We start from the raw sequence: 72089 nt of genomic DNA, 5'->3' as shown, positions 1-72089 counted from the left end.
ATGTTGGTGTAGGAGCTGTACTCTTTCAGGATGATGCGTCGGGTATTGAAAAGCCAGTAAGTTACTTCCCCAAAACCTGAAGAAACATCAAAAGGCTTACTCTACGATTGAGAAAGAGGCCTTGAGTCTGATTTTGGCTCTACAGCATTTTGAAATATATGTAACGAATGGCTCAAGTGATGTTACCGTATATACTGATCACAATCCTCTGGTTTTTCTGGAAAAGTTCAAGATGATGAATCAACGCCTTTTCCGATGGGGGCTTTTAGTACAACCATACCCCTTGAAAATTGTACATATTTCGGGTTGAGATGTGGCTGTTTGTTTATTGCACGGTTTATGCTGTGTTGAGACTAACCTGCCTTTGTAAAAGAAAACTTTGCTTTGGGTAAAGTTTTCTTCTTTAAGGGGGGGAGGTGTTACGGTCTGTGACCTTTCTTTTCTTCTTCCTCCCCCCCCCCCCCCCCCCCCCTATGAGTTAAACCAAGTGGTTTGGTCCATGGGTATAAAGCCTATGATTGGCTGTGGGGCAGGGGAGGGGCCAGGAAGGTGATGCAGAGGAGAGAGTGGCCATTTTGGAAGAGGCCTCATGGCGGAGTGCCTTTTCATATCCTTGCAGAGTTTACAGCGGAAATCTCTCCACCTGAAGGTTGACTTGTTCCGAATCAGCCCCTGTGGCCACCTCGGTACCTGCAGGTTGACTGGTGCGAGATCAACACCTGCGGCCGGCTCTGCACCTGAAGGTTGACTTTGATTAACCTCTTGCCTACTGCTGGGCCTGCATTGGCACCTACCGCTGGGCCTGCCTTGGGGCCTACTCTTGGGCCTGCCTGGGTCCCTATTGTGGGGCCCGCCTTGAATGCAGTGCTTACTTCGAACTCTCGCTGCAGCTCCTCCAGTTCGGATTCTCCAACCTGGCCTTGAGCTGATACTGGAAGATCCAGTACCGCTCACCTCCGCATCGTCTGGGTCTCTCCTCTTCGGACCTCTTCAGGACCACCTGAGTGTAGGTCCTCCCTTGGGACTGACTACACAAGCCGCACCCTCCATCCCTGGCTGCCGACTCCTACCCTCTTGAGCTGGCCTACTCTGGTTTTTCCCTCTGTTCTCCTTTCTTTGTTTCCTTTTTCTTTATGTGTAGATTTTGAGTGTGATAACCCATAAATAAAGCCGGTGTGATTGAAGGCTTGGCTTGGTGTGCTTCAGGCCGTAACATAAATGTACAAGTGAACAGATCTATTATACAGGGGTTACCAATGAGTAATACACTAATTTACAATATGAATGGATCTATTGTGTTGTGTTTTTTTGTAAATACTCGCACATGCCATACGAATGCATCAAGGGGTTAAGGGAGAAAACCCTCTGGAGAAGGTGGGGGGGGGGGGGGGGGGGGGGGGAGGGCGGGGGTGGGGGCAAATGAATGCGCTGCAACCTTCATTGTGTGACCATTAGTCCTTCTGTCAATTTTGGTTGAGATTGGATAAGTAACGACTGCATGTATCACAGTCAAAAATCAGCAGACAGACAGACCCCAAATTGCGTATTTTAGTATGATAATTAAAATAAATGCATTTCTCCATTTGTATTTGACGCACTTGGGATATGCCTGGTCATGCCACATCATCTCATCCACATTCTTCCCCTCATTCCCCAAATTAAATTGCATCGTTTTGGCGGATAAAATTGGTTTGGTGTTGATGTGGCGCAGCATAATGGGCTGAATGGTTTCTAGTGTTTACTCTGGGTTTATTTTTGTGTCTGGATATAAAAACTCGCTGATTAAATGTTGATTTTGTTGATTGAGAAGAAAACTTACAAAATGGGACACAGCGAGTGAACCAACTGGATAAAAAAATCGCGTATTTATTGGATAATAATTGATTGGATTGTCCGTGGAAATAACTCACAAAAATTCCAAACAGAGTAAGGAAAATGACATGTATAACTTTTCTGTGATTAACATAAGCATTGTATCCTTGGCAGTTCATCGGTGAAATGGAGAGCTTCTTGGAATGGCTCCAATCACAAGGCCTGAGAGCAGAAACAGCCCAAGCAGTGGTCGATAAGCTTGGAATTGAAAATCAGAAGGTTATTCGAGCTTGTACAGAGTCTGATACATTGCGAACCGAGCTCCTCGCTCTCTCCAAAGAGAAATTTAAATTTGCAATGTATGCTGACTTCTGTAAATTTATGAATTCCTTTTTGAAGCCGCAAGATGTCCAGATTGCAGGTTCTTCTCTGTTGGGAAGTATTTTTGTCAACTTGGAGAATGTTATTCGGGAACTTTCCAGTTTCTGCCAAAACTTTGTTGGATTCCAAAATGTGCAGCTGGAAAATGTTCCTGGTGTCTCTGGAATCGGATTCAGTGATGTCTGCAGCCTCCGCCCTCAGGATGATGGATTAAGACCCATGTCTGGTATGTGACTTGTTCAAATTCAGCAAAGCATGTCAACAAATATCTTGATCTTCCACCATTGTTTTTAACGGCGTAGCCCAGAGGGTAAGGGGGGGCGAGGGGTATGGGGGGGGGGGGGAGGGGGGGGTGGGGGGAATAATACAAGGGTTTATTGAATAACTATCGGGACAGGAAAAACGCGCTGGTAACTAAAACCCTCGAATGAGCGATCCTACGCACAGATGTATAACACACACGAGGGGACAATATGACTGAAAATAAAAGTGTTGTGTGTGTGTGTGTGTGTGTGTGGACTTAGTTCAACCACACGGGGTCTCGTTCGGGTGCGTCGGCTCCTCCGGTGTGTTGGCGGGAACTGCCCGGTCGTTGGTGGGAACCGCCCGTTCCCGCGCTGCTCGGCCTCCGTTCCCTCGTGTGCTCGCGGCACGTCCGCGCCCCCTCCAGGCAGGTCGCGTGAGTGAGCAAACGATCCGCAGCTCCCCTCGTTCCGACCACAGGTCACGTCTCGCATCACCCTCGCTCGCCAATGTCCGGAACCAAGAGGAGAGAGTCTATGGCTGAGGAATGCGTGAGGGCCAAGCAAGAGAGAAGGCAAGATAGTCCAAGGCAAGGAGAAGAACGACGTTCGGGCGTGAAGGGACCCAAAACGAGAGGGGAAAATGCCGGCCAGCCGTGGTTTTTACGTCCTGTCTCCTGACGTCATCGGGCCTCCCTTCCAATCAGTCCGTTGCCTCTCGACCTCCAGAATGTTCTTCCCACGTCAGTCCTTCACCATTGGCCGTGCGCTTCGCGCCCTCCTCCTCATGCCATCGGTCGGTGGCCAATCAGTCCGTCGCTTCCTTCTATCAATCAGCGGTCGCTTCTTGCTCCCCCTCTGGCCAATCACAAGTCCTTCCTTACTCTGGCCTTTCATTGGTCAACTCCCGCCCAATAGCGAGTCCTTCTGGGCGTGGCTTCCGGCCTGTCTGTGCTATGTTTGTCGCCAACTCGGGGTTGTCAGCCCCAGTGCGTCATCTGGGTTCCTGTTAGTTTTATTGTGGCAGGGGGAATTTAATTAGTGTGTGTGGTGCTTTTTGGCCTGCCTTGTGTCTATGTGCGTACGGGACAAAGGATAAATCACAAGGTCTCACAAACAGAGGAATTGACATAATCCCTACTCTGGTTGACACAAGGCCATCCTCGTATGACCACAAATACAACAACAACAACATGCATTTTAAGGCCATTTTCCCTACTGGAGCGGGGGTTAGCCTTGCGGTCTCCATGACAATCTTCTCCATTTTGCCCTATTTCTGATTCGATATTTCTGATTTCTGATTCGATCTCATCTCCCAGAAGATGCAGGTTGCCAGTAAAACGCTGATAACACTGACGGTGATACCCAGTACTTTCCAGGTCATCGGGGAGAGTTGCGGGGATCTGGTCGCACACTGATTGTATACGATAGGGGGACTCATGTGACTGGCGGAGGCGTCGGTCCCGGATCCTATGAAGGTGTGGTAGTTTTTCACTTGCAGTTCCTTTGATTTTACTCAGGGTTGTAAAAGGGCCATGATCAGACATGGATAGCACATGAAGCATGCATGTAGGTGGAGAGGGTGTTTTGCTGGTGCTTTGGGGGACTGCAGGATCAGCACTCCCGTCACGTTTTCGTTTGGGCATGATGGCTTTGTTCACTTCTACCGCAACTGTTACTCTGGAATGAGAAAGAGTAGGCCTAGTCACCATTAATAAGACGACCATAATAATAAACATTTTAAAATAACACTATTTGTGAAATTGTATGCGTTTCCATCAATAACCCTCAAACACCATACGTGTTTAATGGAGGCACTAATTTTACATATTTTACATGCCAAGGACACATGTGGTCACTTCATGACTGGTCTTATAATGATCTTTGACCCTCAAAATATGGGTTGAGACACCTTGTTTTTTCAGTTATCTGTAATATTGGCGGAGATATGGTGAATAACAGATTTATCCATAATGGCGGCTTAATTTGCATAAAAATGACACGTGAGACACCCTGACAACTTTTTAACATAGCAAATCGTTTTCTACACATTTTTTCCAAAATTAAAATGTCCTTTAGAAATTGATTTCCAGGGGTGCACGCTAACCCCCTCTCCCAACCCGACTAAAGGAGGTCTCAGAATGTTACTATGTGACATCTGATGTGTTTATGAGAAAGTGGAGACCCCCTCGTGCTCCCACCAGTGACGATTGGTCTGTGGTACACCAGGTAGTGGTACCACCCCGTTGTCGTCTTGAAATTCTATGGCTGGCCCATGAAATTCCCGTGGCCAGACATGCGGGAATCGGGAAAACTCAGGCTAAGATCATGGCGCATTTTTATTGGCCTAAGTTGCACCAGGACATTGTGGCGCACTGTAAGACCTGCCATACCTGTCAAATGATAGGGAAACCCCAGCCCTCGATGAAACCAGCTCCCCTTGTATCCCTGCCAGTTTTTGAGGAGCCTTTCAGTGGAGTTTTGATTGATTGTGTTGGTCCATTACCAATAACTAAATCGGGGCATCGGTATTTATTAACCATAATGGACCTGTCAACTAGATTTCCTGAGGCTGTCCCCTTAAAAAGGATTACTGCTAAGGTGGTGGTGGACGCCTTGGTTCAGTTTTTCTCCAGATATGGTTTGCCAAAGGAGGTGCAGTCTGACCAAGGTTCGAATTTTATGTCTGGTCTATTTCAAGAAGTCATACACCAGCGAGGAATCAGGCAGTTAAAGTCGTCGGCCTACCACGCCCAGTTCCAGGGAGCCCTTGACAGATGCCACCAGACCATGAAAACTATGTTGAAGGCATATTGTATGGAGTATCCTGAAGAATGGGACAAAGGAATCTGTTTTGTGTTGTTTGCCACCAGGGATACCCCGAATGAATCTACGGGTTTCAGCCCATTTGAGTTGGGGGTACGGCCATGAAGTCAGGGGCCTTCTAAAAGTACTAAAAGAGAGATTCATCGAAGAGAATGAGAACCCCAACTTTCTGGACTACGTATGTACTTTCAGGGAAAGACTTACCACCGCCTGCAAGGTCGCCAAGGAACATTTGAAAGTATCTCAGCAAGTAATGAAGGCACTTTTTGACCAGAAGGGACAGCTTGTAATTTTAGGCCTGGAGACAAAGTGCTAGTTTTATTACCTCTGCCTGGGGAACCACTATCGGCGAAGTTTAGCGGTCCCTATTTGGTCAAAAAGAAGCTGAGTGAGGTGAACTACGTGGTGCGGACCCATGACAGATGGAAACCCCACCAGGTGTGCTATGTTAATATGCTAAAAAGGTACTATGAGCGTGAGGCCGACCTCGGTCGGCCAGTTGGGCTAGCTAAGTTAGTAGGTCATATAAACCATCCAGATATTGACTCTAGCGAATCAGACAGCGTTGCTCTACAAGAACCTGAGAGGGAACCCTTGGGGGCTAAGCTATCAAACTTGGAGGTGTTGACATATTTGGACTCTGAATTAGCTCATGTTCCTGAGGATAAATGATCTGATGTAATTGCTCTAATTGGGGAGTATGCCCATCTTTGTTCTGATGAGCCCGGGTGCACCTCATTGGCTACCCATGATGTTGAGGTAGGGAATGTTAGACCCATCAAATAACACCCTGTCGGTTAAATCCTGACAAATTAGCTGAGGTTCGTGAAGAGGTACAATATATGCGAGAGCATGACATCATCGAACCGGGTCAGAGCAGCTGGAGTTCGCCCATTGTACTCATACCAAAGCCCGATGGATCTGCAAGATTCTGTATCGACTGTCAAAAGGTGAATGTGGTAACCCGCACCGATTCGTATCCCATCCCAAGAATTGAAGATTGCATAGACAGGGTAGGCAAGGCTACTTATGTTAGCAAAATAGACTTGCTTTAAGGTTATTTGCAAGTACCTCTGACTGACCAGGCAAAAAAAGTCTCGGCCTTTGTGACTCCACATGGCTTATATCAGTGTAAGGTAATGCCGTTTGGGATGAAAAATGCACCTGCTACCTTCCAAAGGTTAATGAGCCATGTTACTAGGGGTCTTCCAAATTGTGTAGCTTACCTGGATGATGTCATACTGCATAGTGATACATGGCAAGACCATTTGAAACATCTCGGAGAACTGTTTGTTGAACTTACCGATGCCAACCTTGTTATAAACCTCAAGAAAAGTGAATTTGCCAAAGCTAGGGTTACATATCTAGGTCACGTTGTTGGTCAGAGCCAAGTATCCCCTCGACAGGCCAAGACCCAAGACATTGCCGATTTTCCTGTCCCCACCAATAAGTGAGAATTGCTTCGGTATCTCGGTATGTCCGGGTTCTACAGGAAATTTTGTGTGAATTACAGCTCGCTCTTGGTACCCCGAACCAACTTGTTGAAGAAAAATGAAAAATTTGTGTGGTCTGAATCCTGTCAAAAGTTTTTTGACAAATTGAAACCTATTCTGTCCAATGAACCAGTATTGGCCGCTCCCGATTTTGGGAAGCCATTCAAACTAACTATAGACGCAAGCGATGTTGGTGTAGGAGCTGTACTCTTTCAGGATGATGCGTCGGGTATTGAAAAGCCAGTAAGTTACTTCCCCAAAACCTGAAGAAACATCAAAAGGCTTACTCTACGATTGAGAAAGAGGCCTTGAGTCTGATTTTGGCTCTACAGCATTTTGAAATATATGTAACGAATGGCTCAAGTGATGTTACCGTATATACTGATCACAATCCTCTGGTTTTTCTGGAAAAGTTCAAGATGATGAATCAACGCCTTTTCCGATGGGGGCTTTTAGTACAACCATACCCCTTGAAAATTGTACATATTTCGGGTTGAGATGTGGCTGTTTGTTTATTGCACGGTTTATGCTGTGTTGAGACTAACCTGCCTTTGTAAAAGAAAACTTTGCTTTGGGTAAAGTTTTCTTCTTTAAGGGGGGGAGGTGTTACGGTCTGTGACCTTTCTTTTCTTCTTCCTCCCCCCCCCCCCCCCCCCTATGAGTTAAACCAAGTGGTTTGGTCCATGGGTATAAAGCCTATGATTGGCTGTGGGGCAGGGGAGGGGCCAGGAAGGTGATGCAGAGGAGAGAGTGGCCATTTTGGAAGAGGCCTCATGGCGGAGTGCCTTTTCATATCCTTGCAGAGTTTACAGCGGAAATCTCTCCACCTGAAGGTTGACTTGTTCCGAATCAGCCCCTGTGGCCACCTCGGTACCTGCAGGTTGACTGGTGCGAGATCAACACCTGCGGCCGGCTCTGCACCTGAAGGTTGACTTTGATTAACCTCTTGCCTACTGCTGGGCCTGCATTGGCACCTACCGCTGGGCCTGCCTTGGGGCCTACTCTTGGGCCTGCCTGGGTCCCTATTGTGGGGCCCGCCTTGAATGCAGTGCTTACTTCGAACTCTCGCTGCAGCTCCTCCAGTTCGGATTCTCCAACCTGGCCTTGAGCTGATACTGGAAGATCCAGTACCGCTCACCTCCGCATCGTCTGGGTCTCTCCTCTTCGGACCTCTTCAGGACCACCTGAGTGTAGGTCCTCCCTTGGGACTGACTACACAAGCCGCACCCTCCATCCCTGGCTGCCGACTCCTACCCTCTTGAGCTGGCCTACTCTGGTTTTTCCCTCTGTTCTCCTTTCTTTGTTTCCTTTTTCTTTATGTGTAGATTTTGAGTGTGATAACCCATAAATAAAGCCGGTGTGATTGAAGGCTTGGCTTGGTGTGCTTCAGGCCGTAACATAAATGTACAAGTGAACAGATCTATTATACAGGGGTTACCAATGAGTAATACACTAATTTACAATATGAATGGATCTATTGTGTTGTGTTTTTTTGTAAATACTCGCACATGCCATACGAATGCATCAAGGGGTTAAGGGAGAAAACCCTCTGGAGAAGGTGGGGGGGGGGGGGGGGGGGGGGAGGGCGGGGGTGGGGGCAAATGAATGCGCTGCAACCTTCATTGTGTGACCATTAGTCCTTCTGTCAATTTTGGTTGAGATTGGATAAGTAACGACTGCATGTATCACAGTCAAAAATCAGCAGACAGACAGACCCCAAATTGCGTATTTTAGTATGATAATTAAAATAAATGCATTTCTCCATTTGTATTTGACGCACTTGGGATATGCCTGGTCATGCCACATCATCTCATCCACATTCTTCCCCTCATTCCCCAAATTAAATTGCATCGTTTTGGCGGATAAAATTGGTTTGGTGTTGATGTGGCGCAGCATAATGGGCTGAATGGTTTTCTAGTGTTTACTCTGGGTTTATTTTTGTGTCTGGATATAAAAACTCGCTGATTAAATGTTGATTTTGTTGATTGAGAAGAAAACTTACAAAATGGGACACAGCGAGTGAACCAACTGGATAAAAAAATCGCGTATTTATTGGATAATAATTGATTGGATTGTCCGTGGAAATAACTCACAAAAATTCCAAACAGAGTAAGGAAAATGACATGTATAACTTTTCTGTGATTAACATAAGCATTGTATCCTTGGCAGTTCATCGGTGAAATGGAGAGCTTCTTGGAATGGCTCCAATCACAAGGCCTGAGAGCAGAAACAGCCCAAGCAGTGGTCGATAAGCTTGGAATTGAAAATCAGAAGGTTATTCGAGCTTGTACAGAGTCTGATACATTGCGAACCGAGCTCCTCGCTCTCTCCAAAGAGAAATTTAAATTTGCAATGTATGCTGACTTCTGTAAATTTATGAATTCCTTTTTGAAGCCGCAAGATGTCCAGATTGCAGGTTCTTCTCTGTTGGGAAGTATTTTTGTCAACTTGGAGAATGTTATTCGGGAACTTTCCAGTTTCTGCCAAAACTTTGTTGGATTCCAAAATGTGCAGCTGGAAAATGTTCCTGGTGTCTCTGGAATCGGATTCAGTGATGTCTGCAGCCTCCGCCCTCAGGATGATGGATTAAGACCCATGTCTGGTATGTGACTTGTTCAAATTCAGCAAAGCATGTCAACAAATATCTTGATCTTCCACCATTGTTTTTAACGGCGTAGCCCAGAGGGTAAGGGGGGGCGAGGGGTATGGGGGGGGGGGGAGGGGGGGGGGAGGGGGGAATAATACAAGGGTTTATTGAATAACTATCGGGACAGGAAAAACGCGCTGGTAACTAAAACCCTCGAATGAGCGATCCTACGCACAGATGTATAACACACACGAGGGGACAATATGACTGAAAATAAAAGTGTTGTGTGTGTGTGTGTGTGTGTGTGGACTTAGTTCAACCACACGGGGTCTCGTTCGGGTGCGTCGGCTCCTCCGGTGTGTTGGCGGGAACTGCCCGGTCGTTGGTGGGAACCGCCCGTTCCCGCGCTGCTCGGCCTCCGTTCCCTCGTGTGCTCGCGGCACGTCCGCGCCCCCTCCAGGCAGGTCGCGTGAGTGAGCAAACGATCCGCAGCTCCCCTCGTTCCGACCACAGGTCACGTCTCGCATCACCCTCGCTCGCCAATGTCCGGAACCAAGAGGAGAGAGTCTATGGCTGAGGAATGCGTGAGGGCCAAGCAAGAGAGAAGGCAAGATAGTCCAAGGCAAGGAGAAGAACGACGTTCGGGCGTGAAGGGACCCAAAACGAGAGGGGAAAATGCCGGCCAGCCGTGGTTTTTACGTCCTGTCTCCTGACGTCATCGGGCCTCCCTTCCAATCAGTCCGTTGCCTCTCGACCTCCAGAATGTTCTTCCCACGTCAGTCCTTCACCATTGGCCGTGCGCTTCGCGCCCTCCTCCTCATGCCATCGGTCGGTGGCCAATCAGTCCGTCGCTTCCTTCTATCAATCAGCGGTCGCTTCTTGCTCCCCCTCTGGCCAATCACAAGTCCTTCCTTACTCTGGCCTTTCATTGGTCAACTCCCGCCCAATAGCGAGTCCTTCTGGGCGTGGCTTCCGGCCTGTCTGTGCTATGTTTGTCGCCAACTCGGGGTTGTCAGCCCCAGTGCGTCATCTGGGTTCCTGTTAGTTTTATTGTGGCAGGGGGAATTTAATTAGTGTGTGTGGTGCTTTTTGGCCTGCCTTGTGTCTATGTGCGTACGGGACAAAGGATAAATCACAAGGTCTCACAAACAGGGGAATTGACATAATCCCTACTCTGGTTGACACAAGGCCATCCTCGTATGACCACAAATACAACAACAACAACATGCATTTTAAGGCCATTTTCCCTACTGGAGCGGGGGTTAGCCTTGCGGTCTCCATGACAATCTTCTCCATTTTGCCCTATTTCTGCATCTCCCCTTGTTAACCCCCTTGCCCACATTTCTTCTTCCACCATCTTCAGCCAAGTCTTTCTCGGTCTTCCCCGTCCTCTACCTCCTTCTCCATTCATTTCCATCACTCTTCTCAAGCAGTCACTTTCATCCTTCCTCAACACATGACCAAACCATCTCAACCTGTTTCTCTTCACAGCATCAATCACAGGCTCTATTCCCATCATCTTTCACAATTCATCATTTGTCTTCCTCTCTCTCAACGATACTCCACATATCCACCGAACCATTCGCATTTGCACCCTTTCCAGCCTTCGTTGCTGCTCTACGTTCATTACCCATGTCGCGCTCCCATAAATCATAACACTTCTCACACATGCATCATACACCTTTCCCTTCAGCTTCAATGACACTCCCCTCCTCATCAGCACCTTCAAACAAGTGGTAAGTTTCTTTGCGGTTTCCCCGGAGTTTCTGCCGCAGTGCGGGATGCTGGACGGAATCGATCCCGCAGGTGACTTCGGACCATCTGCCTGTCCTGCCTTGTAGTGGTGACTCTTGGCCTCCCTGATCGAGGTCTGTCATCTGCAGAGTTGTGGAGGGTGTCTCTGTCCACCAGGGCCGATATCGTCTGGTGTGAACAGCCAAGGCAATGTGCCACCTCACGGTAGCTCAGTCCGCCTTGCAGCATGCCCAGGGCACGCTGCCGTTGATCCCTTGACAATCGTGGCATGTTGATTGAAATGCCCATTTTGCACTGGCCTTTTTAAAGCCAATATCAAGACATCACGTGCAGCTCATTAAAATCATCCCGTACCCCTTGGGTAATCACTGACAGTCAAAACGGCTGTTCAACAGCTGTGCTATGAAGTGACCATTGAAGGTTCAAGTGACCATCCGTGACCGTTTTGTCTGACAGTGAGGACACTATTGTCCACAAATAAGTTCACACATTTACTACACGCAGTGTTATTGTTGATATTTAAAGGTTTCAAAGGTGGTAAGTTTCTTTCGCGTTTCAGTATATTAGTGGACTTAGTACCGACCCCTGATGCACTCCCACCTTCACCTCAAACTCACGACTGTTCCCGTCCTTCGTCCTTACAGCTGTGCGCGCTCTTTTGTACATTGCCATCACTACTCTGATCAACCATTCCTCCACTCCTAACTTCCTCAATGCCCATGTCACTACTTCACGTGGAACCCTATCGAATGCTTTCTCCAGATCAACAAACCCAAAAAACAACTTCTTCCTCTTCTCCATGTACTTCTGCAACTGCCTTGCAATAAAAAGCGCGTCTGTCGTTCCTCTTCCTGGCATAAATCCAAACTGCATTTCGTCGATCTTCACTTTCTTCCTTATCCTTTTGTCCATCCACATACCTCACCAACGGCTCCCAACAGACTATCTTTCATTGACATCCAACAACTTTCAAGCTCAACCACATCATCGTCTACCCTACTCAGCCTCTCTTTTAATGCCTCCCTTACTGTCACCTCTTTCAACCTCCACACCTTCATTCTCGGTTCGTACTTCACCCGCCGAGCTCTCCACGCACCTTTCACCCTTATGTCGCAGACAACCAAGTGGTGCTGTGAAACAGCCTCCTCCCCCGGTATCACCTTTGTGTCCCGGAGGTTCCCCCTATCTCGCCTACGCACCATCATGTCGTCTACTGTTGTCGTCGACCCACCTGACGAGTATGTAACAAGCTTGTTATCCTCTTTCTGGAACTGAGTATTACAAATCAACAAATCAGCTCCGTCAGCAAACTCCAAAATCCTTTCACCTTCTCCATTTCTCACACCATATCAGTAACCCCCATGAACTCCCTCAAAACCGTCCATAATCCTTCCCACATGTCCATTTAGGTCTCCTCCTACCACAACAACTTCCTCATCTTTCACATTTTCCATCAGATTCTCTATTGCACACCAGAACTTGTCCTTCTCTTCATCGCTCCGACCAACCTGCGACCACAACCTCCGACCAACCACAAATATTAACAAGTCTTCTACTTATTACATGGGATGATTCTTCTTCTTTACGACAGTCAGAGCATGATACCGATACAGATCTACCTGATCTATATGTCACTCTACCCCAAAATTCAAAACAGTATCTATGTATGTCCCCTCAAACATATACCAATCAGAGCTGAGGATCTGGTCACGTGACAGGGTGATGTGATTACGTCTGATGTCATTACGGTGGTACAGCAGCTGACTCCTCACACACCACCATTTTGATTTATATGCCGTTCATGCCAAACATATTGTCAAACCTGTCATATATCACAATCGCCATACTCTTCCTTAACGTTTTTCGTTCAGTGTGAAACACAAACAAACCGATTCTTAAAATGACCATCAAATATCGAAAGCATCAGCATTCCGAAATCGACAAAACGGTATGTAGCCAACCCTTGTGGGGTGTAATCGAGATGACAGTAGATCTTCCCTCAGTTCTGTTCATAAAACTTACCTCACAGATGTCTGGATTCCTCCAAATTTCTTTGCTTGATGTTATGAACAGCACAAGCAACTGTTTAAACATCAAATCATGTGTGTTTGCGGTTTATAATATTTTACAAGCCCGGCTATGCCGCTGTTAGACTTTCGGTCTTGTTTTAAATTATTTTAACTTGTATAATCTCTTTTGATGCAGTTTTGTGTTGTCTAATATGAATGGATTTTTGATGCATTGTTCAAGGTCAATTTTTAGCTCACCTGGAACATGCACTACATGAACATACACCACATACATGAGTAAGTGAAGGGGAAACGTCACCGAAGAGAACAAGGAGAGGGTAAGGGTCAGGTATGAGCAACTTGGCGAAGAAGCTGAAGGTTTGGAGAAGGAATGGAAGAAGTACGGAGAGGCATTCAAGGGAAACGCAGAAGTTTAAGGATGGAGGCGGAAGGCGAGTGACAGAGAGGGGTGCACGATTGAAGGTGTGTGAAGGTATTTTTTCAAAGAGCTGTTTCATCAGGAGGGAAGCAACAGCGAGCTGGAGCTGCAGAGTTTTGTGGAGGGAAAAGTGGAGATCACGGAAGAGGAAGTGCAGATGGCATTGAAGAGGATGAAAAACAACTGCAGGTGTTGATGAGTATGGTCACAAATTATAATTGCATCGGGAGAAGTCGGAGGCAGGTGGACAAAGAGGTTGTTGAATGTATGTATGAGAGATGGGTGAATTCCGGAGGAGTGAAGGACAGGGTTAAATGTGCCCATTTGAAATGGGATGGGGATGTTCAAGATCTGAGGAAGTACAGGGGCATTACACTCCTGCATCATGTAATGAAGGTGCCCAAGAGGGTTCTGGATGAGAGGATAAGGAAGAGTGTGGAGAAGCCTCTGTGGGATGGCTCATTTGTAAATTAGTGTGTAAAGAGTCATGGAGTGAGAATGATTGTGGAGTGTATCGTGTGAATAAATGGTGTGCGAGGGATCATGAGATGGCCGGTGTGCGTAAGTTGTGTGTGTAAGCATGCATGGTTTGGGGAAGTACCATGGTGCGAGAGATGGTGTGGTGAAGTTTGCGGTGAGGCGCGTATGTGTGTGACGTATGCAGAGGATCCGCAGCTTGAGCAGTGGATGTGGAGAATATGTCGGGGTTCCCCTTAGGAAATCCGCCCAATGGCAGTGCGGAAATTGAAATGAATTGGCAGACTACGGATGCACCGCCAAACTTCTCCACAGAGATGGGTTTACTGAGGATAGAATATTGAGTGCGGAAGCAGCTTAAAAGCTGGAACACCAGAGCAATCACTGCTGTTTGAACGTGCTGGGCACCCGATGAGAAGCTGCCTGTTAGTTCATGCCATGGAGGGATCGCCTGCCGAGATCAATTGTGTTGCGATGTTTGGCGGTCTCAATCGGTGTCAGAAGTTGCTTAACATCCCTTCGGGCCACAAACCTATTCACGGCATGGGGGCCTAGAGGTCCGGGAGAGTCCGAGAAGTCGCACTTGTGATGCACCCCAAACCCCGCATCTGCAACAATATTTTCATTACTTACTGGTGAGAATGACATCATAAAGGACACAAGCAACAGGCACAAATAACTAATGTGTAACGTGTTAGATGGAATGATGTAATAGAAACGGTGCAACGCCAGGAAATTCCAGAATTTTTTTTTCATGAATTTTTCAATCTTTATTTTATTTAAATTGAATTAAATACTTGAACACTGTTGAACATAAATCGTCTTCTTGTTATTTCAAAGAACCTCCAGTTTAGCAGAACTTGGACTTGTTAAATAGGGTGGTGTACAAGGGTGATGGAGAAGACTGCTTCAAAAGCGCTTAACATGTGGAATTTTTCTTAAACAATCTTTAACTTAATTATCATATTTAAATTGAAGTATACATTGCATGGCGTAACATGTTCTGTGAACTCTCAAGATTGTTCTCAATCTCATTCCCCTGCAAAAGACTGACGCTGATTTGTACACAGGTGATGTCTGTCCTGCAAATGTGGAAGGCAAACAACACAACAATGATTCATCTGTCAAAGAAGATTCAAAATGTTCTTCTGCAAAGGAAGGTTCAGATGATATTCACATGACAAACGGAAGTGTACCCTGTTTTGCATCTGGTGGGTGGAAATGTAAAAAATTAACATACAATCTTTTGTGTTGAGAAAATATAAATTTTTTGGAAAACTGTAAAATATTTTGCATTTAGATTTTGACAAAAAAAGAAAATATTGTGTTCTTTGTTTCTGTAGGACAATCAAGAAATAATATGGGACAAATAAGGTCCAGTCGCAGCTTGGCAGTGAGGAAGAAGACTTTTTTGAAGAAACAATCACATTTGAGGATCCATACAGGAGAGCGTTCTCACAAATGCTCGATATGTGATAAAGGTTTCTCTCATAACAACCATTTGAAATTACACATGATGATCCATACAGGAGGTCGACCTTACAAATGCTCGATATGTGATGAAGGTTTCTCTCACAGAGGAAGTTTGAAACAGCATATAATATTCCATACAGGAGAGCGTCCTCACAAATGCTGGAAATGTGATAAAGGTTTCCCTCAAAACAGCAAATTGAAAAGACATATGACGATCTATACTGGAGAGCGTCCTCATAAATGCTCGAGATGTGATAAAGATTTCTCTGGAAAAGGTAATTTGAAAATACATATGATGATCCATACAGGAGAGCGTCCTCACAAATGCTCGATATGTGACAAAGGTTTCTCTGGAAAAAGTAATTTGAAAAAGCATATGATGATCCATTCAGGAGGTTGTTCTCACAAATGCTCGATATGTGATAAAGATTTCTGTCAAAACAGCAATTTGAAAAGACATATGATGATCCATACAGGAGAACGACCTCACCAATGCTCGATATGTGATAAAGGTTTCTCTCAAAAAGGCCATTTCGAATCACATATGAGGATCCATAGAGGAGAGCGTCCTCACAAATGCTCGATATGTGATAAAGGTTTCTCTGGAAAAGGTGTTTTGAAAATACATACGATGATCCATACAGGAGAGCGTCCTCACAAATGCTCGATATGTGACAAAGGTTTCACTGGAAAAAATCGTTTGAAAAGGCATATGATGATCCACACAGGAGAGCGACTTCACAAATGCTCGATATGTGATAAAGGTTTCTCTCAAAAAGGCCATTTCGAATCACATATGAGGATCCATAGAGGAGAGCGTCCTCACAAATGCTCGATATGTGATAAAGGTTTCTCTGGAAAAGGTGTTTTGAAAATACATACGATGATCCATACAGGAGAGCGTCCTCACAAATGCTCGATATGTGACAAAGGTTTCTCTAGAAAAGGTGATTTGAAAAGGCATATGATGATCCACACAGGAGAGCATCTTCACAAATGCTCGATATGTGATAAAGGTTTCTCTGGAAAAGGTGATTTGAAAAGGCATATGATGATCCACACAGGAGAGCGACCCCACCAATGCTCGATATGTGACAAAGGTTTCTCTCAGAAAAGTGATTTGAAAAGGCATATGATGATCCACACAGGAGAGCATCTTCACAAATGCTCGATATGTGATAAAGGTTTCTCTGGAAAAGGTGATTTGAAAAGGCATATGATGATCCACACAGGAGAGCGACCCCACCAATGCTCGATATGTGACAAAGGTTTCTCTCAGAAAAGTGATTTGAAAAGGCATTTGATGATCCACACAGGAGAGCATCTTCACAAATGCTCAAAACAACAACAGACATTTTAAGGCCATTTTCCCTGCAAGAGCGGGGGTTAGCCTTGCGGGCCCCATGACAATCTCCATTTTGCCCTATTTTCTGCATCTCCCCTTGTTAACCCCCTTTACCCACATTTCTTCTTCCACCACCTTTAGCCAAGTCTTTCTCGGTCTTCCCCGTCCTCTACTTCCTTCTACATTCATTTCCATCACTCTTCTCAACCAGTCACTTTCATCCTTCCTCAACACATGACCAAACCATCTCAACCTGTTTCTCTTCACAGCATCCATCACAGGCTCTATTCCCATCATCTTTCGCAATTCATCATTTGTCTTCGTCTCTCTCAACGACACTCCACACATCCACCAAACCATTGGCATTTCCACTCTTTCCAGCTTTCGTTGCTGCTGTACGTTCATTACCCATGTCTCGCTCCCATAAATCATAACACTTCTCACACATGCAGCATACACCTTTCCCTTCAGCTTCAACGACACCCCCCTCCTCGTCAGCATGCCACTCAATTCCGGAAACTTCTTCCATGCACATCTCACTCCTGCAACCGTTGCCGAGTCTGATCCACCTTCTCCATTCAGCATGTCTCCTCGGTAGCATAATGTTTTCACACCTTCCAGCTTCACGCCGTCTCCAAGATCCAACTCAACATTTCCTCCATCTGCAGCTCCCTCTGTGCACACCTTACACTTGAATGTAGCTGCCACACTGGTTAATGACCCTCTCAGACCACTACATTTTTGATGAACCCACTCAGCGCACATTGTACATTGAATGGAGTTCACTCCGACACCCTTCTTGCACACAGCACATGGCCACTTCCCAGTTCTTTCCACCTCACCACATGCTTTACCACTTGTCATCACCTTTGTTTTTCTGATATTCACCTTCAGACCTTTTGTCTCCATACAATCCTTCCACTTGTTCATCTTCTCCTTCAGTCCATCCATACTTTCCGCAATCAACACCAGATCATCTGCAAACAACAACTCCCACGGTAAACCCTCCTTTATATTCCGAACCAGCACCTCCTTCACAGCTACAAATAGCAGTGGACTGACCCCTGATGCACTCCCACCTTCACCTCAAACTCACCACTGTTCCCGTCCTTCGTCCTTACAGCTGTGCGTGCTCTCGTACATTGCCATCACTACCCTGATCCAGCATTCCTCCACTCCTAACTTCCTCAATGCCCAACGCTGGAGGAGTGCTCACATAAAATGTGCTCTGACTGAGGAAATTTTTGCTGATAAAGGTTTGTTAAATTCACATAGCATGACCCATACTGGGTTTTATGTGCCCCTCTTGTAAGTGATCCTCAGCAGGAGACAACTGAGGACATATACAGCAGGAGTAAACCAGTAACGACAAAAGCTGTCGTGAAAGAGTGCAGCCCTTTGGACATATACATTGTTAGCACAACTCCTCAGAGTACCATCTGTAATCCCTGACAACCAGCCGGCAACCCTGATTCCCCTGATGAAAGCCAAACGCTGGCTGTCACCAGAATGTCCACAGCAATGACTGCAAACTGGTGCCAAAAGGCAAAAATAATCTCAAAATGCTAAGCCCATCCACGTCTGCTCTGTACTCTCGTCTTTTAAAGTAAATTTAAAGAAAACGACAGCGAAAAAAATGTAAAATTTATTAATTTGGTTCCCCATGTTCTCATAACAGAGGGTTTTTGAAAGGTTGATGCCTAAAACTCAAATGGTAGCAAAGCTTAATCTCTCAATCTGATCTTGGATCTCATGGTGCCTCTTTCAGGGCCTTCCTTAGATTGCAGGTTTGTAATTCTTGTCTCTGACCTTCCCATGTATCCAGCCAAGTTCCATTTGAGTTGTTTGATTGAGACCAGTGTTTAGAAAATTTGTTTTCTATCTGATTGAGTTGTTTTTCTTGTACCTTTTTGGTTATGCTCAGATGGCATCTTTCCATGGCAGTTTGGACATCAATTTTTACTCAATCTTTGCTGTAGTCCATGTTTCATTGCCATGTGTGATATTGGGAGAACACTCTGGTTGTAAAATTGTTTGTCAGAAGAAGACTCCTGCCTATGTTTTTCATGAAACTTGAATTTGTTAAAGGTTTCACAATAAAGAGAGGTTCTCAAAGCACAAATGCAGTCTGTGTTATTGTGAATATGATCAGTCAGGGGAGAGTTTGTAGTTGTCCATATCCCCATAAGTAATCCTGATCAAACCGCGAGTTGTTCACAAAACCAGTTGAAAGCCTTGCAAAGCATTTACCATCATGGCTTGACTGCACTTCAAGCCATCACTGATTGCTGCCAAGCAGCTCAGTTACATCGGCCCCAACGTGGAAAGCTGCCACATTTTTCTCAATATCAATGGTAATGCATTGTTAATGGAGGGCATACCTTTGAACACAGACTTCCAAAGAAGAGAAGAGGGCAATGACCCCCCCCGCCCCCCAATAGGTTGAGATTCAAATCGATGTGGCCACTGGCCAGACCAAGCAGGAAGAATTATTCCAAAAGCCAAAATTCCAAAAACAGATTCCTGCAACTACAAACCAATCATCCTACTCCCAATCATCATCAACGTCACGGAATCCATCATCACTTCTGACATTAAATCATTCCTCTTCTCCAATGGCTTGATCTCTGATTATCAATATGGATTCAAACCAGGCCCAGGCCACTCTACTCTGGACATGCTCCTTCAGCTGTCTCAACAATGGATGGATGTCCTCAACGCCAGACTGGAAATCAGAGCCGTCTCCCATGACACATCTCGTGCCTTCGATACTCAGACTGACTCAATAACTCACTCACTGATTCACTCACTGACTAACTCACTGACGAACTTACTCACTGACTGACTCACTCACTCACATACTCACTCACTCACTGACTAACATACTCACTCACTCAGCCCATCACTGAATGACTCACTCTCACACTCAATCACTTGCCGATGGAGACTGCCCGATCAATAGGTTTTCCGGACTTAAGTCTCGGTGAGCTAAAAACGAGTTTCTTACGTGGTAAAAAGTCAGACAACTTTAAAGAATCCTTTTTAACACAACACAAATGTCAGTACACATGGGCGTGGTGGGTAGTGACACATTTATTTTATATCAATAAATTATTTTAAAAACGGAGAATATCAATTAATTATAAAAGGGGGAAATATCATTTCATTGTCTCATCATTTCCATCTAAAATTGAGTGCGACATCATACAATGTCGGACAAGATTTTATGTGATCTTACAATGTTGGAAGGTCTCGCGAGATCTTGCTGGCGACGGCACGATTTTTCGAAGCTGTACACGTTCTCCACGTTTTCGAAGTTACGTAATTGTTCACAATTGTATTTTTGTCGAAACTGTATTTATCGTTCGGTGTGTGCACCTATTGTGTGTCCCTTGGAAGATTCTCGGTGTTAATCTTTCAGAATTTTATCCTTTCTGTTTGCCCGCGTGTGCGGCCCTGTAGCCTGAGGCTTCTTCATTGAAGTTTGTTCACGTAAGCTCTTTCCTTTGCTGTTTTTGCTTGGTTCTTAGATTTTTCCCTTCTCCTCCGAACGTCTACTCTTTGTCTAACGTTGTATCCCCCCCCCCCCCCAAAAAAAAACAAAACATTTATTTCCCTTTCTCCACGTGTGCTGTTTGTCAAATCGTGTGCTTCTGTTCACGTGCGCTGTATCACCGCGCCCCCATTATCTCCTTGTCTTCCACCTTTTGCCCTGTTCACATGACTCGTGGTTGTCCCCCGGCCCTTTCCCCATTGGTATTTTGTGAATATAACATTGTTCTTCACGGTTCTGTTTAAATATGTTTCAACTTTCCCCTGCATTGTTTTATTCAGTGGTATATTACAACACGCTGATTTTCTTCCTATTTAAAAGGTTCTTTTCATTTTCCTCTTCAACTCATTCCACCTCAAAAAAAAATTCAATCTCTTATAATTCTTTTTCACTACATGCTTTAAATTCACATTCATTCCACCCCTCCTCTATCGTTCTAAAACAGATCGCAAACTTGAAAATCACAATAAACCCAATTTGTTGTAAATGTTCGTCTTTCATTAATTATCCACTTTATAAACTCCCCCCTTGCCCCTCCCCTCATAAACTCCCCCTTGCCCCTCCCCTCCTAAACTCCCCACTCACCCCTCCCCTTCAAAACTCCCCCCTAACCCCTCCCCTGCAAATCTCCCCCCCTTCCATCCCTCTCCAAATCTCCCCCCCTCCCCCCTCCTCCTCAAAGCTGCCTCCTCCCCACTTCGTCTCCCTTCTATCTCATACCTCCACCTCCCCCAACCTTCTACTTTCCTCTGCCCCCCCCCCCTCAAACAAACCCTCACTGTTCCTCATCCCATCACCATCAAACCTTTCGTCCTCCTCATCCTTCCCTTTCCTGTAACTCTTCTGTAATCTCTGTCACACTATCAACTGCTCTCCCTACCTCCCCCTCTCATCCTTCATCTGACCCTACCTCTCCCCTCCCCTGTCCTGCACCTGATGCTCCCCCTCTCTCCTCATTAACGGTATGGACCTCAAACATCCAGGGCCTTGGCTAAAGCCTGATTGATCTCTCCATTCAGGTTGCTTCTGACAATCCAGACTTGATCTGCTTAACAGAAACTTTCCTCCTTCAAGATGTCTCTGATTCCTTAATAGGCTGGGCCAAATCAGGGGTGATTTTCAGTTTTTCATACTACAAGGTTGTAATTTACCTAAAAGTTGTGGCTGGGTAACAGAAACAAAACCATGAAATTTTTTTTCAAAAATATTGACGTCTTACGGTAAAACAACCCGTTACCATAGCAACCGTTACAGACGACTCAAAAAATTCTTAAAATCGATGATTTCTCAGGCTGTGTGTGACCCCCAGAGTTGATTATGGTACCAAAAGATTCAGAATTGAAAGCCAAGGATGATTGGATAGCTTAACAATGTCTGTGACACAATTCAATACAACTTTTATCCCAAAAACTCATTTTTATCTCAAATTTAAGGCATTTGTTTGAAAAAAAAAATGAAAATTTTGCTTAATTAAGGGCCTTGATATGTCTTCTTGGTTACTCCCTCCTCCGGTATGATAGACCTGAGCCTCGTCCTGGTGGTGGGGTTGCTATCTTTATCAAAATCTCTCTTCCTCACTCTCCTTGCACTGCCCTCTCTCCACCCCACCCCCAGGAGTACCTCTGGCTACGGCTTCCTCTCCGCTCCCACCTTTTGTTCATATGTGTTCTGCACCATCCTCCAAACAGTGATGACTCCATTTACATATCGCTGTCTGACAACATGGACCAACTTCTATCAACTCATCCAAACTCTCTCTTCCTCATATATGGCGAATTCAACTGTCGTCATGCCAACTGGCTGGGTGTGGGTTCCTCGCTCACCAGCCATGGCACCTCAGCAAAGGACTTCTGTGACTCTTTGGGACTGACACAATCTGTCAATTTCCTGACCCGGATCTCAGTCAATGGAGTATCTTCTCTTCTTGACTTGGTTATGACAAACTTCCCTGCAAATGTCTGCTGCTCTTCTTCTGCTCCAATCAGTTCTTCTGAGCATGTGCTTGTTAAAGTGGACATCTCTCTGGCCATTCTCAGAGAGCCTCCGCAGCGTCGACGAGTCTGGCATTTCACTCAGGCCGACTGGCACGGTCTGCAAGCAGCCATCAATCATCTGGACTGGTCTCCCATCTCTACTGCCTCTGGCATCAATTCTTCCTGGGAATTCTTCCAAAGCAAACTGCTCTCTCTCTCTCTCATGCACAGATTTATTCCATCTCGTCTTCAGTTGTCTTACCCTTCCTCCCATCCATGGTACACTGAATCTTGTGGTGAGGCAGTTGCCCTGAAACAACTTGCCTTTGCCTCTTGGAAGGCAAATCCAACTGAAGGTAATCTCAGTTCCTTCCACCAAGTTCGGAACAAGTGTGTGTCTCTCCTCAGGAGTGCCAGAAAGCACTATCTCTCCACACTCAAGAATTAACTCTCAAACCTGTCTCCTTCCTCCAAATCCTGGTGGTGTCTGGTCAAATCCATTTCTGGTGTTTGTTCCCCCTCCATCCCCTCCCTCACCTCAAATGGCTACACAGTTGACACCACACATGACAAAGCCGAATGCCTCAACTCTGTGTTTGCCTCAAAATATTGTGTCCCAAACCCATCTCTCTCTGTTCCCACCTTACTCAGTCGAACCCAACTGCTCCTGGACTCTGTTTCCTTCTCTCCTGACAAGGTGGAGAAGTTTTTGTCTGGACTGGACCTGGACTGAACTGGACCTGTCTGGACTGAACTGGACCAGGCGGCATCAGCCCACGGGTCCTAAAATCCTGCTCTGCGGCTCTATATCACCCTCTCTCTGTTCTTTTCACCTTCTCTTTTGCTCAAGGTTGATCCACGTTGATTGGTTTGCTGTCCCTAAATCAGCAAACATTACCGCTTTGCACAAAAAGGTGCAAAAACAGATCCTTGCAACTACAGACCAATCAGCCTGCTCCCAATTATCAGCAAAGTCATGGAATCCATCATTGCTTCGGACATCAAATCCTTCCTCTTCTCCAATGGCTTGATCTCCGATCATCAATTTGGATTCAGACCAGGTCATTCTACTCTGGACATGCTGTTTCTGCTGTCTGAACAATGGATGGAGGTCCTCAATGCCAAACAGGAAATCAGAGCTGTCTCCCTCGACATATCACGTGCCTTCGATACGGTCTGGCACCCAGCTCTGCTCACCAAACTCTCCTCCTATGGTATCCATGGAAATCTCCACGCTTGGCTTGCGGACTTCCTCTCTGGTCGTAGTCAACGTGTGGCCCTGAATGGATTTCTCTCATCGCCCCTGCCTGTTCTGGCTGGAGTTCCCCAAGGTAGTGTTCTGGGCCCTGTGCTTTTTCTGGTCTTCATCAATGATCTCTCCGACTCTCTGGAAAATCCTCTCTATCTCTTTGCTGATGACTCCACTCTCTGCCGCTCCATTCCTCATCCCTCAGATTGGCTGCCTGCAGCCTCCTCACTCTCTGCAGACATGGACAAAATCACAGACTGGTCAAACAAGTGGAACATGTCTTTCAATCCTGACAAATCTCACACTTACTATGTCTCTCCGAAAAGACCGACTGGAAAACCCTCCCAACTATTTTCTCAACAATCCTCTCCAAGAAGTTCTGTCGCTCAAGCTTTTGGGTCTCACTATGTGCCATGATCTTTCTTGGGAAAACCACATTGCCAAGCTGGCCTCCAAAGCCAGTCGCCGACTAGGCATCCTCCATCGTGCGAAGTCCTTCCTTGGCACACCTGAGCTCCTCACCACATACAAGGCTTTCATCTGCAGCTCAATGGAATACTGCTCTCCCCTATGGGCTGGTGCTCCTGCCTCACACCGAGCTCGGCTTCACGCTGTTGAAGCCAAAGCTTTCAGAATCATTGGAATCTCCTGCGATGAAGCTAACTCCGAGGGCCTTTCACTCACTCACCGCAGGCAGGTAGATGGTCTTTCTGTGTTCTACCGACTCCTCTCTGGCCTTGCTCCCCCAGCTCTCTCTTTGTTCTGTCCCCCAAATATTCCTACAGGTCTCACAAGATCTGCCAGCAACCCTCTTATGGGTAAACTGCCAAAATCTAGGCTCTCTGCTCACCTTCACTCTTTCATTCCCCTTTTTCCCCACCTCTGGAACAAACTCTCTCACTCCCTTCAATCCCACTCCTCCCTCCAGGTCTGTAAAACAGCTGTTCACCACCATCTCTTATCTTCCCCCATCCAAAACCTTGATCTTTTCTACCCCCGCTAATTCACTGCAGATACACTTTTTCGAAATTCCAACTTCTTTCCTGGAAGTCCATGCAGTGTCCATATGTTTTATACTTCTCCCACCTCCGCCTACACCCTCTCCCTCCCACAGTTCTCTCGATGTCCCTGCTCTCAAATGTTGTGTTTGTGTCCTTCCTCCTCTCTCACCATTTTGTCTACCGCTCCCTTTATTTTGTGTTTTATGTGTCGGTTTGACTTTTTGTGTGATTAATGTTAGCTCTTTCACGAGCCTCGGTCTTGTATGCAAAAAAACAAAACAAAAAAAAAAACCGACCCAGCATCAACTGTGCACTTAAAACCCGTGGGCTCAATCGGAGTATTATGGAAGACATCACCCCTAGATACGGATCAGGTTGGCGCAGGATCATTTTCACAATGTGTGCAGCTTTTCCAGCACACCTGTGGATACCTTGTGCTTGTGGTCACACGTTCAAAGCCATATTTTTCAGCAAATTTTGCAAACTCCTTGGACGCGAATTGACTTCATTGTCTCAGGTGAGAGCATCAGTAATGCCCAATCGAGCAAAGTTTGACTTCATCTTCTGAATGAGCATTTCACTTGTGAGAGACGGTAAGTATATGAGCTCGTTGAATCTGGAGTGGTAATCCACCATGACCAGGTAGGCGTTGGCATCTCCAAGGCACTTGATTCAGGTCCTTGTTGATTAATGGCACTAAAGGCTTGTGGTCAGTGACCAACCTAATGGTGTATACCCCCCACAGGTGTTGATACAATTTTTCGCAGGCCCAAACCGAAGCAAGGCATTCTTTTTCGATCTGTGCATACTTGGTTTCTGCAGGACTTAGTGTGTGTGATGCAAAACAGAAATGTCTCAACTCCCCATTGGACTGCTTTTGTCGTAAGACACTCCGATGCCATAGCTGCCAGCATCCACACTCACGGTTGTCTCCTAATTTGTATCAAAGAATCCTAAGACCCCTGAGGAGGATAACAGTTCTTTCACCGTCTTAAAAGCCTGAATTTGACTTTGATCCCAAATCCACGAAGCATCGTCTCGAAGTAGATCGTTGAGCGACTTAATCACCGACGATAGGTCAATAACATAACGGCCGAGATAATTAATCATACCCAGGGCCCTGCGTAGTTCCGTTTTGTTTTCAGGCGGGTGCATATCCACGATCGCCTGAACTTTAGCTCCTGAAGCTCTCACCTTGGTGGTCGATCATGTGACGCAGAAATTAGACTTGGTTCTTCCGAAATTCACACTTTTTCTCGTTCAGTTTGAGACCAGATTTCTTGAGAGTTTCGAGCACTCGATCAAGATTTTCATCATGTTCTTTTGGAGTCCTTCCAAAGACCAGCGTGTCATCAACATATGACACGACTCCATTGTGACCCTCCAGCAATTGCGTCATATTCTGTTGAAAGATTTCCGGCGCCGGAAACATGCTATCTTCCTCATGACCAATCACAACATCAACTGCCCTTACACGACAACACTTTCTGTAGTTCCCATTTTCATGCACCTGTAGCACTTTGCCTTGTCAGCTGGACACGTCTGACAGTCTTTATGTGCAAAACCTCCCCAGCGAGTAGCCTACACTTGGTCAAGGGACGAGGTTGAAAGGTTTTGTGTGATTTTTCCTTTTGTCTGCTCACCTCTTCCACAGCGGTTGAGTGCTCCTCTTTAATACCCATCTGATCTATCATGAGTTCGCGTTCTCTTGCCATCTGAATCGCCATTTTCAGATTGAGATCTGCCTTCAGTTGTAACTCCAAGCTGAGTTTCTTGTCAGCAAGTCCCAACACGAGTTGATCCCGGATTTCCTCATTTTTATCATGGAAACCACAGTACTCAGCACCAGCATAAAGACGCCGCACATGTGTTTCCACAGATTCACCCGCTTGCTGTTTTTGCACATATTGCATCCAATCAAATTGGCGCTCTTTATTGGTGATAATTTCACAATCTGGGTAAACCACTATCGATTACATCGAGGACATTCACCCTTTCAACGTCGTTATAAAAATTTTTTGTACGACAGCAGGAAGTTGGAAAAAAAATTCGTTCGTTGTTGACGTCATCAAAATCAACATCAATTTACCCGGCCCGGAAATCGAGAGTCGGTTGTTGTTTTAAAACTTCTAGAAGTTTAAGTTTATAGCCGGCGAAGCCGGTGTTGTCAATGAACGCGTACGTATTATGTTGAAAAAACAGATTATGCTGGATCCCTTGGCTTGAGAATTTCGAAGCTTCGATGCACCAAATCGCTCAATGGAGGCCGCCATCTGGCAGATGCGGAAGAATGTATAACAAATCTGAAAAAGTTCCATAGGAGTTTGTTTCACCCGTCTTTGATTCACAATGTTATGCACCTCTAATTTGTAATTAAAATACTTTAAGACCAACCTCGGTCCGCACGGGCCTGGTTATCTTAAACGAAAATCGTCACCAAACACCGGAACCAATGAGATTCGAGCATTTGAAAAAATATTTCAAAAACCAAATCACTCAATGGAGGCCGCCATCTTCCGGATGCGGAAGTATGCATAACAAAATTGCGAAAAAGTTCAATAGGAGTTTGTTTCACCCGTCTTTGTTTGATTCACCATCTTATGCACCTCTAATTTGTAATTAAAATACTTTAAGACTAACCTCGTTATCTTCAACGAAAATCGTCACCAAACGCCCGAACCAATGAGATTCGAGCATTTGAAAAAATGTTTCAAAAAAGCTTATTACGCGTTTCGGAGGGTGAAAACGGCGTCAAATATTCTAAAATTGACGAATAATTATTTTTTAGAAATCTCGCGGCCGTAAGGGATAGTTTTTCAAGGCCAGAAATATCCGAAGTTGAGACGGAATTCACCGAATTAATCAAGAAGTAAATTTTATCAATTTTAATCTCATTCAGAATGCAAATGGTGTCATTTTAGGTCTGAATTTGCGAAATTTTATGAGTTGACCAATCAGCGATCAGCTTAGGTCAGCCAATCAGCGCCATCGACACGGTTTCATTAACGACAGTCACACATTGCCGTTGAAACGGCGCTGTCGTCTGATCTGTCGGCACTGATGTTACTGCAAGCTAACTTCTTCTGGTGGGGGAAGCCCCAGTGCCCGGAGAGAACCAGTCCTGACAGCGACTGAAGTTAGAAGACTACACACATACTGTGAAAACGTATGTTAAGCCCAGTTAAAATTTCTTAAAATAGGCCCTAAGCTAGCACATCGTATAGTTACTTCCTTTAGCTTCTTGTGACATTTATTGTATGTAGGTATTGGGGAGGACTGTCTGCTCTTCTCTTTTACCAAGTCTTACCAGGTGCGGTACCTACTACACCTACCTACTAGTACTACCAACTACCTAACCCACTGATGCCATCGTGATGGGTAAAATAGTGGCAAGAGGCTTTGTTTCGCCGGCTCATTGCGGCTTTGCAGTCGGGTACGAGTATATTTTTCTACATCTCTGCGGTATTTGGTTATAATTGATCGATTTGCACGTATTTTTTGTGATCTGAAAAATGGAAGTTGCAGTCGGTGACTAAAAAACCCATCACATCCGATCAAGTAAAAAACTCCATTACATCCAGTAATGAATATGACATCACATCCGGTAATGAAAAGTTAATATCACATCCGGTAATGAAAAGTTATATATCACATCCGGTAGACCGGTAATGAAAACAGCACATCCGGTAATGGCGGCTCTGGGGAATTGTCACTTGCTGCCCGAGTTTCGTTGGACAATCGTCGTTGTAAAAACACGATAAGAATCGCTTTTTTCGTAAGTATGGCATTAAATGAAAGTTTAAAAGGTTTTAATTGTTGTTCATAGGGTTTTAAAAAAATCAAAATGATGCATTTGTAACGTGGATGAATGAGGATTTTATTTGCTTGTTTTATCCATTCGATCAGTGACTGATCGAGGCTTGTACAGCAGGGACAGTTATCCGTAATCGATATCTATTGATATTTTCTTTCCGAACATTCAAAAAGGGTCCGGAAACATGAAATTGAAGTTCTTGTTGAAGTTTAAGCAGCAAAACTCCTTCATTTCATATGAACTCGGGGGCCCATAGGCCTTTTGGACCAAATTTTCATGGTTTACGGTTTGCAAGCTCTTCCATAATCAAATACAAGTTAAACATGATTTGATTAACATAGATTGGCTTTCTACCTTCAGAACTTTATCAATGAACTAAGTTCTGCATCGGAGATGCTTTTCTTTGAGTCCACAAGGTTAATTTATTCACCAAAGGCATTAATATCGCTAATTGACAATATATTAATTGCATGATTATGAAGTATAAAGTAAGTCATTAAAATGTATATCCCATGGGCTTTGTTCACTGAAATATTTATTTAAATATGTCAGGTATGAAGGAAGTTATGACACTTGGAAACACTAAACACCTGAATTTGGGTCACAAGTCTTCACATTTAACTCAATGTTAGACAAAGACCCAAAAATGGGCTGTTTTCACATTTTAAAATATTGATAATTTCTGAAATATTAACTCTAAAACAAGAACTTGTATGTCATTTTAATGTATTTTTGTAGCTCAGAGATGGGAAAGTGACAAGAACAAGTCAAGTGATTCGGTTTATGTTAACATTCAAATCCATATTCGGCCCATCAGTCTAACGACACAAAATGTAACCTGTTTATCCTGGCGGAGGTTTGTGCACTACCGAGTGTCGTTCTACTTTGTTACTTGCGGAAATCATCTCTGGTGTTGGCTTCATGGTTAATGTGGCTCACTTAAGATCTTATGGTCACTTCCTTAAAATAACACCAGGTGGGTTGACTCAGCCTGTCATCATTTTTAAGTTGGCAAAATGAGTACCAGCCCCCCGGGGGGGGGGGGGGGCGAAGGGTATTATAACTTGTTAGATCAGGTCATTGAAAGGTTCAGAACATGCAGGATATTATAACATGTTAGATCAGGTCATTGAAAGGTTCAGAACATGCAGGATATTATAACATGTTAGATCAGGTCATTGAAAGCATCAGAACATGCACGATATTATAACATGTTAGATAAGGTCATTGTAAGCATCAGACTGTGCACGATATTTATAACATGTTATATCAGGTCATTGAAAGGTTCAGACCTTGCACGATATTATAACATGTTAGATAAGGTCATTGTAAGCATCAGAACTTTCATGATATTATAACATGTTAGATCAGGTCAATGAAAGGATCAGACCATGCATGATATTGTAACATGTCAGATCAGGTCATTGAAAGCATCAGAACATGCATGATATTACAACATGTTAGATAAGGTCATTGAAAGCATCAGACTGTGCATGATATTATAACATGTTCGATCAGATAATTGAAAGGATCAGAACATGCATGATATTGTAACATGTTAGATCAGGTCATTGAAAGGGTCAGACCTTGCATGATATTGTAACATGTTAGATCAGGTCATTGAAACTGAAAGGATCAGAACATGCATGATATCGATATTATAATAGACATAGGTGATCCGTCTGTCTGGGGGTGTGGCTTAATTCGTTTTGGAGAGTAGCTCCACCCATAGCTCCACCCATTCTTGGAGAGGCTTCATGTAAACAAATATCCACCATTTTATTAACTCGAATAGCTTTGAGGCCTGTTTAGTTAGGCCTGTGCTGTCTTTCTCTCTCACACAGGTTTATTTCAACTCAAATTCGATATATCATTTTATTTTTAACAGTCGCTAACATAGTTTTAGACTCGGTTGAAAAAAAACGGGAAGAAAATCCGATGAAAGTTTTCGTTTATAGAACGAAATGAATTCTCAAAGGCCTGTAAAATAAAGCCCATTCATTGAGTCAACCTCACGATTTTATATCGAATTCACCATCTGATTTAATTTTTATCGATGGTTTTAGACTCGGTGTCAGAAATAATTGAGAACATTCACGCACACACGGGAAAATGCAGAGATATATTTTTAAAAATCACGCCATGATGATACACGAAAATACACCGCCTAAAATAACAGTCGGGGAAAATGTCGACATATATTAAAAATTCGATTTTTCTTTTCCGTTAAGATATATTACTTTTCCGTTTGATGACAGTAGTCACAAAAACGTCAACAATGATGCCGACATATATTTCTTCGTTCTTATTTCATTCAACATTATTATCCAGAAGTAAAGGTTCACGTGTTCATTTCACGTGTGAAAAAACAAACTCAATTTCACGTGTGCATGGACGTGTCATTCACATTTGTAAAATACATAAATTAACAGACGGGAAATTGCTGAGAGATATTTCTTCGTTTTTATTTTATTAGTTACGAGCAGAAGTACCCGGCGTTGCTGGGCGGGGAAAGGAGGAAGGACGAGGGAGGTGGGAGGAGGGAGGAGGGAAGGGCACGTACACTTTAAACATGTATATACATGTGGGATATATACATGTGTAGGTGTACGTGTGTGTGTATGTATGTGTGTGCGTGTGTATGTGTGTGTGTGTGTATGTGTGTGTGTGTGTGTGTGTGTGTGTGTGTGTGTGTGTGTGTGTGTGTGTGTGTGTGTGTGTGTGTGTGTGTGTGTGTGTGTGTGTGTGTGTGTGTGTGTGTGTGTGTGTGTGTGTGTGTGTGTGTGTGTGTGTGTGTGTATGTGTGTCGGTGTACATATGTGTGTGTGTGTGTATGTGTGTGTAATATACATATTGTTGTGGATATGAGGATTGTGTTTTTTTATTGTGTTTTTTATTATTATTGCTTTATTCTGGACCCTCCTTACTCCAGTTATGTATAAAGGTCAAAAGGGCGTCCCATAATTAGGTCATAAACAATCACGTCAGCCAATCATAGATTTCCCCCTTGTTGATAGTTATATCTTTATTATGTGTATTAGGGTAAGGCCTTGTCTTCCATTAAGATGACACTCCATTGCACCAAGTGAAACAAGATAGATTCCCTTTCATTCCCCATTCCTATTCCCAAAACCTTCATTGCCAAGCCTCGATTGCGAATTACATCCCCTCCAAAACCACCATTGAACATGTGCTCGGGTCGGGGAAGAAGGGCGTGCCCGCCCGTCGTCATCAAGGGCGGAGCCAGAGGGTCGCGCGACCAACCAGGGCCGAGGTGAGCACACCGATGGGCGTGTCCAAAAGGCCGGCGGCTTGATCGCCTGAGGCGCTATAAAAGCGCGCGCGCAAGAAGCAAGGTTGTTGTCTGTGGCTGCGTTGAGAAGTTGGACAGGGAGTTATGGTTGAGTTGTTGTTGAGTTGAGTGGTTGGACCAGATGAGCTTTTACAGAAGTGGTTGGACCAGATGAGCTTTTACAGAAGCAGATGAGCTTTGACAAGACGAGAGAGGCGAGTCCTGAAAAGAGCACGCGACATCCAAACAGCCGCAGCAGCAGCAGCCACAGCAGCAACAACAGCAGCTTGGGGCCTGGACGGCAGTTTTGAGCAGGGCCGCGAAGGAACGGCGGCTGCGAAACGCGCCGATCGTGCTGCAGGACCCATTGGACCTTCCTCTCCCTCCAGCCATCCACCTCCTGCCTTTCCATCCTTTTGTGTACGTGAGTTTGTTCTGTGTGTCTTGTCCCTGAGTATTAATTAAGCTCGTATAAGCTAGCGTTGCACTGTCTCTGATTCTTCTGTAAATTATTTTATTATCCTTCCTTCTCCTTGGTTACGTTGAGCGTGTAAATAGTAAATAAATTATATTCGTATTCCCTATTTTTGTCTTCTTCTTCTTCTTCACATCCGTGTCGCTTTTGTCTTTTCCATATTGAATATCTGTGGCGCGATCCGGCCAACGTTCGGGAATCGGGTTAGTCGGGGTAACTGTTCGGCCACGGTGCCATCCGCTCGGCAAACAACATCTTATCCGCGGTCCGTAACTATATATATATATATATATATATATATATATATATATATATATATATATATTGTTGCGGATATGGGATTGGCATCCATCCATATCCACTTGTAAATATTCCCCTATTTCCTCCATACTTCCCAACTATCCCCAATCCCCCATTCCCTAGTCCCATTTTCTGTAAACGACACTCTGTAGACCCGACCTCCCCCTATTTCCCCCATTAAATGTCGCATCCAGGTCCACCGCATCTCACGTAGACAACTATAGGACATCTTGCTAGTTATTCTTAGTCTATGTCAGTTAAGGACTCGTTTCCATTAATTCTGACTCTTCGTTGCACCAGAATGTGATTGTATGGCACCGTTAGGAAGTTTAGGACCTCCCAATACCTCCCCGCAGCTCTTCCTCACGGTTCTTCAACAACAACAACAACAACAACAACGGCGGCGGCGCGGGGAGTGCGCGTCCTCACTCCGGCTTGGTTGGTAGGGGGTGTTGGGAGGGCACCATGCCTTTCCAACGAGCCGCCATCGAGCATGTGCTCGACGGGGTTACCAAGTAGGGGCTCGCTGTCAGCTCCTCGTCAAGGGCGGAGCCCGGTAACCCCCGCACCCAATAGAAGCGGCGGACCGGTCCCATCTGGGGTGGAGCCAACGAGCCGAGGGCGTGTCACTCCCCGCTGAGCATGCGCAGGAAGAGGGAGGTGACGTCAGATGCGCCCTGAGCTTGGAAAGAGAAGGACGCCACCTCCGAGCGCTGTGACACCTCCCTGCATCTCTGGACTGGACCGTGCTTTATCCTGTCCCTGAGCCAAGGTGCACCTTGTGCTATCGACTGCCTGTCCTTCCCTGCCATCAATCCCTGTGTAAGTCAGTCTTGTTCCGTTTGTCTGTGGTCTGTCTGGGATAGATAAGATTGTGTCTAAGTGCCTATCTCTTCTGTGTCTTTACCTCATTACCTTGTAATCTACCCCTTTTCTCCACCACCAATTATATCCTCCTCCGGAGGTCTTGAGAACTGTACCCCTTGCGTCGTTTCATCTATCCCAGTCGTTGTGTCCTTTCCAATCATTGATTTAGCATAGCGCGATTTGGTCAACGTCGGGTGGAATCGGGTGAGTTGGGGAAGAATCGGGGGAACTGTTCGGTCGCGGCAATACCACCGCTCGGTAAATAACATCTAATCCGCGATCCGTAACAATATATATTGTTACGGAACCCGACGTCGGCCTCGGTTCCCGTTATCAAGGGGGGATTAAGCCCCTCGTCTGTTACTGACCGACGTGGTCCCGGGGGTATGACTCCACGCCCGGTCAGCGCTGGGTAGGGTTTTAGGCCCACAAGTCCTATGACCTAAATACCAGCGCTTCCCGGTACGTGAAGGAACACCCCCCGCTCACGGCCGCAGCGTAATGGATGTTGCGCCGAGCGAAGCGAACCGCGGCATGAGCCGTTTACCAAGACTAGACCCGATTCCTTAAACGTTGGCCAAAATCGTGTCACAGGTGTCCAATGAGGGAAATCACAAAGACGACACGGATGTGAAGAAGAGGAAGACAAAGGCAAAAAGGGTTTGAAAATGCCACTATATGTATTCCTACTATTTACAGGACCAAAATAACCAAGGAAGAAGGAAAGATAATAAAATAAAGACAGAAAGAATCAAGGAGACACAGTGCAACGCTAGCTTACCTACAGTCTTAATTATACCCAGGACGAGACACACAAAACGGACGACAATCAAACTCACACGAATGGGGAAATGAAGGCAGGAACGATTGGCTGGAAGGAGGGGAAGGTCCAAGTGGTCCACAGAGCTGGAAGGATGCGGGTGGTGGGTGTGATCCCGGCTCGTGTTGAGCAGCCGCTGACTCTCCCCAATCGTCTCCTCACGGCGACGTGGCTTCTTGGCCGCAACTGCCGTCACCGCCGTCGATGCTCCAAGCTGCCGTGGCTAAACCTGCCGTTGGTTCAAAGCTGCGGTTTGTTCGCAAGCTGCGGTAGACTCTTTTGTGCGTCTCTCTCCCTCAATCTCCTTCTTTACCGCCGTGGGGACGTCGCATGCTTTTTCCGGACTCCTCCTCTGCCGTATCTTATCTCCGTAGCTCATCTGGACTCATCTCTTGCGCGTCTCTCTTTGCAGAACTCAGAACTCATCTGAGGTGGGGGCGTCTCGCGGGTTATATAGGCCACGCCCTTCAACCTTCGCGAACCTACTCGACGGTGAGCGAGGGGTAAGGTCACAAGGGTACACATCAATAAAGGCAATGCAAGGTGAGGTGCGTCTGGAGACTGAGCGGAGAAAAGCTCGTCCCTACCGTACGTCACCCCCCCTGTTACCTACTCTACCCTTGCCCTTACCCCATATTTACAACAATCTACACATTTACAAATTCGTCACTAATGTCTTGTCTTCCCCATATTTCCCCTACACCAAATTCGTCTTCACAATCCCTCCAACCAAATTTGCCATCACCCAATTCATCATCAATCCTCATAAGGAGGGAGAGATGGAACAACAAAGCACAATGTCACACCCACGTCATGATGCATCTTACATTCCAAACATTTGCACAATAAGAATAATCAAAAACATCCATGGCATGGTGTGGAGTAGCGTCACCTCAGGTGAGTGGATGTAGATGGTGCGAGGAGATTCTTAATCCTAACTATCTTCTAAATGACATTAACACACTTTACACTACCCGGGGTCTTTCCCTGCCAATCCATTGGCCAACTTACACTATGGGTTCTAAAAACCAATTCCCATTGACCAAACTGTGGTGCTTATCAATTTGGGGTCTCACTCCCCCGATTCATCTCCCGGTGCCCTTGCACAATTTCTGGGCTGAGTCATGTAGCTCTCCCAGCAGGTCTACCCACCTGCACACCTCCACACCTCCACCACTGTAGTTGCCACCCGAGCTTACCTAGCTCCTCACCCTAACCTATCTAACTGGGGAAGGCCCCTCCTGGCTCTGTCACCCCTCGGTGCCCTCTGGCACTGGGCTACCCGGGTCCGTCCTCCGGATCTTCGGGCCCCATTCACAACAACTCTACCGGCTCCCAGAGCCCACTTGCGGCCTCACCTGGCCGACATCCTCACAGTGGTGGGGAGTGCCCAATCAGTTACACATACTAACAGGCTACATGCCCAGCCATTTCCACATCACTAATGCACCCATCCAAACTCCATTCTTCCACACGCACCACAGATGCCAATATCCAACCACAATTTACCTGTCCCCTCTACCTAACGCTTAAACTACCCTCCCCGGGTATTCGTGATGGGGGTTCATCCTCCTTTCCCCCATCCACACCTTCGCACCATCCACTCCACTCCACAGTTTCCACTATACTCACTCCACGACCATCCATTCCAATACTCCATATACTCCACACTCCATATAATCCATACAACCATTCTCCATTCACCTGTAGTTGCACACCTGTGCAATCACCTGGTGCCACCTGCACCCTCGTTCCTCCCTGGACCATTTGGTCAACACCACACACATCACCATCACTCACTCATACACTGCTCCATACACCTGTTCAGTTGCACACCTGTGCAATCTCAATTGTTCCTCACTCACTGCTCCATACACTTCCACGCTCAATACACTTTCGATCCTCAAACACTCGGCATCATCTCATCTCACTACTCCCCTCTGGAACTTGCGCTTCCCAGTCGCCCCTTTAAACCATTGCGCTCCCTCGTCATTATAATCCAAACTAATCTACCTGCGTCCCCACTACCTGTATCATTGTCACTACCTAACCTTACCGTTACCTATGGTCAATCTCTAGGTCCCTACACACGATATCCTAACCCTCCCGGGTTAGTTTTCAATGCCAACCCCATAACTAGTGCTCCTTTGCCCCCGCTGTGAGGGATGGCAGAGTTGCCATCGCACCACATGGGGTATCTCTCACTATAAATTTTGCTCACCAAATTCCAGCCAATTAAAATTTGTCAATCACTACCAATCATCTGTTAATCATCAATCTGCCAATCCTTTGCCAATCATCAAATTTTGCTTTTCAATTTCGGGTCAAAAGCACTATCATCATCACACGTCTACTCACTTGAGCCTCTCGGTGCACCAATTCGTTTCCAAAGCTCGGCTTCGCAAAGCCGAGGAATGAATGCGGGTTGTTTGGTGCTGGCGGTTGGATTTGTCCGGCATTCGGTGCAGGGAAGGAGGTTTACTCGGGCTGAGATCCCACCACGCACCATCTCGGCACGGAGCCGTCCAATGGCCCGATCCCGCCCTGCCGGAACGCCTCAACCACAAAGGGTTGCCGTGACGACCCTCCCTACCGGGCCGCCCGCTCCGCTTAGTGGGCCATTCAGAGCGCGGCCCGGCGTGGATCCCGCACGGCGGTTCTTTCGAAACTGCCGCGGTCACGATCACCTCGGGTCCCCGCTGCACGCAAACCCCGGCACGAACCGAGGGCCCGCTTTGGCTATAAGTCGGTCTAACCGCTAACTCGGTTAGCGTCGATGCTCCACTTGCATGCTTACACCCCGCAGCCCGTTCCTTGCTCATACATCCAGCCGTTCCCATGCTCCTAGTCATTGCACCTTCTCTTACACACCCAGGTACACTCATTCCGCTCGCAGACTTTGTCACACACCTGACCACCGCACACCTTGGCACACACTCGTCGTTCGCACACCTCACCAACACACCTTCGCACCCCCTCCTTGGTCACGTCCTCTGTGACAACTACGGGTGTGCACTCACTTGCGCACCCAATCACGTGCTTGATGACTAACTCAAGTGTGCATTCCCACACGCGCTCGACCAGTCCAGGTGTGCTTCCTTCCATCCCAGGTGTGCATCCTCTCACCTGCCACAACCAACTCACGATCCGTGTCACTCTAACTACTTTCACCACCACTCTCGGTCGCGCATTCACCCTTACTCTTGAAAGCGCACTCTGTACCCATACACCCGTCCGTTACACACCTTTCTCGCGCATCCTCTTGCGCACACTCTCCTGTTACACCCTCCGTAACACTCACCACAGGTGTGCACTCTCTCGTTACATCCTCTGTAACACTCCCCATCCCGCGCTTCCATGTTTCCCCTCGCACACGCGCTACGACCAACTCGCTCTCGACAGCACACACTCCTCGGCGCGCACTTTTTCCTCACACACCCCATAGTCGGACATTCTCGCACACCTCCTCCTTCACACTCTGCACCTGCCGCACACTTTACCAGCGGCCTCTCACGAACACCCGTGTCCAAACCAACCCCCAAGCCGACTGAAGCTCCCCTCACACCATATACATTTCCGCGTATATCGCCACTCACCTCGGCACCTCGTCTCCGCACCTCTTTCGCCACCTGCAAACTCTTTATTTGGTTAGTGAGCACACCATCACGATTTGAGCACCGACCTTGTACATATTCCATTACTTCCTCCCTTATCTCCTTCTTAGTTTCCCTCTGTCTCTTCTTAATTTCACTCACCCCCTCTTCCACTTCCTCTAACTTTTGCTTCACCTCTTTTATTTCCCGGTGCGTCTCTATTTCGTCTTCTAAGGCCACCTTGACCGTTTCTATATGCGTCCTCACCTCCCGGTCCTTCGTCTCCATTGCCTCCGTCACCTTGTCCAACCTCGTTGTCATGTGCTCACGTACCATCTGACATTCCCTCTTCGTCGCTATTAAGTCATTTTTGATTTCGTTTTGTGTCGCCTTTAACCCTCCTAGTACCGCAGTGTTCTTTTCCACCTGCTCCACCAGTTCTTTTTGTCCCACCGTTAGCTGTTCCACCTCCTGCGTCAACTCCTCTATGCCACCTTGTAACTTGGCCGTCCCATTTCTCACCTCTTTCTCCATACGCTTCTCACCTCGCTTTACCTCTTCGTGTACCCCCGCGATCTCCTCGCTCACACCTCGTCTGATATCCTCTCCCATTTCTCCCATCTCTTTGGTAGATGCCACCCTCATCTGTTCCAACTCATCCCTCTGGGCATCCAATTTGGTTTCTACCCCGATTTTCACCTCCTTTATCTGCTCTCCCATTTGTTTAATTTCCCGGGCCGATTGCTCCCCTATTTCCCGCAATTTGTTTTCCATCTTGTTTTCTAACCCCCCTAACCCATTTTTCACCCCCTCTATCTGATTCTCCTGGGCAGCCATTCTATTTTCCACCCCCGTTAACCCATTTTTCACCCCCTCTATCTGATTGTCCTGGGCAGCCATTCTATTTTCCACCCCCGTAAACCCATTCTTCACCTCTTTTATCCTGTTGTCTAACCGCTCAAATTTATTGTCCAACTTCCCAATTTGGGCACTAGTACCCCGCGCTTCGTCCCTCATTGCCCCCATTTGGCCCTCCATTGCTCCCATTTGGCCCCCCATTGCTTCCATTTGGCCTCCCAACCTGTCAATACTGTCGTTCTTTTTCTGTACTTCTGCCATGAATTGGGCCATGAAGGCTCGCATGTACCCTGGCATCTCGGGCTCGGTTACCGCGCTCTCGTGCGAGGCGCCTTTTTGTGCGCCTGATACCTCCTCAACCACCTCCTCATTGTTCTCCTCCTCCATTTCTCCCACATACATTTCCCCGAGATCCTGGGTCGCCTCTACACCCTCTAATTCCCCCACCGGCATTCTGTCGCCTTGATCATCCATGGCGCGACTCGTTTTGGGATTTTAAAAAACAAAATTTCGGGCCACTCGTAAATTTGAGCACGCTAAGCGCTTCAGGTCCGTATCCCACTCCTGACACCAATTGTTACGGAACCCGACGTCGGCCTCGGTTCCCGTTATCAAGGGGGGATTAAGCCCCTCATCTGTTACTGACTGACGTGGTCCCGGGGGTATGACGCCACGCCCGGTCGGCGCTGGGTAGGGTTTTAGGCCCACAAGTCCTATGACCTAAATACCAGCGCTTCCCGGTACGCGAAGGAACACCCCCCGCTCACGGCCGCAGCGTAATGGATGTTGCGCCGAGCGAAGCGAACCGCGGCGTGAGCCGTTTACCAAGACTAGACCCGATTCCTTAAACGTTGGCCAAAATCGTGCCACAGGTGTCCAATGAGGGAAATCACAAAGACGACACGGATGTGAAGAAGAGGAAGACAAAGGCAAAAAGGGTTTGAAAATGCTACTATATTTATTCCTACTATTTACAGGACCAAAATAACCAAGGAAGAAGGAAAGATAATAAAATAAAGACAGAAGGAATCAAGGAGACACAGTGCAACGCTAGCTTACCTACAGTCTTAATTATACCCAGGATGAGACACACAAAACGGACGACAATCAAACTCACACGAATGGGGAAATGAAGGCAGGAACGATTGGCTGGAAGGAGGGGAAGGTCCAAGTGGTCCACAGAGCTGGAAGGATGCAGGTGGTGGGTGTGATCCCGGCTCGAGTTGAGCAGCCGCCGACTCTCCCCAATCGTCTCCGCACGGCGACGTGGCTTCTTGGCCGCAACTGCCGTCACCGCCGTCGACGCTCCAAGCTGCGGTGGCTAAACCTGCCGTTGGTTCAAAGCTGCGGTTTGTTCACAAGCTGCGGTGGACTCTTTTGTGCGTCTCTCTCCCTCAATCTCCTTCTTTACCGCCGTGGGGACGTCGCGTGCTTTTTCCGGACTCCTCCTCTGCCGTATCTTATCTCCGTAGCTCATCTGGACTCATCTCTTGCGCGTCTCTCTTTGCAGAACTCAGAACTCATCTGAGGTGGGGGCGTCTCACGGGTTATATAGGCCACGCCCTTCAACCTTCGCGAACCTACTCGACGGTTCTCCCCACGCCCTCTCAAAGCCAAACCCCTCGTTCTGGGTTGGTCGGCAAAGGCTGGCTCACTCCTCCCCTCTATGACGAGGTGGAGACATGCCTTTCTTCTCCGAGCCGGAGCACATGGCAATGGCGGCGAATGCAGTTGGCTATCGAGGCTTGGGAATGGGAATGAAAGGGAATCTACTCTATTTGAATTCGGTGCAATGGAGTATTAATTAATGGAAAACAAAGCCTTAACCTAATACACACAATAAGGAAATAACTACCAACAAGGAGGAAATCTATGATTGGCTAACGTGATTGTATATGACCTAACTAAGGGACGCCCTTTGACCTTTATACACAACTGGAGGAAGGAGGGTGATATTTTTACAACAATAAAAAAAACACAATTCTCATTTCCACTACAATGTGTGTGTGTGTGTGTGTGTGTGTGTGTGTGTGTGTGTGTGTGTGTGTGTGTGTGTGTGTGTGTGTGTGTGTGTGTGTGTGTGTGTGTGTGTGTGTGTGTGTGCGTGCGTGCGTGCGTGCGTGCGTGCGCGCGCGCGCTTGTGTACATGTACATATTGTTACGGTTTTTAGAACCTTCACGAGTAAATGTTTCCCTTATAAATGTTTCCCCTGTAAATATCCCCATCAATTGGCTGGTTAAAGATCGCACCCTAGTTAGTCCATGAACAACACATAGCGAACCATAGGACCTCTCCGTCGTTATCTCATTATTATGTGTTTCAGTTAAGGACCTGTTCCCAATAGTTGAATCTGTGTTGCATTAATCAAATAAGATAGGTCCCTTTCAATTTCCCCAAATCGCCTCACCCACGCTTCAAAGTGACAGTCGGGCAGCGTTCGCTGCCCCTTGGTTTGGCTCGTTTGATTGCCACAAGCCGCCATTGGCCATGCGGTCAAGCCGAGAAAGAAGGGGGCGGAGCCACCAGAATGAGGCGTGTCACGCCAACGCACCACCGGAGGTGGAGTCAGCAAGCCCTTACCGGCCAACCAGCACCGCGGTGAGCCAACCGGTAGGCGTGTTATCAGAGCCGGCGGCTTGATTTCCAAGACAGAAATAAAAGCGGCTGCAAGGGACTGCTTGGGGAGTTGAGTTGAGTGAGAGGGTTCCGAAGAAGGAGAGAGGAGAAGGTATGAGTTGGGTGAGAAGTTGCAACCTGAATAATAGTGGGGCGGCTTAGCCCAAATATTCAAAAGAATTGTGCATTTTGTGATACAAGCACCAAATTTGGCACAAATGTACATTAATATGTTGCGAACATTTTCAGATATTGGGCCACTTGAAATTCCGTAATTTTTTTTTCAAATTTCGTAATTTCAAATTTTTCGGGTGACACCGTCACAATTTCGGTCTTCGAGGCCGGCCGATAGGCAAAGTGTGACCGGAAGGGACGAGGTTCTCCTGACCACGTGGCCCTCGATCTGGGAAGCGAGAGGCGTTCCATTAGTGGACGCGCCCCTCACGCCCGACTTTTGGGCGGCCCCGGCAGGCCGTTTGTTTTGACGTTCCGTGACAGGCCCCGCACCCCCACCTCCGGGCCGACCGGAAGCTTGTGCTGAGTACATCATACCTGAACAACTCAGTGAGGCAGAACACAGCAGTGCACACCAGGGTGACCCCTTCAGTGCATAAACCAATTAACCTGTCCACTGCAGGGCATATAGAAATGAAGTTATTTTCTGCATATAATAATAATATAAGTTCAGTTCTATATAACAATTTCTGTTATCACCACTACCACTACAACTACCACTACTACAAGCTTTGTCTGGAATTTTGTGGACTAACAGACAAACAGACATACAGACAAGCTGGGATCAAAACATTACCTCCTTCCACCATTGAGTGTAGAGTTAAACATCATGGAAATTATATCATGCCCTAGATTTAATTTATGCTTACCCGTGTATTTGCTTCACTGGTTCACAAGGTCTTTTGCATACATGTAATTCACTCTCGTCTTCATTGCTGACCACACAATGTTCGCAACATATTAATGTACATTTGTGCCAAATTTGGTGCTTGTATCACAAAATGCACAATTCTTTTGAATATTTGGGCTAAGCCGCCCCACTATATCGGCCGGCCTCGAAGACCGAAATTGTGACGGTGTCACCCGAAAAATTTGAAATTACGAAATTTGAAAAAATTTGAAAAAAAAATTACGGAATTTCAAGTGGCCCAATATCTGAAAATGTTCGCAACATATTAATGTACATTTGTGCCAAATTTGGTGCTTGTATCACAAAATGCACAACAGGTTTGCTATGCTGCTACACTATAAGAGTCGGTGAGAAGGCACGAGAGAGACGAAGCTGCGCGGAGCTGCTTCGGAAAGCCCCTACCGTGTGAAACAGAGTACGTGGAGCTGCCATTGGCTGTTCGCTGCCAGCCCGGAGTGTGGACCTGGAGCGGACCTCCTTGCTGTGCCTTCCCACCGAACCTTCCAGCCCTGCTGTCCCACATGGACCCTTCTCCTTCGTCCAGTGATTCCTGCCTGCTTCTCCTTCGTCCGACCCTTGTCGTGTAAGTCTGTTGTCTGTCCTGTTTGTTGTCTGGGGTATAATATAAGATTGCTTTAAGGTTTGCCTGTGTCTTCTTCTTCTTCTGCAAATTACTTTCGTTCCTCCTCTTCTTTGGTTTTGTACATAAATAATAAATTCCACCTGTTCCTTCTTATTCTTTGGTTTCATTCTCCTCCGATCGCTTTAGTCCTTTCTTTAGATTGAGTACCTGTGGCACGATTTGGCCAACGCTTTATAATCGGGTTTAGTCGGGCTCGCTTCGCTTGGCGCAATCCAATCACGCTGCGGCCTGGGTGGGAGTATTTCCTCGCCTACGGCCGGTGGTAGTACTTGGGTATTAAGACCAATTGGGCTTACAACCCTACTTACCATCGACCGGAAGTGACATCATACCCCCAGGACCGGTTGGACGGCCAGCTTAACAGGACAAGGGGATTAAACCCCCCCCCCCCCGCCTTGCTAACGGGAGTGCCATCCCCCGAGATCCGTAATTGTGTGTGTGTGTGTGTGTGTGTGTGTGTGTGTGTGTGTGTGTGTGTGTGTGTGTGTGTGTCTGTGTGTCTGTGTGTCTGTGTCTGTGTCTGTGTCTGTGTCTGAAGAAGAGAGACAAAATTGTGAGGAACAGAAATGAAAAAACGAGATGTTTGTGTGTATGTATGTATGTATGTGTGTGTGCATATGTGTGTGGGTGTACGTGTGTGTGTGGCGAGGAGGCTTGCTTCGATCTCTCCACGACATCAAAGTTTGAGTATTTTACCCATTCGTATCTTTGTCAAATTTCCACTGGTTATTTTATTGTGTATGTGTTATTGTGTGTTTCTATTTAGTTTTGGTTTTGTATTATTGCAAATTTGTGTGTAATTCGACGTTTTTTGTTCGCACCTCATGCGCGGCCTGGTCTCTCCAGGCTCCCCCCCCCCCCTTCAGTATTTTGTGAATACAAGTTCTTTCCTTCATAGTATTTGCTTGTTTCTTTGATTTTCTTTTCTCCCCCCTACCTCTCACGAACATCTTACTCTTTGTCCAACGTTTTAAAAACAAAACAAACAAATAAACAAACAAAAAATTCTTTATTAATTATTTCTCTCCTCCCGGACACGTGCTTGTTCGCTCTCCTCCTCGTCTCGACTTGTGCCCCACCCCCTACATCTCGTTTTCTTCCACCTCTGCTCCTTCTTTCTCAAATCCATGTCCTCACTTAGAGACTTTTCCCAGATTATTTTTCATGGTTTTGTTTAAATATTATTTAAATATGTTTAAACCGCAGCCGTGATGCTGCCGCCGCCCTGCCCCCCCTCCCCCGCCCCCCGCCCCCCCCCCCCCAGAATTTCCTTGTTTTAAACGTTGCCCAGTGTTTACCCTGGATTAGAATAGGTACACCGTATCCCTGCGTGTCGTAGGAGACGACTAAGAGGGTTGGCGTCAGGAAGGGCATCCGGCCATATAAACATTGCCTCAAGAAGAGAACCATGACAATTACAAGTACATATGGGCAGGGTACAGCCCGAAGTGGAGATCGGTTTCTGAGGTTTGGGACATGGAATGTAGGGACAATGACAGGGAGATCAGGAAAAGTGGTGGAAGTATTGGTCAGAAGAAGAGTGGACATATGTTGTGTGCAAGAGATGAGATGGAAGGGAAGTGGTGTGAGAATGGTGAAGGGTAGGCAGGGACAGAAATACAAGTTTGTGTGGCAAGGGTGCCTGGAGGGCGTGAATGGTGTTGGTGTCCTGTTTTCTGAGGAGTTTGTAGACAGTGTGGTGAGTGTGACTAGAGTGAGTGATAGGTTGATGATGGTGAAAATGATGATTGGAAAGCTCTTGGTGAACGTCATCTCGGGATATGCTCCGCAGGTTGGTCGGAGCGATGAAGAGAAGGACAAGTTCTGGTGTGCGATAGAGAAGCTGATGGAAAACGTGAAAGATGAGGAAGTTGTTGTGGTAGGAGGAGACCTAAATGGACATATGGGAAGGAGTATGGATGGTTTTGAGGGAGTTCATGGGGGTTACGGATATGGTGTGAGAAATGGAGAAGGTGAAAGGATTTTGGAGTTTGCTGATTGAGCTGATTTGTTGATTTGTAATACTCAGTTCCAGAAAGAGGATAATAAGCTTGTTACATACACGTCAGGTGGGTCGACGACGACCGTTGACTACCTGATGGTGCGTAGGCGAGATAGGGGGCACCTCCGGCACACAAAGGTGATCCCGGGGGAGGAGGCTGTTTCACAGCATCACTTGGTTGTCTGCGACATAAGGGTGAAAGGTGCGAGGAGAGCTTGGCAGGTGAAGTACCAACCGAGAATGAAGGTGTGGAGGTTGAAAGAGGTGACAGTAAGGGAGGCATTAAAAGAGAGGCTGAGTAAGGTAGAGGATGATGTGGTTGAGCTTGAAAGTGGTTGGATGTCAATGAAAGCTAGTGTGTTGGGAGCCGTTGGTGAGGTATGTGGATGGACAAAGGGACCAAGGCACTCGGAAACATGGTGGTGGGATGATGAAGTTGGAAAGAGGATTGACGAGAGGAGGAAGAAGTTCAAGGAGTGGCAGAAGGCGAAGGGTACGGGAGCAGAAACAGCAGAGCATGAAAGTTATAAGGCAGCCAAGAATACTGCAAAGAAAGAGGTAGCAAAGGCGCAGGAGGCATGTAGGAAAATGTTCAGAGAACGTTTGGATTCGGAAGAGGGTCAGAGAGCAGTATTCAGGATTGCAAAGCAGATAGCGAAAGAGAGGTGTGATGTAATGGGGGTGAGTTGCTTTAAGGATGAAGTGGGACAAATCGTTGTCGACCCAGATGGAATTAAAGGAAGATGGAAAAGATATATGGAAATGCTGTTGAATACAGAGAATGAATGGGATGGCAACATAGAAAGTAACCCAGTTTTAGGACCGGCAGAGAAGATAACTGAGAAGGAAGTTGAGGAAGCGATAAAAGCAATTAAGAGTAGAAAAGCCGGAGGGCCGACTGGAGTTGTGGGAGATATGTTGAAGGCAGCAGGAAGTTGGGGTGTGAAGAGAATGACAGAGATCTGTAATCTGGTGGTGAAAGAAGGCTGCATTCCAGTGGATTGGGAACTGAGTACCCTCGTCCCTCTATACAAGGGGAAAGGTGACCCTCTGGAGTGTCGCTCGTACCGAGTGATAAAGTCATTGGAGCATGGAATGAAGGTATTGGAAAGGGTGTTGGAGAGGAGGATAAGGAAGAAAGTGAAGCTTGACGAAATGCAGTTTGGATTTATGCCAGGAAGAGGAACGACAGACGCACTTTTCATTGTGAGGCAGTTGCAGGAGAAGTACATGGAGAAGAGGAAGAAGTTTTTTCTTGGGTTTGTTGATCTGGAGAAAGCATTCAATAGGGTTCCACGCAAAGTATTGACATGGGCATTGAGGAAGTTAGGAGTGGAGGAATGGTTGATCAGAGTGGTGATGACAATGTACAAAAGAGCGCGCACAGCTGTAAGGACGAAGGACAGGAACAGTGGTGAGTTTGAGGTGAAGGTGGGAGTGCATCAGGGGTCGCTACGAAGTCCACTACTATTTGTAGCTGTGACGGAGGTGCTGGCTCAGAACGTAAAGGAGGGTTTACCGTGGGAGTTGTTGTATGCAGATAATCTGGTGTTGATTGCGGAAAGTATGGATGGACTGAAGAAAAGATGACCAAGTGGAAGGAATGTATGGAGACAAAAGGTCTGAAGGTGAATATCGGAAAGACGAAGGTGATGGCAAGTGGTAAAGCATGTGGTGAGGTGGAAAGAACTGGGAAGTGGCCTTGTGCTGTGTATAGGAAGGGTGTCGGACTGTCGGAGTGAACTCCATTCAATGTACAATGTGCGCTGAGTGGGTTCATCAAAAATGTAGTGGTCTGAGAGAGTCATTAACCAGTGTGGCAGCTACATTCAAATGTAAGGTGTGCACAGAGGGAGCTGCAGATGGAGGAAATGTTGAGTTGGATCTTGGAGACGGCGTGAAGCTGGAAGGTGTGAAAACATTTTGCTGCCTCGGAGACATGCTGAATGGAGAAGGTGGATCAGACTCGGCAACGGTTGCTGGAGTGAGATGTGCAGAGAAGAAGTTTCGGGAACTGAGTGGCGGGCTGATGAGGAGGGGAGTGTCGTTGAAGCTGAAGGGAAAGGTGTATGCTGCATGTGTGAGAAGTGTTATGATTTATGGGAGCGAGACATGGGTACTGAACGTAGAGCAGCAACGAAGGGTGGAAATGCGAATGGTTCGATGAATGTGCGGAGTATCGTTGAGAGAGAGGAAGACAAATGATGAATTGTTAAAGATGATGGGAATAGAGCCTGCGATTGATGCTGTGAAGAGGAACAGGTTGAGATGGTTTGGTCATGTGTTGAGGAAGGATGAAAGTGACTGGTTGAGAAGAGTGATGGAAATGAATGTAGAAGGAAGTAGAGGACGGGGAAGACCGAGAAAGACTTGGCTGAAGATGGTGGAAGAAGAAATGCGGGCAAGGGGGTTAACAAGGAGAGATGCAGAAAATACGGCAAAATGGAGAAGATTGTCATGGGGACCGCAAGGCTAACCCCCGCTCTAGCAGGGAAAATGGCCTTTAAAATGCGTGTTGTTGTGTACGTGTGTTTGTGTGTGTATATGTGTGTGTGGGTGTGCACGCACATGCATTCACATGTTATTGGAAGTAAATACATTGTGCAGATTACATCATTTGTGCATCTGATAAATTGCCAGTAACCATTTTGTGAAACTGAATGTGCAGGTGCAGCATCTAACTCAATATGTCGAAATGTCACACACGTCCATGTCCGTGGGATTCCCATGGGTGACACCACGAGTCTATATTATAATAGCCGTCGGTGATCCGTCTGTCTGGGGGTATGGCTTACTCCGTTTAGAGAGTAGCTCCACCCATTCTGGGAAAGGCTTCATAAACAAATATCCACCATTTTATTAACTCGCATAGCTTTGAGGCCCTTTTGTTAGGCCCGTGGTGTCTGGCTCTCTCACAGTTTTATTTCAACTCTAATTCGATATATCATTTCATTTTTCACAGTCGCTAACATAGTTTTCGACTGTTGAAAAAAAACGTGAAGAAAATCCGATTAAAGTTTCCGTTGATGGAACAAAATGCATTTTCAAAGGCCTGTAAAATACAGCCCATTCATTGGGTCACCCTCACAATTTTATCTTGAATTCACAATCTTATTTCATTTTTATCGATGGTTTTAGACTCGGTTTCAGCAATAAAAATTGAAAAAATAAATGCACACACGGGAAAATGCCGAGATATATCAAAAATCGCGGAACAATGTATCATACACCGCCCAACACAGACAAATGTAGACGTCGATGAAAAATTCACTTTTCTTTTCCGTCAAGATTTATTACTTTTCCGTTTGATGACAGTCATCACAAAAACGTCAACAACGATGCCGACATATATTTCTTCGTTCTTATTTCATTCATCATTATTATCCGGTGTGTGTGTGTGTGTGTGTGTATGTGTGTGTGTGTGTGTGTGTGTGTGTGTGTGTGTGTGTGTGTGTGTGTGTGTGTGTGTGTGTGTGTGTGTGTGTGTGTGTGTGTGTGTGTGTGTGTGTGTGTGTGTGTGCCTGTGCGTGCACGTGTGTGTACACAACAACAAACAACATGCATTTTAAGGCCATTTTCCCTGCCAGAGCGGGGGTTAGCCTTGCGGTCCCCATGACAATCTTCTCCATTTTGCCCGATTTTCTGCATCTCTCCTTGTTAAACCCCCTTGTCCGCATTTCTTCTTCCACCATCTTTAGCCAAGTCTTTCTCGGTCTTCCCTGTCCTCTACTTCCTTCTGCATTCATTTCCATCACTCTTCTCAACCAGTCACTTTCATCCTTCCTCAACACATGACCAAACCATCTCAACCTGTTCCTCTTCACAGCTTCAATCACAGGCTCTATTCCCATCATCTTTCGCAATTCATCATTTGTCTTCCTCTCTCTCAACGATACTCCACACATCCACCGAACCATTCCCATGTCCACCCTTTCCAGCCTCCGTTGCAGCTCTCCGTTCATTACCCATGTCTCGTTCCCATAAATCATAACACTTCTTACACATGCAGCACACACCTTTCCCTTCAGCTTCAACGACACTCCCATCCTCATCAGCACGCCACTCAGTTCCCGAAACTTCTTCCATGCACATCTCACTCCAGCAACCGTTGCCGAGTCTGATCCACCTTCTCCATTCAGCATGTCTCCTATGTAACAAAATGTTTTCACACCTTCCAGTTTCACACCGTCTCCAAGATCCAACTCAACATTTCCTCCATCTGCAGCTCCCTCTGTGCACACCATACATTTGAATGTAGCTGCCAAACTGGTTAATGACCCTCTCAGACCACTACATTTTTGATGAACCCACTCAGCGCACATTGTACATTCAATGGAGTTCACTCCGACACCCTTCCTGCACACAGCACATGGCCACTTCCCAGTTCTTTCCACCTCACCACATGCTTTACCACTTGCCATCACCTTCGTCCTTCCGATATTCACCTTCAGACCTTTTGTCTCCACACATTCCTTCCACTTGTTCATCTTTTCCTTCAGTCCATCCATACTTTCCGCAATCAACAACAGATCATCTGCATACAACAACTCCCACGGTAAACCCTCCTTTACGTTCTGAGCCAGCCCCTCCATCACAGCGACAAATAGTGGTGGACTTAGTACTGACCCCTGATGCACTCCCATCTTCACCTCAAACTCATCACTGTTCCCGTCCTTCATCCTCACAGCTGTGCGCGCTCTTTTGTACATTGCTTTCACAACTCTGATCAACCATTCCTCCACTCCTAACTTCCTCAATGCCCATGTCAATACTTCGCGTGGAACCCCATCGAATGCTTTCTCCAGATCAACAAACCCAAGAAACAACTTCTTCCTCTTCTCCATGTACTTCTCCTACAACTGCCTCATAAAAAAGAGAGCGTCTGTCGTTCCTCTTCCTGGCATAAAACCAAACTGCATTTCGTCAATCTTCACTTTCTTCCTTATCTCCTCTCCAACACCCTTTCCAATACCTTCATTCCATGCTCCAATAACTTTATCGCTCGGTACGAGCCACACTTCAGAGGGTCACCTTACCCCTTGTATAGAGGGACGAGGGTACTCAGTTCCCAATCCACTGGAATGCGGCCTTCTTTCACCACCAGATTACAGATCTCTGTCATTCTCTTCACACCCCAACTTCCTGCTGCCTTCAACATATCTCCCACAACTCCCGTCGGCCCTCCCGCTTTTCTACTCTTCATTGCTTTTATCGCTTCCTCAACTTCCCTCTCAGTTATCTTCTCTGTCGGTCCTAAAACTGGGTTACTCTCTATGTTGCCATCCCATTCATTCTCTGTATTCAACAGCATTTCCATATATCTTTTCCATCTTCCTTTAATTCCATCTGGGTCCACAACGATTTGTCCCACTTCATCCTTCAAGCAACTCACCCCCATCACATCACACCTCTCTTTCGCTATCTGCTTTGCAATCCTGAATGCCGCTCTCTGACCCTCTTCCAAATCCAAGCGTTCTCCAAACATTTTCCTACATGCCTCCTGCGCCTTTGCTACCTCTTTCTTTGCAGCCTTCTTGGCTGCCTTATAACTTTCATGCCCTGCTTTTTCTGCTCCTGTACCCTTCGCCTTCTGCCACTCTACTCTGGACATGCTGCTTCTGCTGTCTCAACAATGGATGGAGGTCCTCAATGCCAAACAGGAAATCAGAGCTGTCTCCCTTGACATATCACGTGCCTTCGATATGGTCTGGCACCCAGCTCTGCTCACCAAACTCTCCTCCTATGGTATCCATGGAAATCTCCATGCATGGCTTGCGGACTTCCTCTCTGGTCGTAGTCAACGTGTGGCCCTGAATGGATTTCTCTCATCTCCCCTTCCTGTTCAGGCTGGAGTTCCCCAAGGCAGTGTTCTGGGCCCTGTGCTTTTTCTGGTCTTTATCAATGATCTCTCCGACTCTGGAAAATCCTCTCTATCTCTTTGCTGATGACTCCATTCTCTGCCGCTCCATTCCTCTTCCCTCAGATCGGCAGTCTGCAGCCTCCTCACTCTCTGAAGACTTGGACAAAATCACAGACTGGTCAAACAAGTGGAACATGTCTTTCAATCCTGACAAATCTCACTCTTTCTATGTCTCTCCGAAAAAGATCGACTGGACAACCCTCCCATCTACTTTCTCAACAATCCTCTCCAAGAAGTTCTGTCGCTCAAGCTTTTGGGTCTCACTATCTGCCATGATCTTTTTTGGGAAAACCACATTTCCAAGCTGGCCTCCAAAGCCAGTCGCCGACTGGGCAACCTCCGTCGTGCGAAGTCCTTCCTCGGCACACCTGAGCTCCTCACCACATACAAGGCTTTCATCCGCAGCTCAATGGAATACTGTTCTCCCCTATGGGCCGGTGCTCCTGCCTCACACCTAGCTCGGCTTCACGCTGTTGAAACCAAAGCTTTCAGAATTATTGGAATCTCCCGCGATGAAGCTATCTCTGAGGGCCTTTCACTCACTCACCGCAGGCAGGTAGGTGGTCTTTCTGTCTTCTTCCGACTCCTCTCCGGCCTTGCACCCCCAGCGCTCTCTGTGCTCTGTCCCCCAAATATTCCTACAGGTCGCACAAGATCTGCCAGCAACCCTCTGATGGTTAAACTGCCGAAATCTCGGCTGTCTGCTCACCTTCACTCTTTCATTCCTCTTTTCTCCCGCCTCTGGAACAAACTCCCTCACTCCCTTCAATCCCACTCCTCCCTCCAGGTCTTTAAAACAGCTGTTCACCACCATCTCTTATCTTCCCCCCATCCAAAACCTTGATCTTTTCTACCCCCACTAATTCACCCCAGATCCACCTTGTTTGAAATTCCAACTTCTTTCCTGGAAGTCCTGGCAGTGTCCATATTGTTATGGACACGACTTATTTAGATGTTATGCTGGGCCGAGCGGAATGGCCGCCGTGTTCGCACAATTTACCCGATTACACTCGAACATTGGCCGAATCGCGCTATGCTAAATCAATGAAGGAAAGGACACAACGGCTGGGTTAAATGACACGACACCAGGGGTACAGTTCTCAAGACCTCCGGAGGAGGATATAATATGGGTATGCAGAACGTTTAGATTACACGGCACAAGAGGTACAGCACAGAAAGGTGGGCACTTAGACACGGTCTTATCTTAGCCCCGACAGACCACAGACAAACGGGACAAGACTGACTCACACAGGGATTGATGGCAGGGGAGGGCAGGCAGTCGATGGCTCAAGGTTCACCTTGGCTCAGGGGCAGAATCGACCCGGTCCGGTCCAAAGATGCGGGTAGGTATCGTCGCGCTGGAGGTGGCGTCCGTTCTTCTTCGTCGCTGAGGCGCATCTGACGTCACCTCCGCCTTCCTGCGCATATCCAGCGGGGAGTGACACGCCCTCGGCTCGTTAGCTCCGCCCCAGATGGAATCGGTCCGCCGCTTCTTATTGGGTGCGGGGGGTTACCGGGCTCCGCCCTTGACGAGGAGCTGACAGTGAGCCCCTTCGTGGTAACCCCGTCGGAGCACATGGTCAATGGCGGCTAACCAAGCCGGAGTGAGGACGCGCACTCCCCGCGCCGCTGTTGTTGTTGTTGGTGTTGTTGTTTCATGAGGAAGAGATGCGGGGAGGTATTGGGAGGTCCTAAACTTACTACTGGTGCCATACAATCACATTCTGGTGCAACGAAGAGTCAGAATTAATGGAAACGAGTCCTTAACTGACATAGACTAAGAATAACTAGCAAGATGTCCTATAGTTGTCTACGTGAGATGCGGTGAACCTGGGCACGACATTTAATGGGGGAAAAAGGGGAAGGTCGGGGCTACAGAGTGTTGTTTACAGGGAATGGGGGATTGGGGATAGTTGGGGAGTATTGGGGAAATAGGGGAATATTTACAAGCGGATATGGATGGAGACCAAATCCCATATCCGCAACAATATGTTTTATACCTCTCCCACCCCCCCTTCCCATTCCCCCCTCTCCCCATGCCCCCCCCCCAAAGCCCTCTCCCTCTCACAGATCTCTCGATGTCTCCATGTCTCTCGGTCCCTGCTCTCAAATGTTGTGTTTGTGTCCTTCACCCTCTCTCCCCATCTTGTCTACCGCTCCCGATATTGTATGTTTTATGTGTCGGTTTGTCTTTCTGTGTGATTAATGTTCGCTCTTTCACGAGCCTCAATCTTGTATTAAAAAAAAACAAACAAAAAAAACTTTGAACTTCTTCCTCCTCTCGTCAATCCTCTTTCCAACTTCATCATCCCACCACCATGTTTCTGAGTGCCTCGGTGGTCCTTTTGTCCACCCACATACCTCACCAACGGCTCCCAACAGACTATCTTTCATTGACATCCAACTACTTTCAAGCTCAACCACATCATCCTCTGCCCTACTCAGCCTCTCTTTGAATGCCTCCCTTACTGTCACCTCTTTCAACCTCCACACCTTCATTCTCGGTTGGTACTTCATCCGCCGAGCTCTCCTCGCATCTTTCACCCTTATGTCGCAGACAACCAAGTGGTGCCGTGAAACAGCCTCCTCCCCCGGGATCTCCTTTGTGTCCCGGAGGTGCCCCCTATCTCGCCTACGCACCATCAGGTAGTCAACAGTTGTCGTCGACCCACCTGACATGCATGTAACAAGCTTATTATCCTCTTCCTGGAACTGAGTATTACAAACCAACAAATCAGCTCCATCAGCAAACTCCAAAATCCTTTCACCTTCTCCATTTATCACACCATATCCGTAACCCCCATGAACTCCCTCAAAACCGTCCATACTCCTTCCCAAATGTCCATTTAGGTCTCCTCCTACCACAACAACTTCCTCATCTTTCACGTTTTCCATCAGCTTCTCTGTCGCACACCAGAACGTGTCCTTCTCTTCATCGCTCCGACCAACCTGCGGATCATATCCCGAGATGACGTTCACCAAGAGCTTTCCAATCATCATTTTCACCATCGTCAACCTATCACTCACTCTAGTCACACTCACCACACTGTCTACAAACTCCTCAGAAAACAGGACACCAACACCATTCATGCCCTCCGGGCACCCTTGCCACGCAAACTTGTGTTTCTGTCCCTGCCTACACTTCACCATTTTCACACCACTTCCCTTCCATCTCGACTCTTGCACACAACATATCTCCACTCTTCTTCTGACCAATACTTCCACCACTTCTCCTGATCTCCCTGTCATTGTCCCTACATTCCACATACCAACCCTCAGAAACCGATCTCCACTTCGGGCTGTACCCTGCCCATATGTAGTTGTAATTGTTATGGTTCTCTTTTTGAGGCAATGTTTTTATGGCCGGATGCCCTTCCTGACGCCAATCCTCTTAGTCGCCTCTTACGACACGCAGGGATATGGTGTACCTATTGTAAACCAGGGTACACACCACTGCAGGGGTTCGCAATGAGTAATAAATGGACAAGTAGTAATATAGTAGTAATAATAGTAATAACTAGAACTGCCACTTTAAAACTGCTGGCAGTGATGACCGGTTTACTCGCACCCACTTTTGATACAACCCCACTTTTCATACAACCCCACTTTTCATGCAACCCCACTTTTCATACAACCCCACTTTTCATACAACCCCACTTTTGATACAACCCCACTTTTGATACAACCCCACTTTCATTGGACATGCTTTGACACAACCCCCTTGGATACAACCCTGATAAACAAACACACACACACACACACACACACACACACACACACACACACACACACACACACACACACACACACACCGCCCCTTCACACACCCCCCCTCCAAACACACACACACCCACACACACACATCCCTCCCCCCCCACACACACACACATCCCTCCCCCCCCCACACACACACACACACAACACACACACATACACACACACATCCCCCCTACTCCCACCCACACCCCTCCCCCCAAACACACACACACACACACACCAACCCCCCCCCCCACCTACACACACACATCCCTCCACCCCCACACACACACACATCCCCCCTACACACACACACACACACACACACACACCACCCCCAACACACACACACACACACACACACACACACATATTCACACATACACACACACAAACATGCGCACACCCCTCCCCCCACACACATATCCAGACAAACGCACATCCCCCTCCCCCCACACACACATCCCCACACACACACACATTCCCCCTACCCCCCACCCACATACACACACACAAAGACATGCACACATCCCCCCACCCCAAAACACACACACACACACACACACACACACACACACACACACACACACACACACACACACACACACACACACACACACACACACCCCCACCCTAACAAACACACGCATACATCCCCCCCCCCCCACACACACACACACACACACACACACACATCCCCCCCCCCCAACCCTAACACATGCACACACACAAACACCCCTCCACACGTACACACACACACACACCCCCCACCTCGACACATACACACACACACACACACACACACACCCCCATACGCACCCCCCCACCCACACACACAGACAGCCACACACACAGACAGCCACACACACGCACATCCACACAGACACACACATACACACACACATCCAACCCTCCCTCCTCCACACGCACACCCCAACCCCCTCCAACCTCCACACACACACATATCCACCCCCCCCCTGACACACATCCACCCCCCCCCCCCACCCACACACACACACACACACAGATATCCACACACACGCACATCCACACATCCAACCCCTACTCCTCCACACGCACACCCCAACCCCCCCCCCACATACACACATATCCACTCCCCAACACAACACAACACAACACAACACAACACACCCCCACCCCCCACAACACAACACAAAACACTCCCCCCCCCACCCCTAACACACACAGACACACACACACACACACACACACACACACACACACACACACACACACACACACACACACACACACACACACACACACACACACACACACACACACACACGTCCAACCCCCTCCTCCACACGCACACACCAACCCCCCCCCCACATACACACATATCCACCCCCCCCCCCCACACACACACACGCCCACACACACACACACACACACACACACATCCACACACACACACACACCCTCCCCCCCCCCCCCCCAGCACACCCACACCCACCCACACAAACACACACACACACATACCCCCACCCCCCCACCCCTAACACACACACATGCACACACCAACCCCCCCCCCCCACACACACCAACCCCCCCCCCCCCCCCACACACACACACCCCTCCCCCCCCCCAAACCCACACCCACACACACATTCACACATGTCAATCCATGCACTGATTGCAGAAAAAGCCATTTTAAAAAGAAAATTAACCTGAAATTGCAGACAGAATTATTTATTTTATCTGAGAAGCTAAACGATTCTTCTTCTTCTTCTTTAGTACCTCAAACTTTATGTGAAATACGATCGATTTAAAAAAAATCAGCATTTGAGCAAATCTGTTCCATTCGTTTGTTAATATGCCTCATCTATTGACAAATCTGCAATTATAATTTTTTTTGAGGTTGAAATGATCGCGGGAGATCGCGTTATAGTGATGACGTCCTGGATGGACATCTTCTTCTTCAGTTTCTCACAACTTTGAGTGAAATACGATCGAGTTAAAAATAGTCAGAATTTGAGCAAATCTGTTTCATTCGTTTGTTAATATGCCTCATCTATTGACAAATCTGCAATTATAATTTTTTTTGAGGTTGAAATGATCACGGGAGATCGCGTTATAGTGATGACGTCCTGGATGGACATCTTCTTCTTCAGTCGCTCACAACTTTGAGTGAAATACGATCGAGTTAAAAATAGTCAGAATTTGAGCAAATCTGTTTCATTCGTTTGTTAATATGCCTCATCTATTGACAAATCTGCAATTATAATTTTTTTTGAGGTTCAAATGACCGCGGGAGATCGCGTTATCGTGATGACGTCCTGGAAAGACAATCAGTGTGTTTCTTCTTCTTTCAACAATAAAGACTTGTAGCTTCGAGACCGTACATCCAATCATCTTGAAAGTTTGCACACTTGTTCCGCTTGATGAGAGCTACATTGCATTAAAAACTCAAGTCGATCCATGCAGTGGTTCAAGAGTTACAAGCTTTCTAAAATTTAACTTCCATTATTTATTGCGGCCAAACCATGTGACTTCTCAAAATGTCTCAAGTAACATTGAAACATACCCCCATGAGGAACATTTGTGTAAAGTTTCCACTCGATATCTCCACAAATTATGGAGGTGATTCCATTTCTAGTTTGAGCTTTAAAACGTCATAACTCTGAAACCATGTGTCGGATGACGTCGTGCTCGCTGACTTTTTTGTTCGTCATTGGTATGCGAATATGCCTGCCAAGTTTGGGCTCGACCGTTCAGCCGTTGCGGAGAAAAAGGGGTTTTTGTGTTTTTTCACTGAAAACAAGATGGCGGCCGAACCATGTGACGTATGACTTCGAAATTTTTTGCATTCTGAGTTTTTTTTAACTAAGCATCTGGGAAAAAAATCCCATTTTCGGGGGAGAAAATGTTGTTTGACGAATTCTAACCTCTTAACGTTAGCATTTTTAATATACTCGATACACGTCTTTTGTTCCCGTTGAAGAGTTCTTTAGAATGAGCCATTCCTCAAATTTTTCCATTGAGGCGTTTCGGAGATACAGAGGGGAAAAGTTGAATTTGTTTTACAAGATGGCGCCCATACCACGTGACCTATGACGTCATAATTAGCATTAAAAAATTCTCGGAGCCGAGACGATCATTTGATGAAAATTTCCTGTCAATCGGACCAGCGGTTGCTGAGAACATTAATTATGAAGTTTTCGGAGGTGCAAAATAGGGTGGAAGAATAATAAGAAGGAAAACTCTAGCAGTAATAATAGGTTACTCTCCATTTCATGGAGAGTAAACCTAATAACAATACACCCTGTCGACTTCACCTTCACCAATGTTAGCCAGTAGACCCCACAATAATTTGATAATAAATTGGAGTCGTTAAAGAAGAAGAAGAAGTAGAAGTATGTTTACAGATCACATTTTGTGGTGTTTTGACAATTACGTTCCAGCCCTTTACATATGTCACTGTAATCTCTGTTACAACATCACTTGGTGGTAAATACTTTGCATCACCTTAAAAACCCCGAGTCCAAGGCTGCACTCAATTCTTTTTCAGAATGATTCACAACACATGTTCATAAAATATGTTCTTCAGACATACGTTTTCCATATATATACACAGTAGTTCTTGATAAAATGAAGTCTTTAAGATGAATTATGATTAAAAAGGAGGAAAGCAACTGAATAAATAAATAAATAAATGTCTTCCAGACAAGGTAAAATGTTTTGCTGTATTTAAAGAAATGGGTAATTTAATATTTTAAATTTAATTACAATGGTAATTTAATAAGTGTATATGTATACACTCAAATGTATACCTTCAAATGCATATAATGTATACTCAAATGTATACCTTCTTTGTATATGTATACCTTCCTTCAAAGTGTATATGAAAGGTAATGTGCAAAATCACTTTTATAACAAAGTTACAGTGAAACAATCATGCCAGACAATGTGATGGGGTAAAAATTAAAAAAAATTCTCACCATCCTGAAAAGAAAACCCCACAAAACACACAGAGGAACATGTAGTACCCTGTACTCAAAGCATATCTGAAAGAAAGTGGGTAAAAGTGTTTTTATAATAAAGTTAGAGACATAGCCTGAGGCCATAAAAGACCCACGATTGCATTATAGGGGTTAAATTTTAAAAACAAATCCGCCCCCCCCCCATCCTGAACAAAAAAAAACAATACACACACAGATATATGCATTGGTCATTATGTGAAGGAAATCTGAAAGATCATGGGTAAAAATGTTTTTTTGACAAAGTTATTACCAAATAAAATAATGCCAGATAAAAAAGAACCACGAATGCATCAAAGGGTTAAGGGAGAAAACCCTCTTTGGGAGGGGGGCAAATGAATGTGCTGCAACCTTCATTGTGTGACCATTAGTCCTGTCAAGTTTGGTTGAGATTGGATAAGTAACGACTTGCATGTATCGCAGTCAAAAATCAGCAGGCAGACAGACCCCAAATTGTGTATTTTAGTATGATAATTAAAAAATATGCATTTCCCCATTTGTATTTGACGCGCTTGGGATATACCTGGTCGTGCCACATCATCGCATCCACATTCTTCCCCTCATTCCCAAAATGAAATTGCATCGTTTTAGCGGATAAAATTGGTGTGGTGTTGATTTGGCACAGCATAATGGGCTGAATGGTCTACTAGTGTTTACTCTGGGTTTATTTTTGTGTCTGGATATAAAAACTCGCATTCATTAGATGCTGATTGATAAGAAAACGTACAAAATGGGACACAGCGAGTGAACCAACTGGATACAAAATCCCGTATTTATTGGATAATAATTGATTGGATTGTCTGTGGAAATAACTCACAAAAATTCCAAACAGAGTAAGGAAAATGACATGTATAACTTTTCTGTGATTAACATAAGCATTGTATCCTTGGCAGGTCATCGGTGAAATGGAGAGCTTCTTGGAATGGCTCCAATCACAAGGCCTGAGAGCAGAAACAGCCCAAGCAGTGGTCGATAAGCTTGGAATTGAGAATCAGAAGGTTATTCGAGCTTGTACGGAGTCAGATACATTGCGAACCGAGCTCCTCGCTCCCTCCAAAGAGAAATTTCAATTTGCAATGAATGCTGACTTCTGTAAATTTATGAATTCATTTTTGAAGCCACAAGATGTCCAGATTGCAGGTTCTTCTCTGTTGGGAAGTATTTTCGTCAACTTAGAGAATGTTATTCAGGAACTTTCAAGTTTCTGCCAAAACTTTGTTGGATTCCAAAATGTGCAGCTGGAAAATGTTCCTGGTGTCTCTCTAATCGGTTTCAGTGATGTCTGCAGCCTCTGCTCTCAGGATGATGAATTAAGACCCACGTCTGGTATGTGACTTTTTTAATTCGGCAAAGCATGTCAACAAATATTTTGGTCTTCTACCATTGTTTTTAATGGCATAGCCCAGAGGGCAAAGTTGTCCAAAATAGTGTTTGTTCATTTGTATGTATGTGTGTTTGTCCCCTCAAACGTATACCAATCAGAGCTGAGGATCTGCTCACATGACAGGGTGATGTGATTATGTCTGATGTCATTACGGCGGTACAGCAGCTGACTCTCCACACACCGCCATTTTGATGTATATGCCGTTCATGCCGAACATATTGTCAAAACCTGTCATGTATCGCAATCGCCATGCTCTACCTCACGTTTTTCGTTCAGTGTGAAACACAAACAAACCGATTGTTAAAATGACCATCAAACTTCGAAAACATCGGCATTCTGAAACCGACAAAACGGTACGTAGCCAACCCTTGTGGGGTGTAATCTAGATGACAGTATATCTTCCCTCAGTTCTGTAAGTAAAGCTTACCTTACAGATGTCTGGATTCCTCCAAATTTCTTTGCTTGATGTTATAAACAGCATAAGCAACTGTTTAAACATCAAATCATGTGTTTGTGGTTTATAATATTGTTGCGGATCCCCCGAAGCCCGTTGCCGTTACAAAGGGGGAGATTAAATCCCTTTTTTCCCCCTGGGTCTTTGGGTACGTGAGACCGAGTCGCCACTTCCGGGCAAACGTGGAAAAGGGTTTCGGGACAAATTCGCACGTACCTTTGGTACCCACGCCGCAACGGAAGCGGGGATCGAGCCTCGCACGAGCCACGCTTAATCGTGTATGCCCAAGCGGAATGCGTATCACGTGACTCGTGCTGTTACTTTTCTATTGGAACCCGATTAGAGTGGTTTTATTCGTACCATGCGAAGCCAATGATGGAAGAGACAGGATGGTCAAATCAGAAGAAAGAACAGGATTTATTTACACTATTGACAATGATTTGTAGAAGGAAAGGGACACAGGGCAGAGCTTAACCAGTCTTCCTAAAGCCCAGACAATGGGCCCACTCACATACACGGGGAGATGGAGGAAGAGAAGTTCGCGTGCTAAGCGCGCTTCGCCGCCAGGTGGCTCCAAGGTTCACGGCACGTATCAGGCGAAGGCAGGCAGGAGGAAATCGCACGTCTGTGGCCCAGCGCGGGTCGTTCTTTACAGCGCACGATTAATACTGCGCAGAGCACGGGGAACAGGGCAAAGTTTGTGTACAACGAGGCAATTCAATTCGTTCTGCCTTCTCGTGCCGTTCGTTCTCTTGATCTCGTGCGCTCCTGATCTGCCGCGTTCTCGATCCTCCTCCTCAACTGAACTCATGGGCTGCGCAACGCATCTGACTCGGAACTCATCTGAGGTGGGGGGGGGGGGGGGGGGGGGCTCGGAGCAGGGTTATATGGCTCCGCCCCAGCCCGACTCGAATGTTCCAAACCCCGCCTCTGCCGCAGTGGTAAGGCACTCCCCTCGAGCCCTGATTGGCGGCTCGTGCTTACAGGCCACTCCTACTGCCCCGCCTTCTTTCGGCCTCAGTCGACTTGTTCAGGCCTGCCGCGTGGTATTTCAGCGCTAAACCAAAACCAAAGCGCCACCTAATCTCACTAGCCTACTCAACACAAAACTAAACACAGGAAAGGACTTCGCTTACATTTACTCAGAAATAACTGAACTATCACGAGGCTACACGTTGTGGTGTAACTAACTAAGAGGGGAAATTAACCTTTATTTCAAAACCGCAACAATATTTTATAAGCGCGGCTACGCCGCTTCGACTTTCGGTTTTGTTTTAAATTATTTTAACTTGTATAATCTCTTGATGCCGTTTTGTGTTGTCTAATATGAATGGATTTTTGATGTATTGTACAAGGTCAATTTTTAGCTCACCTGGAACATACACTATATGCCCAAAAGTATGCGGACATCCCTTCTATTTGGTGGATTCGGCTATTTCCGCCACACCCATTGCTGGCAGGTATATATTGTTATGTCGGTAGGGTAAAGCAATATCTAGAGCCAGGTATATCTGAATAGGTAACATGCTTTGTCTGTCGTGATAGGGAATCTACCTGTAATAAGTTCTATGTTAGTCCGGTTTGTCGGGTTAAGATGTCTGCTTGTGAACATACTAGGATGTCTGAGTGTTAGATAGTGTAGGGATTAAGATAAACCCCTGTGTGTCACACCTGGTAATCAAACCTTTGTCCCTTATGGCAATGCACACCCATATAAACACTAGCTCGGCCCTTAGTACAACATTAAATAATTCCCTTCCCTGACAAGGATGTCGGAAGAGAACAGGCAAGGAAACCAGGCCAGGACACCACCGATGAGGGCCACCGCCAGCTACACCTCCGGCAGGCCGAGCCACATCGAGTCGCATGAGCTATGACCACGCCACCGGGAACGTGTGATTCGGTGGAGGGCACTGATTGGGTGGCGCGCCAAGGCTGACGTCACCGCCGCAATGTTATATCAGGGCGCGCCGAACGACATTTTCTCTCTTGCACATCCAGTTCTTGCTTGCGCAGCACGTCCCTCTGGCAACTCAAACTCTCTTGCGCACGTCCCTCCCTGGCTGTGTTGTGTTCTCTGTGCTTTTCCTCTTGGTCTTGAGAGGTCCTGGTGGTCTTAGCTCGCCATCTGTGTGGTGCTTGGAGCAGTGCTTGTGGTGCTTTGGGGCCTGGTGTGCGATCAGTGCTTCTGGAGCTTGGAGTGGTGCACGGACCTCGTGGGCATTGGCTCGGGCCTTCATGGTAGTTTGGAGCGAGGGACCTCGTGGTGTGCGATCGATTGGAGCTTGGAACGAGTCGCTTTTACCACCACTTTTCGCACTTGTGTTAGTGTTGAAAAACCACTTTTCGCACTTGTGTTAGTGTTGAAAAACCACTTTTGCACTTGTATTAGTGTGGAAAAAACACTTTTTGCACTTGTGATAGTGTTGAAAAACCACTTTTCGCACTTGTATTAGTGTTGAAAAACCACTTTTCGCACTTGTGTTGGTGCAGGAAACCACTTTTGCACTTGTATTAGTGTGGAAAAACCACTTTTTGCACTTGTTAGTGTTGAAAAAACACTTTTTGCACTTGTGTTAGTGTTGAAAAACCACTTTTTGCACTTGTGTTAGTGTTGAAAAACCACTTTTCGCACTTGTGTTAGTGTTGAAAAACCACTTTTCGCACTTGTGTTGGTGCAGGAAACCACTTTTGCACTTGTATTAGTGTGGAAAAAACACTTTTTGCACTTGTGATAGTGTTGAAAAACCACTTTTTGCACTTGTGATAGTGTTGAAAAACCACTTTTCGCACTTGTGTTAGTGTTGAAAAACCACTTTTCGCACTTGTGTTTGTGCAGGAAACCACTTTTGCACTTGTATTAGTGTGGAAAAACCACTTTTCGCAATTGTGTTAGTGTTGAAAAACCACTTTTCGCACTTGTGTTAGTGTTGAAAAACCACTTTTGCACTTGTATTAGTGTGGAAAAAACACTTTTTGCACTTGTGTTGGTGCAGGAAACCACTTTTGCACTTGTATTAGTGTGGAAAAACCACTTTTTGCACTTGTTAGTGTTGAAAAAACACTTTTTGCACTTGTGTTAGTGTTGAAAAACCACTTTTTGCACTTGTGTTAGTGTTGAAAAACCACTTTTCGCACTTGTGTTAGTGTTGAAAAACCACTTTTCGCACTTGTGTTGGTGCAGGAAACCACTTTTGCACTTGTATTAGTGTGGAAAAAACACTTTTTGCACTTGTGATAGTGTTGAAAAACCACTTTTTGCACTTGTGATAGTGTTGAAAAACCACTTTTCGCACTTGTGTTAGTGTTGAAAAACCACTTTTCGCACTTGTGTTGGTGCAGGAAACCACTTTTGCACTTGTATTAGTGTGGAAAAACCACTTTTCGCAATTGTGTTAGTGTTGAAAAACCACTTTTCGCAATTGTGTTAGTGTTGAAAAACCACTACTCGCACTTGTGTTAGTGTTGAAAAACCACTTTTGCACTTGTATTAGTGTGGAAAAAAACACTTTTTGCACTTGTGATAGTGTTGAAAAACCAATTTTGCACTTGTATTAGTGTGGAAAAAACACTTTTTGCACTTGTGTTGGTGCAGGAAACCACTTTTGCACTTGTATTAGTGTTGAAAAACCACTTTTCGCACTTGTATTAGTGTGGAAAAACCACTTTTCGCACTTGTGTTAGTGTTGAAAAACCACTTTTCGCACTTGTTGGTGTTGAAAAACCACTTTTCGCACTTGTGTTAGTGTTGAAAAACCACTTTTCGCACTTGTGTTGGTGCAGGAAACCACTTTTGCACTTGTATTAGTGTGGAAAAAACACTTTTTGCACTTGTGATAGTGTTGAAAAACCACTTTTTGCACTTGTGATAGTGTTGAAAAACCACTTTTTGCACTTGTGATAGTGTTGAAAAACCACTTTTCGCACTTGTGTTAGTGTTGAAAAACCACTTTTTGCACTTGTGTTGGTGCAGGAAACCACTTTTGCACTTGTATTAGTGTGGAAAAACTACTTTTCGCACTTGTGTTAGTGTTGAAAAACCACTTTTCGCACTTGTGTTAGTGTTGAAAAACCACTTTTCGCACGTGTTAGTGTTGAAAAACCACTTTTGCACTTGTATTAGTGTGGAAAAAACACTTTTTGCACTTGATAGTGTTGAAAAACCACTTTTCGCACTTGTATTAGTGTTGAAAAACCACTTTTCGCACTTGTGTTGGTGCAGGAAACCACTTTTGCACTTGTATTAGTGTGGAAAAACCACTTTTTGCACTTGTGTTAGTGTTGAAAAACCACTTTTCGCACTTGTGTTGGTGCAGGAAACCACTTTTGCACTTGTATTAGTGTGGAAAAACCACTTTTCGCACCTGTGTTAGTGTTGAAAAACCACTTTTTGCACTTGTGTTAGTGTTGAAAAACCACTTTTTGCACTTGTGTTAGTGTTGAAAAACCACTTTTCGCACTTGTGTTAGTGTTGAAAAACCACTTTTCGCACTTGTGTTGGTGCAGGAAACCACTTTTGCACTTGTATTAGTGTGGAAAAAACACTTTTTGCACTTGTGATAGTGTTGAAAAACCACTTTTCGCACTTTGATAGTGTTGAAAAACCACTTTTCGCACTTGTGTTGGTGCAGGAAACCACTTTTGCACTTGTATTAGTGTTGAAAAACCACTTTACGCACTTGTGTTAGTGTTGAAAAACCACTTTTCGCACTTGTGTTGGTGCAGGAAACCACTTTTGCACTTGTATAAGTGTGGAAAAACCACTTTTCGCAATTGTGTTAGTGTTGAAAAACCACTTTTCGCACCTGTGTTGGTGCAGGAAACCACTTTTGCACTTGTATTAGTGTGGAAAAACTACTTTTCGCACTTGTGTTAGTGTTGAAAAACCACTTTTCGCACTTGTGTTCGTGTTGAAAAACCACTTTTCGCACTTGTGTTAGTGTTGAAAAACCACTTTTTGCACTTGTGTTAGTGTTGAAAAACCACTTTTGCACTTGTATTAGTGTGGAAAAAACACTTTTTGCACTTGTGATAGTGTTGAAAAACCACTTTTCGCAGTTGTATTAGTGTTGAAAAACCACTTTTCGCACTTGTGTTGGTGCAGGAAACAACTTTTGCACTTGTATTAGTGTGGAAAAACCACTTTTTGCACTTGTGTTAATGTTGAAAAACCACTTTTCGCACTTGTGTTGGTGCAGGAAACAACTTTTGCACTTGTATTAGTGTGGAAAAACCACTTTTCGCACCTGTGTTAGTGTTGAAAAACCACTTTTCGCACTTGTGTTAGTGTTGAAAAACCACTTTTTGCACTTGTGTTAGTGTTGAAAAACCACTTTTCACACTTGTGTTAGTGTTGAAAAACCACTTTTCGCACTTGTGTTGGTGCAGGAAACCACTTTTGCACTTGTATTAGTGTGGAAAAAACACTTTTTGCACTTGTGATAGTGTTGAAAAAACACTTTTTGCACTTGTGATAGTGTTGAAAAACCACTTTTTGCACTTGTGATAGTGTTGAAAAACCACTTTTTGCACTTTGATAGTGTTGGAAAACCACTTTTCGCACTTGTGTTGGTGCAGGAAACCACTTTTGCACTTGTATTAGTGTGGAAAAACCACTTTTCGCACCTGTGTTAGTGTTGAAAAACCACTTTTCGCACTTGTGTTAGTGTTGAAAAACCACTTTTTGCACTTGTGTTAGTGTTGAAAAACCACTTTTCGCACTTGTGTTAGTGTTGAAAAACCACTTTTCGCACTTGTGTTGGTGCAGGAAACCACTTTTGCACTTGTATTAGTGTGGAAAAACCACTTTTTGCACTTGTGATAGTGTTGAAAAACCACTTTTTGCACTTGTGATAGTGTTGAAAAACCACTTTTTGCACTTTGATAGTGTTGAAAAACCACTTTTCGCACTTGTGTTAGTGTTGAAAAACCACTTTTCGCACTTGTGTTAGTGTTGAAAAACCACTTTTCGCACTTGTGTTGGTGCAGGAAACCACTTTTGCACTTGTATTAGTGTGGAAAAACCTCTTTTCGCACTTGTGTTATTGTTGAAAAACCACTTTTCGCACTTGTGTTAGTGTTGAAAAACCCCTTTTCACACTTGTGTTAGTGTTGAAAAACCACTTTTGCACTTGTATTAGTGTGGAAAAAACACTTTTTGCACTTGTGATAGTGTTGAAAAACCACTTTTCGCACTTGTATTAGTGTGGAAAAACCACTTTTTGCACTTGTGTTAGTGTTGAAAAACCACTTTTCGCACCTGTGTTAGTGTTGAAAAACCACTTTCGCACTTGTGTTAGTGTTGAAAAACCACTTTTTGCACTTGTGTTAGTGTTGAAAAACCACTTTTCGCACTTGTGTTGGTGCAGGAAACCACTTTTGCACTTGTATTAGTGTGGAAAAAACACTTTTTGCACTTGTGATAGTGTTGAAAAACCACTTTTCGCACTTGTGTTAGTGTTGAAAAACCACTTTTCGCACTTGTGTTGGTGCAGCAAACCACTTTTGCACTTGTATTAGTGTGGAAAAACCACTTTTCGCAATTGTGTTAGTGTTGAAAAACCACTTTTCGCACTTGTGTTAGTGTTGAAAAACCACTTTTCGCACTTGTGTTAGTGTTGAAAAACCACTTTTCGCACTTGTGTTAGTGTTGAAAAACCACTTTTCGCACTTGTGTTAGTGTTGAAAACCCACTTTTCGCACTTGTGTTAGTGTTGAAAATCCACTTTTCGCACTTGTGTTGGTGCAGGAAACCACTTTTGCCCTTGTATTAGTGTGGAAAAAACACTTTTTGCACCTGTGATAGTGTTGAAAAACCACTTTTTGCACTTGTGATAGTGTTGAAAAACCACTTTTCGCACTTGTGTTAGTGTTGAAAAACCACTTTTCGCACTTGTGTTGGTGCAGGAAACCACTTTTGCACTTGTATTCGTGTGGAAAAACCACTTTTCGCACTTGTGTCAGTGTTGAAAAACCACTTTTCGCACTTGTGTTAGTGTTGAAAAACCACTTTTCGCACTTGTGTTAGTGTTGAAAAACCACTTTTGCACTTGTATTAGTGTGGAAATAACACTTTTCGCATTTGTGTTAGTGTTCAAAACCCACTTTTCGCACTTGTGTTAGTGTTGAAAAATCACTTTTGCACTTGTATTAGTGTGGAAAAAACACTTTTTGCACTTGTGATAGTGTTGAAAAACCACTTTTCGCACTTGTGTTAGTGTTGAAAAACCACTTTTCGCACTTGTGTTGGTGCAGGAAACCACTTTTGCACTTGTATTAGTGTGGAAAAACCTCTTTTCGCACTTGTGTTATTGTTGAAAAACCACTTTTCGCACTTGTGTTAGTGTTGAAAAACCCCTTTTCACACTTGTGTTAGTGTTGAAAAACCACTTTTGCACTTGTATTAGTGTGGAAAAAACACTTTTTGCACTTGTGATAGTGTTGAAAAACCACTTTTCGCACTTGTATTAGTGTGGAAAAACCACTTTTTGCACTTGTGTTAGTGTTGAAAAACCACTTTTCGCACCTGTGTTAGTGTTGAAAAACCACTTTCGCACTTGTGTTAGTGTTGAAAAACCACTTTTTGCACTTGTGTTAGTGTTGAAAAACCACTTTTCGCACTTGTGTTGGTGCAGGAAACCACTTTTGCACTTGTATTAGTGTGGAAAAAACACTTTTTGCACTTGTGATAGTGTTGAAAAACCACTTTTCGCACTTGTGTTAGTGTTGAAAAACCACTTTTCGCACTTGTGTTGGTGCAGCAAACCACTTTTGCACTTGTATTAGTGTGGAAAAACCACTTTTCGCAATTGTGTTAGTGTTGAAAAACCACTTTTCGCACTTGTGTTAGTGTTGAAAAACCACTTTTCGCACTTGTGTTAGTGTTGAAAAACCACTTTTCGCACTTGTGTTAGTGTTGAAAAACCACTTTTCGCACTTGTGTTAGTGTTGAAAACCCACTTTTCGCACTTGTGTTAGTGTTGAAAATCCACTTTTCGCACTTGTGTTGGTGCAGGAAACCACTTTTGCCCTTGTATTAGTGTGGAAAAAACACTTTTTGCACCTGTGATAGTGTTGAAAAACCACTTTTTGCACTTGTGATAGTGTTGAAAAACCACTTTTCGCACTTGTGTTAGTGTTGAAAAACCACTTTTCGCACTTGTGTTGGTGCAGGAAACCACTTTTGCACTTGTATTAGTGTGGAAAAACCACTTTTCGCACTTGTGTCAGTGTTGAAAAACCACTTTTCGCACTTGTGTTAGTGTTGAAAAACCACTTTTCGCACTTGTGTTAGTGTTGAAAAACCACTTTTGCACTTGTATTAGTGTGGAAATAACACTTTTCGCATTTGTGTTAGTGTTCAAAACCCACTTTTCGCACTTGTGTTAGTGTTGAAAAATCACTTTTGCACTTGTATTAGTGTGGAAAAAACACTTTTTGCACTTGTGATAGTGTTGAAAAACCACTTTTCGCACTTGTGTTAGTGTTGAAAAACCACTTTTCGCACTTGTGTTGGTGCAGGAAACCACTTTTGCACTTGTATTAGTGTGGAAAAACCACTTTTCGCACTTGTGTTAGTGTTGAAAAACCACTTTTCGCACTTGTGTTAGTGTTGAAAAACCACTTTTCGCACTTGTGTTAGTGTTGAAAAACCACTTTTCGCACTTGTGTTAGTGTTGAAAAACCACTTTTCGCACTTGTGTTAGTGTTGAAAAACCACTTTTGCACTTGTATTAGTGTGGAGAAAACACTTTTTGTACTTGTGATAGTGTTGAAAAACCACTTTTCGCACTTGTATTAGTGTTGAAAAACCACTTTTCGCACTTGTGTTGGTGCAGGAAACCACTTTTGCACTTGTATTAGTGTGGAAAAACTACTTTTCACACTTGTGTTAGTGTTGAAAAACCACTTTTGCACTTGTATTAGTGTGGAAAAAACACTTTTTGCACTTGTGATAGTGTTGAAAAACCACTTTTCGCACTTGTATTAGTGTTGAAAAACCACTTTTCGCACTTGTGTTGGTGCAGGAAACCACTTTTGCACTTGTATTAGTGTGGAAAAACACTTTTTGCACCTGTGATAGTGTTGAAAAACCACTTTTTGCACTTGTGATAGTGTTGAAAAACCACTTTTCGCACTTGTGTTAGTTTTGAAAAACCACTTTTCGCACTTGTGTTGGTGCAGGAAACCACTTTTGCACTTGTATTAGTGTGGAAAAACCACTTTTCGCACTTGTGTTAGTGTTGAAAAACCACTTTTCGCACTTGTGTTAGTGTTGAAAAACCACTTTTCGCACTTGTGTTAGTGTTGAAAAACCACTTTTCGCACTTGTGTTAGTGTTGAAAAACCACTTTTCGCACTTGTGATAGTGTTGAAAAACCTCTTTTCGCACTTGTGTTAGTGTTGAAAAACCACTTTTCGCACTTGTGTTAGTGTTGAAAAACCACTTTTCGCACTTGTGTTGGTGCAGGAAACCACTTTTGCACTTGTATTAGTGTGGAAAAAACACTTTTTGCACTTGTATTAGTGTGGAAAAAACACTTTTTGCACTTGTGTTAGTGTTGAAAACCACTTTTCGCACTTGTATTAGTGTTGAAAAACCACTTTTCGCACTTGTGTTGGTGCAGGAAACCACTTTTGCACTTGTATTAGTGTGGAAAAACCACTTTTCACACTTGTGTTAGTGTGGAAAAACCACTTTTCGCACTTGTGTTGGTGCAGGAAACCACTTTTGCACTTGTATTAGTGTGGAAAAACCACTTTTTGCACCTGTGTTAGTGTTGAAAAACCACTTTCGCACTTGTGTTAGTGTTGAAAAACCACTTTTCGCACTTGTGTTAGTGTTGAAAAACCACTTTTCGCACTTGTGTTGGTGCAGGAAACCACTTTTGCACTTGTATTAGTGTGGAAAAAACACTTTTTGCACTTGTGATAGTGTTGAAAAACCACTTTTGCACTTGTATTAGTGTGGAAAAAACACTTTTTGCACTTGTGATAGTGTTGAAAAACCACTTTTGCACTTGTATTAGTGTGGAAAAAACACTTTTTGCACTTGTGATAGTGTTGAAAAACCACTTTTGCACTTGTATTAGTGTTGAAAAACCACTTTTCGCACTTGTGTTAGTGTTGAAAAACCACTTTTCGCACTTGTGTTAGTGTTGAAAAACCACTTTTCGCACTTGTGTTAGTGTTGAAAAACCACTTTTCGCACTTGTGTTAGTGTTGAAAAACCACTTTTTGCACTTGTGTTGGTGCAGGAAACCACTTTTGCACTTGTATTAGTGTGGAAAAACCACTTTTCGCACTTGTGTTAGTGTTGAAAAACCACTTTTCGCACTTGTGTTTGTGTTGAAAAACCACTTTTCGCACTTGTGTTGGTGCAGGAAACCACTTTTGCACTTGTATTAGTGTGGAAAAATCACTTTTTGCACTTGTGATAGTGTTGAAAAACCACTTTTTGCACTTGTGTTAGTGTTGAAAAACCACTTTTCGCACTTGTGTTGGTGCAGGAAACCACTTTTGCACTTGTATTAGTGTGGAAAAACCACTTTTCACACTTGTGTTAGTGTTGAAAAACCAGTTTTCGCTCTTGTGTTAGTGTTGAAAAACCACTTTTCGCACTTGTGTTAGTGTTGAAAAACCACTTTTGCACTTGTATTAGTGTGGAAAAAACACTTTTTGCACTTGTGATAGTGTTGAAAAACCACTTTTCGCACTTGTGTTGGTGCAGGAAACCACTTTTGCACTTGTATTAGTGTGGAAAAACCACTTTTCGCACCTGTGTTAGTGTTGAAAAACCACTTTTCGCACTTGTGTTAGTGTTGAAAAACCACTTTTTGCACTTGTGTTAGTGTTGAAAAACCACTTTTTGCACTTGTGTTGGTGCAGGAAACCACTTTTGCACTTGTATTAGTGTGGAAAAACCACTTTTCGCACTTGTGTTAGTGTTGAAAAACCACTTTTCGCACTTGTGTTAGTGTTGAAAAACCACTTTTCGCACTTGTGTTAGTGTGGAAAAAACACTTTTTGCACTTGTGATAGTGTTGAAAAACCACTTTTGCACTTGTATTAGTGTTGAAAAACCACTTTTCGCACTTGTGTTAGTGTTGAAAAACCACTTTTCGCACTTGTGTTAGTGTTGAAAAACCACTTTTCGCACTTGTGTTAGTGTTGAAAAACCACTTTTCGCACTTGTGTTAGTGTTGAAAAACCACTTTTTGCACTTGTGTTTGTGTTGAAAAACCACTTTTCGCACTTGTGTTGGTGCAGGAAACCACTTTTGCACTTGTATTAGTGTGGAAAAATCACTTTTTGCACTTGTGATAGTGTTGAAAAACCACTTTTTGCACTTGTGTTAGTGTTGAAAAACCACTTTTCGCACTTGTGTTGGTGCAGGAAACCACTTTTGCACTTGTATTAGTGTGGAAAAACCACTTTTCACACTTGTGTTAGTGTTGAAAAACCAGTTTTCGCTCTTGTGTTAGTGTTGAAAAACCACTTTTCGCACTTGTGTTAGTGTTGAAAAACCACTTTTGCACTTGTATTAGTGTGGAAAAAACACTTTTTGCACTTGTGATAGTGTTGAAAAACCACTTTTCGCACTTGTGTTGGTGCAGGAAACCACTTTTGCACTTGTATTAGTGTGGAAAAACCACTTTTCGCACCTGTGTTAGTGTTGAAAAACCACTTTTCGCACTTGTGTTAGTGTTGAAAAACCACTTTTTGCACTTGTGTTAGTGTTGAAAAACCACTTT

This window comes from Myxine glutinosa, chromosome 6, assembly GCF_964187855.1.
Source record: "Myxine glutinosa chromosome 6, kmMyxGlut1.1, whole genome shotgun sequence".
Classification (NCBI taxonomy): Eukaryota; Metazoa; Chordata; class Myxini; order Myxiniformes; family Myxinidae; genus Myxine; species Myxine glutinosa.
The sequence above is the reverse complement of the archived record's forward strand: the minus strand, read 5'-3'. Positions refer to the sequence as shown.